The 72,089-nt window shown below is 40.7% G+C and overlaps 2 long non-coding RNA genes across 2 annotated transcripts; both read right to left on the bottom strand.

The window, feature by feature from the left end:
* Positions 1–17,545: 17,545 nt before the first annotated feature.
* LOC140895700 (uncharacterized) lies at positions 17,546–41,252 on the bottom strand. The gene is made up of 3 exons (XR_012154315.1): positions 41,039–41,252; positions 29,617–29,957; positions 17,546–18,949 (listed from the first exon to the last, which is right to left on the bottom strand). It is a non-coding gene; the product is annotated as an uncharacterized lncRNA (long non-coding RNA).
* Positions 41,253–59,175: 17,923 nt separating this feature from the next.
* Positions 59,176–71,022, bottom strand: LOC140895311 (uncharacterized). The gene is made up of 3 exons (XR_012154165.1): positions 70,900–71,022; positions 60,056–60,146; positions 59,176–59,307 (listed from the first exon to the last, which is right to left on the bottom strand). It is a non-coding gene; the product is annotated as an uncharacterized lncRNA (long non-coding RNA).
* Positions 71,023–72,089: the final 1,067 nt, after the last annotated feature.

Raw genomic sequence — 72,089 nt, 5'->3', positions numbered from 1 at the left:
GATGGTTGTAGTTTGTGATCCATTCCTAGAGATTCCATTCACAGCTCAGTAATGGCTACATCTACAAGGAAATGGAGACCTAGATGTTCGGCAAAGTCAAGGTCTCCATTGTGATAAAAAGGCAAACCGATAACTTTTGTGGCCTCTCGGTTTCAGCACAAGACAGGGTTGCTTGGCAACACTATGCATGGTGAGGTCTTGGTCTGCTAGTGGGAAAAAATGAGACTGTAGTGTAATCTGATAAATTCACAATGGCATATTTTAGATACAGCTTCAAATTTAGACTGGCTGTGTCTCCTGTATCCTTGACTCCTTCCTCAGAATCAAAGAGTTTCTATAGGTCCCTCTTCCATCTATTATTCTATCACTGATGAGCTGCTGTTGACAGGCAATATTTGTTGTGTACATCATACTGGACTCACCAAAGTTCTGTGAAATGCACGATAAAGCAGTTATCAGATGTGAAAAGAAATTATGCGAGAGTTTAAAATGGGCAAAGCCTTGGGATAAAGGTACAAGAAAGATTTACAGAAAATTGTTTCCCTGAAGTCAGTTCTTGAAATAAACACATTTTTCAATAAAAAATGAGTGGGAGGAAAAAAATGAGTGGGAGGAAGAAATTTCAAGCATGAAAATGAGACTAAACTTGCATTTTATTGGTAGATGTGTTTAGTGTGCAGAAAAATTACACACTGAGGCCCAAATTATGCTTTCATTCATGCTCAGGCAATCAGTAAAATCAAGGATGTTGATTTGTATTATTATAATTTATTTGTATGATGGTAGTGTCAAGAGATCCCAACCAAGCCTGAGACACCCTTCCCTCCCCCCATTGTGCTGGGTACTACACAAACATAGAGTAAGAGACAGTCCCTGCCCTGAAGAGTTTACAATTTAAATCGACAAGACAGACAAAGGATTGGGGAGCAGGGATAAAACAGACAAGCTGAGTGAACAGGAATAGTTTGCAAATGTCAAGTTAATGCAACAATATGTTTGTTAGCTTTTTATTTAAAAAAATGGAGTGGGCTTTTGTTGGGAGGGCATTAGCTAAACAGAGAGACAAAGCAATAGAGAGAGGAGTTTAACGGGAGCAAGTAGAATGAGGCTGAATGGAGAGATGGTCATGGAGGGATAGGAGGCAGAGTGAACAGCAAAGCAGCAGGTTTTCTGCTCAGAGCTGGCACAACTGGCGGGGAGTGCCTGGGCCCTGGTGCTTCCACGGGGCAAAAGCACTGACTTTGTGATTTCCCTGGGAGACCCCCGCTCTGCCCCAGGCCCTGCCCCCACTCCACCCCTTCCTCCAAGCCTCCACCCTACCTCTTCCTGCCCCTGCTCCACCCCCAGTGCTTCCTGCACACCAATGAAGAGCAATATGAAGGGCAATATGAAGGGCAATATGATGGTGAACACATTTTTCAGCTCTTCTGAACAGGAGTGTAGTGCACCCCTCTTTGCTGCTGGCTAGTTCTTGCTGCCAAATGCACCCTATACACTAGTCATTTGGAAGGGCTAGACATGTTCCCTAACTTTCAAGATACACCTCATGGGAGCGAAGGGGGAGAGTAAAGAGGGGAAGAGGCTCCTCTTGTACACCAGGTCAGCAGAGAACAGGATTTAGCCCTTACACACAGGAGATGATAGAAGGGAACTCAGGAAAATAAATGCCTTTTGTTTTACATTACATCCGCGTATGGCGGCAGGGAGAAAAAGAAACGTGCTCTGTCTAAAGCTGACAGATCATAACAGGATCACTCCTGAGGACTGATCATGCCATTTTGATGCTGTCCTTTTTTAATATTTGTACCATTAATTGCCAGCTGCACTATTCACAGCTTCTGTGAGCCTTTCAGGGAGCCAGGCCATAAAATAGTGTCCCAAAAATCCTTGGGATGCTGTTGGTTGCTTGTCTCCACTCAAAGTGCACGCAGGCCTGACATCTCCCTCAGGCCTGTCCCGCTGTTTCTGCTGCAGTCTATTTATATTTAAACATTTTAAATGATTTTGATGGCCTTCCCCTTTGTGATCGCATTGCCAGGAACTAGAAGCTCATTGGAATTACACCAAGCTGTTGTCTGCAGTCAGCTTAAGCACACTGGCTGATAGTTTCCTGTTCCTTGTGTCTTCCCCTGTGCCTAGCTCCATGGCAGTGTTAGCAGACTGTTCATTTTTCGGATGTCCTTTTAGTCTGCATTTCCATGGCCTGACTTCATGGATCCCTCATTCAATGTGTCCAAGGGTAGTAATGACACTCAGGATCTTTTCCCAGGTCCAACTATATTAATTAGGATTCCTCTTCAAAATATCATGAGAAAGAAACAGAGCATAGTATTTAGTGCTATTGTCCACCGATAGTTCGGAGATGATCTCTAGGGGATTTTGAGGCACCCTTACCTATCGCTTAGGAGATAACAACAGCTGATGTGAGGGTATTGAAATTGTCAGAATTGGGAGTATCTGCCCAGCATAACAGAACTGTCTTAAGACAGTGTAATCACAGAGTATCAGGGTTGGAAGGGACCTGAGGAGGTCATCTAGTCCAACCCTCTGCTCAAAGCAGGACCAATCCCCAATTTTTTGCCCTAGATCCCTAAATGGCCCCCTCAAGGGTTGAGCTCACAACCCTGGGCTTAGCAGGCCAATGCTCAAACCACTGAGCTATCCCTCCCTTCTAAGTATGTTAATGAAAATATTTTGATTTGTAATCCTTCAGTGTTACAAGTGCTATATAGATGTAAGTTATTCATTATTATTATGTTGTTAACAACAGATATTCTTTCTCCATACTATTTGAAATCTGACTGACGGCACAGAGGCTGTCAATACAATGACATGTATGCTGTTTGTGTTGATAACACACAGCTGGAGAACCACATCAACTATGGGTATGCAAACTCTTATATCTGTAATCAATCATCCATGGATCTTCAGCCTATGATATAAATTGTCTCCATCTAACCTGCCACCATGAAGTGCGCTTGTGAAGGTAAAGGCAATGTACAGCCAGGGCAAAAAAATGTCAGGTTTACACTGGTGTATCAATTGAAGTCAAAAGAGTTACTCCAGGTGCATTACATCTTGGACATTGCTTAGAAAAAACATCTAAGCAGGTGCTTAATTTTAAATTATTGAGTAATCCCATTCCTATTTAACAAAGCACTTAGCATATACTTCAATAGAAGCATGTGCTTCTGTCCCATTTACTTCAAATAGGTCTTACAGCAAGTGCATAAAGCGAGTGTTTTGCTGAATTGGACTAGATTTAAGCATGTGCTTAAGTGCTTTGCTGATGGGGAGGCAGAATTTAGCCCTCAATCCCTAAAAAATCTAATGTGAAAAATGCATTGTCATTATCCTGTACAGGCTTATTCATTATCAAATTATTGAGGACAAGGGTTTTTTTTTAACATTAAGTCAAATTTCTCAGTTAAGCTTACATTATTCCAGAACTGAGTAAAAATGGAATAGGGACCTCAGGACTTGGCTAATGATTTAAAATGTTTCTTATTTCTATATTTGGGAAAATGCATATTTTAAAAGAAACACATTTCTGAGAAAAGAAGAATGAGTAAATGTCGGGTTAGATCATGTAAGCCATCATTAAATCACATAGAATGATTAGTAGCCCTGCAAGTGCTGTAGGAAAAGAATGTATTGGCTCTAGTTACTTATTGTTCAGTTTTCATTTACATGCTTCAAGTGCTGGATAAGTCCAGAAGCACTTGCAGCAGTTTCCATTTCCTAAAGTCTGTCCAAGTAAAACAAAGAAAGAGAAGTAGCCAAATGCTATATTGTTGGAAGTAGTTAGAAGAATGAAGGACTGCATGACTTCCAGACCCCAGAGGCGTGATGTTAATCTTTGCCCTTATTTCATAACATATATTTTCTCCCACTTACTTTTATATACTTAAACAGTGTAATGTCACAGAGAGTTTTAAATGCTATGGTCTTGAGTAAACTGCAGAGAGCGGATGTTTCCTTGCTAGCCACTGGTGTGAAAACCTATAGCAAAGAACTGATGATCTGAATATGGGGCTTGATCCTGAAGGGCTTAGTCATGCAAACCTGCCGTGGAAGTTCTGCAGAACTGGGTTCCACAGATCTCTTTTGTAACTTTTAATCACAGCCCTGCTGTGGAGGTTGGACAGAACCACCAAAGCAAAAACACAGGGAAGTATTGTGCTGCCCGTATTTTTCAGGAGAGCAGAGAGAACACAGAGAAGAGGTGTGTTTGCTTCAGAGGTGGGCTGGGCCTTGACTCCCTCTCATCTTTACCCCACTTTGACCCTTTGGGATATCTAGTGCTCAGGGGTGCTAACAGGAGCAGTCTCTGCACTCAGGTGAGTGGAAACATTTTGATTGTGAAAGCTCCTGCATGGTTCCCTGCATCCTACCCTCCCCTTGCACATCTGTGCTAGGGATAGGCACATTCTAGCTAGTAATTTGTAAGAGAAGTAGTATCAGGATGTTAACCAAATAAATGAATTAGAACCATTTAGTTCTGTAGGACAGTAATAGCAAAAGTAACAGCCCATTGTTCTGATCATACATACATTGTATAGTGTGTCCATGACATGCAGCACCATGAAACAGTTTAAAAGAGTGAATAGCAATACAGATATCTCAGCTAGATACCAGAAGACAGAGAATTAACTACCAGTATATATTTCCTGCAGGTGTAAAGGGTGGACTAATTAAGTATGGCTGGAAACCAAAGGTCCAATCAGATACTCGGAGGAAAGTCAGGGAACTCTATAAAAGCAGCTCCCCGCTAGCATAGAGGTGAATGGGGGCTTGGGGTTTATGAATTAATTTTTCTTTCTGGTTAGGGAACTGCTTTGGCTATTACTTTCAGCATGAAACCTCAGGAAGGGAAAATTTGCATAGTGAGATTTTCATTGTAGGAGCAGGTGGCCTACTTTGCCATCTTACAGAGCCTTTTGCCATTTTTAGATGGACCAGACCTGTAACATAATTGTTCACCACCTTTCCCAGACATAAGTGATTCTTGTCCACCATCAGGGCTGCCCTGAGAATTCTGGGGAGGATTAGTGAGCTGATCTGACCTGTTATATTTTAAAAAACAAACTTCTCCGTGGGTTTAAACATCATGTCCCCATCAGCCAGGAGAGGGCGGAGCCCAACTCCCTATATTTTAAAATGTTTTGCTAGGGATTGTTCAGATAAACGGAGGTCCTGGGTGTGTCTTGGGTTCCAGCCAAAGGAGGGTTTTGTGAAAGTGTTGATGACTTTTAGTATAAACATTAACTTATCAGTTGCTCCCACTCCCTTGTGGTGGTGATAGGCATTATTATCCCCACTTTACAGGTGAGGAAATAAAGATGAAAGTCAAGTGAGTTGGCTAAAGCTATGGAGGGAGTTAGCGTCAGAGCAGGTATTAAAACAGAGGTGTCCCTTACTTAGTTCACTAGTCCAGGCTGCCTCATGCTATTGAACTGATCCCCACTCAGCCTACCCATTGTAGCCAAAATGGTAGTTCTGCAGAGAAACCTACTCAGCTATGATCAGTCAATGTGTTGTGGTGGCTTAATGCTATTAACAGTAGTTTGAGTGGTCTTTTCTCCATTCCACCCCCACCCCAAGCTACAAATTGGTATATGAACTCCCAAGAAAGTGAAGGACTTGTTGCTGTGGGTTTCATGGACCTCAAAAATCTATTTGGTAACTTCAGAGGGGACAATGAATTCCCAACTACATTAGACAAAATTAGTGAGTAGCTTTCAAGCCTAGCACTCAGCTTAGATTTTTCAAGGCTGTCTGTGAAGGAAAAGGGCTGAACACTTAGGGGTTTTCTTTTGAAATGAAAGTTGAGTTTAGTCTCGATCCCCCACATCAGAGAGGTGGGGTGTGTGGTTGAGGGCTGCTTTGGGCCTCAAAGGCTGGCTCTGCAGAGATTTACACATGCAGGGTGTGATCCAGTGCCCACTGAGAGATCCCCACTCACTTCAGGTTTTGGAGTAGGCATGTACTAAGCACAGACTGAAGAACATTATGTTGCAAAAACAAAGTTAGATGTTGAAAGAAAAAGATACTCATTAAAATAAATATGTATAAATTTATTTCATGTCTAAACAATATTTAATCAACTTTTCTCAAGTTTTAGTGAGGCATACTTCACACATTATATAAAATGTAAGAGCATATAGTGCTGGCATTGTTTAATTTGTAGTGTGCTGCAGATGTTTAGAACCCTGGTGATCCCTGATTGGCTCTCATAAAAATAGACCCAGTGAGAACAGTGTATTATTGCTGAGTATTCAGACAATGAACTACTACAAAGAGAGTAGACTGTACTAATATTATACTGGGTCCACAGTTTACAAGGCATACAGCGTTATTAGGGGCCATATCCTCTCTCCTGTGGTAAAACCATGGGAGGGAACAAGTGTCCAGGAGACTCTGTCAGGTTTATCTCATGGCATTTCCTCTGTCTATTCCCCTCAAGAAGGCTGTATAGGAAGCGGGGGCATGGTCTTCAAAACCTGTAGATAACAGGGATCCACAGGAATAGTTAGCCAAGATGGCAGCTCAGCAGAGGAACCTGCTCAGCAGCAATCAGTCTCCTGACAGGAGTGGAGGTTGTGGTCCTATGTTGTGCTTGCCCTTTTTGGTGCTGGCTGCCACAACCTTTACTCTACAGCTCCATAGTTCCCTCCAGCTGCCGCTGGATCTTCGTCCATCACACCAGTGCCTTTTCAAACTTTCCCATCTCCAGTAGCATTACAAAGATAGAGCAGGAGTTAAAATTACTAGGAACAGTGTCAACTGCTATGAATTGGCCTCCTAAGTGGCTTCTCTCCTAGATGTCTTCTCTTGGCTGGCAGAGCTCTAAATATGAAGACGTGGGGTTTATGTAAAATAAGGTAGGGGAAAGTAATGGTTCCTATCTTCTACAGAAACAATCCAGTTCTGTTGGCTTCTGATCCCTTCTGCTTTGGCTGAGAGAGTACATAGATATATTTGCCCAAGAGAGTAAATGTCTTTTTTGCACTGTCTTCTGCCTGAACATCTGCAAAGAAGTGTGGAATTTTGGATGTATTAATCAACAAATTAATTAAAATGAAAGCGAGGGGGGAGTTCTACCTTTACTCTGATCATAAGAACCTAAGAATGGTGTGATGCATAGCCAGAAGGGGTTAAGCAGCTTGCAGGCTAATTGACCCAGAGTCAACCTTTAAAGTCATGTTAGGAAAATATATGAATGGTAATTAGGGACATTCCATGGTAGATAGGCTAGAACTTTGACATGCAAACCTATGTTGTCAGAAGTTAAAAGTAATACTAATTATATGTGTGTACTCATAAATGTTAGCCATGTAAACAGACAGTTCCTGTCTGTCAATATAGCTATTGATTCAGAGATCAAAAGGGAATATTAATATTTAGATCGGTGGTTCCCAAACTTGTTCCACCGCTGGAACAAGTGGTTCGCTGCTCCAGGCCAATGGGAGCTGCTGGAAGCGGCGTGGGCCAAGGGATGTACTGGCCGCCACTTAGGAAACAGTAGGTTACATCAAAAGCCTATTGTTCACTCAGGACCGTATGGTCAGGTGGCTACTAGAAAACTGTATAAAATACCCTTGTGTCCCAATCCTTTTAATCTCAGATCTGCTTGAGGTTTCAAGCAGGGGAAGCTTAAGCTACAAGGCTGAGATCCCAGTCCTGACTGGGCCACCCTGAATATAAACATTGGACTATAACCTATGGGCTAATTCTGAAAGAGCTCTTTGCAACTACAAAGCTCATCATCTCTGCTATGAATCTGAACCTCAAGAATTGTACTCATGTCTGCATGTATACTGATCTTTTAACCAATACTCTATCTTTTTACTTTTCAAATAAATTTCAATTTCGTTAATAAGAATTGGCTGTAAGCGTGTATTTGGGTAAGATCTCAAATATTAAGTAACCTGGGAGGTAATGCGTCTGATCCTTTGGGATTGGTAGAACTTTTTATATGATGAATAAGATTTTCAGTAATCCTCAATCTGAATCCCCAAATTCAGTAATTTGCGATGTATAAGTAGGGGCATAGCGAGCAGATCGAGGGACGTGATCGTTCCCCTCTATTCGACATTGGTGAGGCCTCATCTGGAGTACTGTGTCCAGTTTTGGGCCCCACACTTCAAGAAGGATGTGGATAAATTGGAGAGAGTCCAGCGAAGGGCAACAAAAATGATTAGGGGACTGGAACACATGAGTTATGAGGAGAGGCTGAGGGAGCTGGGATTGTTTAGCCTGCAGAAGAGAAGAATGAGGTATGAATTTGATAGCTGCTTTCAACTACCTGAAAGGGGGTTCCAAAGAGGATGGCTCTAGACTGTTCTCAATGGTAGCAGATGACAGAACGAGGAGTAATGGTCTCAAGTTGCAGTGGGGGAGGTTTAGATTGGATATTAGGAAAAACTTTTTCACTAAGAGGGTGGTGAAACACTGGAATGCGTTACCTAGGGAGGTGGTAGAATCTCCTTCCTTAGAGGTTTTTAAGGTCAGGCTTGACAAAGCCCTGGCTGGGATGATTTAACTGGGAATTGCTCCTGCTTCGAGCAGGGGGTTGGACTAGATGACCTTCTGGGGTCCCTTCCAACCTGATATTCTATGATTCTCATCATATTTGACTTGGGTGTCTGGGTGGAGGCCTGAGGCTGGGTTATTTTAAGGGAAATTGTTGGCCTCTGGGTAACCAGTGAGGTATTACAGAAGCTGTTTTGTGCTGGCTTGGTAAATCTAAATATCTGAATATCCACCAGCTTTGGGGATTGCCTGCCCCATTATTTGCATTTCACCCTAATTGAGTGAACTCAGTCACAGTACTAATCAACAAATTCATTAAAATGAAAGAGAGAGGTGTGAGTTCTAGTTTTGTTCTGATCATAAGAACCATACTGAGTCAGATCAATGGTCCTTCTAGCCCAGTATTCTGTCTTCTGACAGTGGCAATGCAAGCTGCTTTAGGAGGAGTGAACAGAATGGCAATTATTGGGTGATCCATCCCCTGTCATCCAGTCCCAGGTTCTGGCAGTCGGAGATTTAGGGACACCGAGAGCATGGGGTTGTGTCCCTGACCATCTTGGCTAATAGCCATTGGTGGACTTATCCTCCATGCACTTATCTAATTTTTTTAACCCAATTATACTTTTAGTCTTCATAAGATCCCATGGCAATGAGTTGGCTGTGCAGTCTGTGAAGAAGTACTTCCTTATGTTAGTTTTGAACTTGCTGCTTATTCATTTCATTGGGTGACCCCGGTTCTTGTGTTATGTGAAGGGGTAAATAACACTTCCTTATTCACTTTCTCCACACCATTCATGATTTTATAAACCTCTCTCATATCCCCCCTTAGTCGTCTCTTTTCTAAGCTGAACAGACCCAGTCTTTTTAAGTTCCCATCAGATGGAAGCTGTTCCATGCCACTAATAATTTTTGTTGCCATTCTCTGTACATATTTAGCAGTTCTAATGTATCTTTTTTGAGGATATGTTCTACTGAGCTCTTGTGTGGCTAACTAGCAGACGTGTGTCCCCGGTAGGTCAATATTTGCTAGGAAGAATGACAAATTTTGGTGTTAATATAATACATATACCTTGCCTTATACAGTCTAAATATCTGCATCAGAAATATCTGGAGATCTTCCCCATTACAGCCAGAGATTTCTCATGTGTTCCTTTTTGAAAATTAATACGTTGAACATGAGATGAAGTGAGAAGCCCAAAGGAAAAACGTTATTGACCTTTTAGTCATTCTCATGTGTATTCTAACTTTTTGTAGCATCAGAGGAAAGTATTATTGACCAATCAGCATACAGTCATTGGCTGTGTTATTGACATGGGAGGAGCCTGCACACTACCACAGCAGCACAGAAGAAGAAGAATCCTTTTCCTTTCACCATCGTAGTCCAATCTCTCATTCGTCAGACCCATATAATATCTCACCTTGACTCCTGCAATGTCCCCCTCTCTGGCTTTCACATATCCCCCATTGGTCCATACAAAATGCAGACATTGAACTCATCACCAACCTTGCCTGCTGATAGGATCATGTCAAACCCCTCTTAGAATCCGTACACTGTCGTCCCTTCCACAGTCACATCAAACGTAAGGTTCTCATCACCACCTTCAAAGCTTTACATAACTCTGACCCTCCCTATGTCTCCTCCTCTCCTTTGTTGAGCATTGCATTGTCCCCATCCACGCTGTTCTGCTGGTGTTCCCAGCCTTGGTCACCTGAGCTACTCACCCTCTTTCTTTCTTCTACATGGCACAAACATGAACTCCATGACCTCATTTCCAAGGCCCTCTAACCTGTCCACATTTAAGTCATTATTAAAGATCCTAAGATTATGGAGTTCTGATGGCAGCAAATCAAGTTTACATGTATATAAATTGCCTATTGTTGTTCCCTTTGTCCTAAACACTGTCTACTGGTCTGTCTGTCTGTCCGTCCATAGATTGTGAGCCCCTTAGAACTAGGACCATCTTTTTTTTTAGGTTTGAAAAGAGCACAGCATATTGTGGCTGCTACCGTAGATAAACAAATTAATTTAAAGAACTTGACATCTTTTCTTTGTAACAAAAGATGGGGGAAATAAATGAATAAAACAAGCCCCTCTGTTCTCTTTATACAAATCAATTGTATTTCATGTCCAATTTAACTAGTTATATTTTACTAAGACTAAAGCACCAAATAATAGATGGTTCAAAAGGTTTAAATAATATTGTGAAAGTAAAGTATCTTTTTGCTATTTTAAAACTGCCACATATTAAAACACCAGAAGGGAGGATGTTTTTAATCTTGTTTCCACTTTTTATTAAGATGCTTTGTGTAATTAGTAGTGTTTCTATTGGAATAAATGGTAATTTGGAATTCATCCAAATTGAAAACCTTAATGAAGAAGGAGCATTAGCGGTGGGTTGCATGTTAAAAGAGGCAAACTTCTCTAGGGCAGATGTGTTTGTGCAACTTGGCCCTGCTTAAATAAAATCTATAGAATCCATGTGGAATTTAAGATGGAATATAGTACATAGGAGGGAGGTGAATGCAAAAAGGAAACAGATTTTCAGCCAGAAGGGCAATTCACTTATAGTTTAATGAAAACCCCTAAAACCAGACAGGATTATGTATGCTACATTGAAATTTGTTTTGGAATTAAAAAGAAAGACTATAAATAAATGCAAAAATATTGCTGTGTATTTTTCATTATTAAATTAATTGCTCTTCAGGAATGGCTGGTGCAAAGACTTTGTTGCCAAATGAAATTATTGGATTCTTCATGTGACAGTATTATAATAGTACTTTTGATGCTGCTATAGGGAGATTGTGTCACTGCTCCCACTTATAAATTCCAATTTTCAGCTGGTGGCTTGGCACTTTTAAAGTGGTAGGAATGCATAAAAATTTAAGCTGGTTGATTCAGGCACTCTAAATTATAAATAATGTTCTTTTTTAAAATGAAAATTTGAAGTCATTAATCTATGTGCACACTAGTGCTTTGGGGTACTTTAGGGGCAAATGACTAACTTACTTTTGTTTAGAGAAGCAGCTACTAGAAATGCACATTTCCTTTTGGGGGATAAATATTTCATAAGGTGTTTTAGTGTGTGAACTTTGTGTGCATGCATGGCAGGAGCACAGAACATGATGGGCTGGAATGCCTCTGAAGGAACAGTCACTCCCTCGAGTCAATTGTCCATGAACCAAGAAGTGCCTGAATAGTTCTAGAAAAACACACTGTAATGACGCTGGCAGAGTTGTTATAATTGTAGGGCCAAGAATTCAAGTAAGGAAAGCATGCCCAAGTTACTGTTAACATTAGATCCGAAACACCATAGTAGCTAGTTGACATCTAGTCATACTGTGTCGTATAAATCCACATCTCCCCCTATTCTGTGAATAGAACACCCATTAAAACCATGAGAGGTCTGTAAAGGAACTCAGTTTAGAATATGACCCAATATATGAATTTATACAATAGACTGTAACAGGCCTCAATATCTGTGGAGTTAATCATTTGCATATTTTTATTTTACCCAACTAGCTAATTGAATAAAATGCATATTAAAACTGTCATAAATTCCTATGTATAACATGTGATAGAGGGAGACATTGTGTTGGTCCATTGCAGGAAACTTAAATTGCTCTTACAAAAAATTTATGCTTACTGTGCTTACTATTTTATTTTAAAAAGCTATTATAGAAATAGAAGAGAAATTACTTTGAAGTTTGATGAATAATTGACGAAAGCAAAAATGTTCAGAGCTCCAGCTACACAAGTTCTAAGCTGGGTGATCTAATAGGTCTTTTTCCATCTTTAACTTCCATGGCCATATTATGACCAGCACTACTTGGAGGGAAAAGAGCTTGTTGTCCTCCAGTACTCCCATTCGGGAATCAGCGGTAATTTAGCTACTAACCTAGGCAAGTTCCAGGGAGTTCTCTGAGTGAGCTACCCCCTATTTCTAAGACATTTAAATCTGGGGGCTGTTCAAGCACCTCAGCTAATTTCAGCTGCTGGGGACAGGACACAATCTCTGACATAGTTAGGACCTCAGCCATATAGTGCTTTATGCAGTAGATCAATAGCAATACCTTGTATTGCTTCCAGAAACAAACTGGATGCCAGTGCAGACTTCAGAACAGATGTGAGATGCTTTATGTGAGAAACGGAGTAAGCAGGCAGCTGCATTTTGCACTAGCTGAAATTTCCAAGGGAGTTTTGAGATACAGCACTATGTAAACCATACAGCAGGAATCCAATCTAGAAAGAACAAAAGCACAGATAATTCTGCTGTGAGGAAAGAGTAGATAGCGGGAAAGTATGGTTACTATTGTGGATAGTTCAATTGTGCTATTGTGGATAGTTCTCTGAAAACATCCACTCAGTGTGTAGCGACAGTCAAAAAAGCTCACAGAACATTGGGAATCATTAAGAAAGGGATAGATAATAAGACAGAAAATATCATATTGCCTCTATATAAATCCATGGTACGCCCACATCTTGAATGCTGCGTGCAGATGTGATCACCCCATCTCAAAAAAAAATGCAATTGGAATTGGAAAAGGTTCAGAAAAGGACAACAAAAAAGTTTAGGGGTATGGAACAGCTGCCTTATGAGGAGAGATTAATAAAACTGGGACTTTTCAGCTTGGAAAAGGGAAGATTAAGGGGAGATATGATTGAGGTCTATAAAATCATGACTGGTATGCACAAAGTAAATAAGGAAGTGTTATTTATTCCTTCTCATAACACAAGAACTAGGGGCCACCAAATGAAATTAATAGACAGCAGGTTTAAAACAAATAAAAGGAAGTATTTTTTCACCCAACGAACAGTCAACCTGTGGAATTCCTTTCCAGAGGATGTTGTGAAGGCGAAGACTATAACAAGGTTCAAAAAAGAACTAGATAAATTCATAGAGGATGGGTCCATCAATGACTATTAGCAAGGACGGGCAGGGATGGTGTCCCTAGCCTCTGTTTGCCAGAAGCTGGGAATGGGCGACAGGGAATGGATCACTTGATGATTAGCTGTTCTGTTCATTCCCTCTGGGGCACCTGGCATTAGCCACTGTTGGAAGACAGGATGCTGGGCTAGATGGATCTTTGGTCTGACTCAAGGTGGCCGTTCTTATGTTCTTATTGCAATAAGGAGATCTCTCTAGGTTCTTAGATTGTCTGCATCACCACTGTAGGTGAGCATTTCCCAGCTGAAAAGAATAAAATCAGCCAAGGATTTAGTAGATCCCTTGATTATAAACCTTATTAACAAAGGGGTAGCACTCTTCCAGTCAAGGGGATAGATATGTCATCTCTTCTAAATGCTTTCCTTAGCATTTTGGCATCACTTCCAATTTGCCCAGATTGTGCCTGTGTCAGATAAACTTTCATCCAAGCTGTAGTTTTGGTTAGACACTAGAAAAGTCTGAGCCTGATATACTATCTGAGTCTGATGGAAAGGAGCTATAGAGCTAAGTTTCATCAGCTAATTCATGGCATTGCAGCCCAACCTGTCTCACTGTCTGTCCTAGCATCTTTGAACAGCAGGAGAGTCAGAGTCATATCCCACAGGAAGGAGCCCTCAGGGCCAATGAACATTTGCCCAATGCTTCACTTTGGATCTTTTCAAAGAGAAATAGCAGGACCACTCAAGTACCATTTACTCTATTTAGGGTTGCCAGCCCCCCAGGATTGTCCTGGAATCTCCAGGAATTAGAGATTAATTTTTAATTAAAGAGTATGTCTTGTGATGAAACCTCCAGGAATATATCCAAGCAAAACTGGCAACCCCACCTACTTCCCCCACCGGGGTTGCAGCCATGTCAATAATACCTTGAGGTCAAAGACAGCTGACCAGACTAAAGGAATTTTTAGGGACACCCGGTCTTTGTCCATCACAAAGAGTAGATCCTCAGCTAACAACACCAGCGCTGTCTCTACCATATGCAGACCTTTAAGCAGAATAACCAGGGGCCAGTGAATTTAATACTCCAGATGATGCCGGAGCTGCCTTGTCAAAACCTGCACTATGACATTCCCCAAAAAATGAACGTTTAAGACAGGGCTGTACCTGGTGAGATAAAGTGATATGAGAAATAGCATGATACAGTGTAACACGAAAACCAGAGGTTCATAAAATATAGTGGACATTATACAGAGACTATTATGGAACTCTTGTTGGAGAAGGTGTGGAGCTCTTGGTTCTAGCAGACAGGATTGTTGAAGGCACAAGCATTCGGGATCTTGATATCTTCATAAATAAATATCCTAACTCCTTCGCTGTGCTTCAGCATGTGCACACAAAGGTCACACACAACATCAGCACATAGTGACGATTTGTGTCCAGAGCTGCCAAAATCCTTTTAGAGATGTTGTGTATAAATTACTGCTGCTTCCCCATTTTTATCATTGGTAGTGAGATGGCTTTCAGGAATATCACATAATGCAATTGTTCTTTCCCATTGCTCTTCCTACTTTTCCATTTCTGCCCTCTGCCCTCCTGCACATTCTTGTGTGCTTATGTTGCTGCCTTTCAGGGTTTTTCCATGCTGATGGAATCATTTTTTGACCATGTATGAAGGGTTGTATATGCTTTTTGTTATCTTTTAAATTACTTTTCCACTTTCTGCCATACAGCAAAAAGTAGCAGATGACCTATCTAGGAATCACCTTGGAATTTAGGAATTAGGCATCCAAATGTTTTAGGCCACATTGAAAATCTAAGTCTTAAATTATAATAAACTACATATCTAAACTATTGCTTTCATCTACCAATTTCTTTGTTAGCCCAGGGATTGCATGCTACAGTGTCGCTTAGCAAAAACCTTGTTCCACAAACATATTATTCTGGACATTTAAATAGCTAACCTTTTCTAATGTTTCTTTTGCAGATTTCATACTAGCATATTCTTGTGTGACTGATTTCTTCTCTTATAAATTTGAGGTGCTTATTAACATATGGAGTGTTTTTGCTTACAAACAGGTTTACCACAGACATGAGCTGAGGTAGAACTAGCTTCTATAAATGCAGCACTTTAGCTAGTCTTTCCAAATTTGCCCTCCTTTGGAATCCAAAAGGTTGTTTTGTTTTGTTTTCTTCCTTTCACCAAAAACATATGCAAAGAAATTCAGCTAGACATGCCTTTTGTATTAAAACAGAGTGAGGCCATGAATCACTTGGTGACACATTAGAGTGATTGGTATCAAAGGATCCCTTAGGGATTTTAGGAAAAGGTAGTTAAGCAATTAATGAAGATATTTAAAATCCTAATATGGCAGAGGCAGTTTTGAAGGCAGCGAGGGATTAATATTTATTTGATTGTCAGATTCTATGCCAAAAGAAAGAGCTGACAGAAGCCACCCTACTCTGAATGCAAAAATGCACAATTTAAAGAGTATTTTATGTGATGACATCATTATATCATGCTTTGTTATAATAGATGGGAAAACAATCTCACCTTAAAGCAGGAATTAACATTGCAGCTTGTCATTGTTTCAGCTGAAAATAATGGCTTCCAATTACCTCAGTATTCTGAGCTTTGTCAGATTGTGTGCAGGACATCTTATACTAGAAGAGAGCATATTGCTGAGAGTGGTGACATGGTTAGCCACACCATTAAATATATATCGCTGTAACTTCCCTGAGATTTTTCAATGGAGTTGTGCTATGATTATCACTTGATTTCCGATGAAGTCATAAAAAGTGTTTTACAGTAACATAATTAATGCCTCCACTAGGTATATGGGGGTGTTGGTGAAATGATGATGTAATAATTAGTGTTATAGTCAAATCATTAGCTCCTTCATATTCAGGTGATGGCCTTCCCTAGCTTTTGGTGGTGAATCTGTTTTGAAGGTGATCTCTTGGAGATTCCAGAGCCACTCTGAAGAGCATAGTGTCCAGTTAGATCAAGACAGGGGAAGCACAAGGTAACCATGAGATGGTTATAATCAGTGGTGAGCTGGAGCCGGTTCGCACTGGTTCATGCGAACCTGTTAAATTTTGAAGCTGGTTTAGAACCGGTTTTTAAAGGGGTGGGCAAACTGTGGCCCGCGGGACCGTCCTTTCCGTCCCACCTGAGCTCTTGGCTGGGGAAGCTCCCCTAAGAATTTTTACTCACCCAGCGGCACTCTGGGCCTTCGGCGGCACTTCGGCTGCGGGTCCTTCACTCGCTCTGGGCCTTCGGCAGCACTTCGGCGGCAGGTCCTTCAGTGCCGCTGAAGACCCAGAGCAACTGAAGGACGTGCCGCCGAAGTGCCACCGAAGACCTTGAGCGACTGAAGGAACTGGTTCTTCAGCTTCTGGCAGCTCATCACTGGTTATAATCAATGTGATAAGCAATGGTTACAGGACACCAGCTCCCTAAACATAGTATCTGTGATCTCTAAGCCACTGCAGATGTTTCAGATTGTGGGCTAGCTATTTGCACTCACCAGTCTGTGCTCAATCTTTTGGATGTACTTGATGATACAGAAGAGACTTTTTCACGATGAAGTTTTTTTCATCTCTTTTGCAGATAAACTTGTTGAGAACCATGGCTGGTTGCATGAATGTAATATCAAAGAAGAAGGGGCAAATGGGTCATCCTCTTTATTTGAATCTGGTACAGATTTGCTGTCAGAAATTTTGGATGTGCTAAGTGAATGTTACTCAGTTTTTGGTGTGATGGATCCTTTCCTCTCGTGGTTGGTGAAAGCCACTGGGGACAGTTTAGTTCCATTAATGATGAGGATTGTTAATGCCTCCCTGTATGAAGGCAGCTTGCTGGCTACGTTAAAACATGGTAGTTAGGCACTCATTCAAGAAATCATTTCTTGACATGGACAACCTTACTAATTTCAAACCAATCTGAAACCTTCTCATGTGAGGAAAATTAATGAAAAAGTAGTAATGAAAATTAATGAAAAACTCAGCGACATCCACATTTCTCCAAAATTCTTTAATCCTTATTACTCTGAACATGGCACAAGAACTACATTGATATAGTATCTTTGGCTAATAATTTCCTCCTGGAAATGAAGAATGCTCAGATATCTATGTTAACATTGATGTCGTTCGACAGCCTTTAACGTGACTGACAACAAGGAAGGGGTGTCTCAATGATGGGGCCTGTCAGGAGTGGACAGGATTACTTTAGAATGGTTCCACTCATTCCTGTCGAAAAGGACCTGGAAGGTGGAAATGGGCACTTGCTGATTTTCTCTGGAAGCCATCCCTTTAGGAGTACTGCAAGGTTCCATCTTGTAACTCTCCCAATTTAATGTCCAGGTGAGGCTGCTGGGAGGGACCCTGGGCAAAAATGCTGCTGTCTGTTTTTTCAATCAAACCCAGATTGCTTCCCCAGCTGGCTTAAAATCAATCCAGATAACACAGAGGTAGAAGAGAGAAGCATTGCACAAACTGACAGGTGGAAACTGCTCCCTCAGTAGAAATCATTGCCTTTGATGTCAGTAGTCGGGAATCTCAGGGCTTTATTGAATCCATTGCTAGCGATTAGATTTTAAAGAGTCAGTGACAGTCCAAAATACATTCTAACAGATTGGCTGGCTGAAATCTGAAGCTTTTCCTCTCTGAAGTGGACCTCATTACAGTTATTCATCCCCTCAGTGTTTGCAGGCTAGATTACGGTAATCCACTTCACAAGGGTGCTACTCGTTCAGCGTTGGAAAATGACATGGAATCTTCTGCTGGTGAGGAATGCAGTCACCTTTTTATAAAGGGGCCAGGTGGCTATGAACATGAGATCTCTGTTCTGAGCTCTTCATTGGACTCCTTTCTGTTTTGGAGTTTAATTCAGCCATAAGTGGCCTTGGATCCAATTTGACTTGTACAGACAGTTAACTGAAATGCTCTTTGTTTATCCCTTCATATGAACTTCATAGGGAAGCCAACAGGGACTTCTGGTGGATGGCCTCCATATCTGGAACTGGCTCTCACTAATGGTCTGCCAATTCTCATCCTGGCAACCTTTACTACATGATGCTAAATGCGTCTGTTTTAATTTGTCTTTTAATTTGCAGGGGATTTACTGTCAGTGGGGTAGGACATGTCGGAGTTAGGGGATTGGTAGGGAGTAGTGTTATTGGTTGACAGTTTGTAATGTTTCAGTTTTAATAATTGTTCTTGCACCTAGAGACTTTCTGAATTTCACATTTATAAATTAATGTATAAATGTTTATTAATGTTAATAAAATCCCACAAGCTAGATCCTCAGCTGGTGTTAATCGGCATAGTTCTTTTGAAGTTCCCCATAGTCCATGGAGTTACTATGACTTTCCCCAAATGACAATCTAGCAGCTTATGTTTAAAATGTAAAATTTCTTTCATCAGCTAGAGCTGATGGCCATAGATTTTTTTCCCATAAAGTCCCATACATTACATCAGTGGAGATATGTGGTCCTCTTGTCATATACCTGCAACCTGGGTCCTGGAATCCTGCCAAAGAGTTCAGTATTAGTTTGCCTTTACAGAGACTGAACCAGGTTTACAGTTAATATTAACTCCTCGATAACTATTTTAAATTAATTTAATACAAACTAAGAAGAAGCTGTGATTGTAAACATTAATTCATCTAAAAGGATTAGGATTGGTAACTCAACTGATTGAGGAAAGAATCGATAACAACAGAAGTGAAAAAGCTGAGTGTCAAAAATTCTCACTAGATCAAGAACCTTACATAATAATCATGAGACAGATTTTTTTTAAAGCTTCTGTTTAGCATACAACAGATTTTGGGGCAGGGGGTACCTTGACTTCATTATACTTACTACTTAAATGCATTTATTTTCAATATGTTGATTTAAGTAGACAGCTAATGATGGCAAGTTTTAAATGCAACAGACATATAGGTATGTTTGTTTTAGTGTGGAGAAAGCAGCTTTGCATATCCTTATGTTTTAATCAGTTGCCTGAAATACCTAAAGTTTGTCAATAAGGATAACAATCATGGTAAATTTAGTAACTCCCACTATGCAACCCTCATAGGATCATGTGCTAATGAAGAAGATGCTCTAATGCCCACCGAATGTAACACCTTCCAATTAGCACTCCCCAACATGAATACTAACATTAATGTTAAACAGCGAAGACAAAAATGGGTATCAATTCACATAATAGAAAATAATTGATGAAGTTGGAGGGTGTGATTATTTGTGATTACTTTACAGTCATGCACAGAAAGTAGGAGAACCCCAGTTAGTAGCTAATCTCTGGCTACCTCTTTGAAGATAATGAAATTGGCTTCCTACTGATGATTATTCATTAACAATTAATTCTTTCTTGGAGATCTGCTTCATTTTCAGCTTCTCACCACAAACATGCAATGGAATAATTACAAGTGGAAATGAAAAAGCAATTAGTGGCAGATAATGCCAACATCTGATTAAAAAACAGTAGAACAGATTAGCAGTTCAGTAACTGCAAGTCTGCTGCCTTCAGCAGGGAGATGTAAGTTACTCACCAATATTGCAATTCAAGCTGTGTTTCTCTTTTATTGCTTCCCCTACATCGTGATCTGCCACATGCAATGCTCTTTTATTCTAGGCGGTATTGGTTTGTTGTAAATACTTTTTTTAAAGATTAAGTATTAGTTGAAATAGTTTATTGTCCTACATGCTGAGGCTCTTTCAAAAAAAATAATAATAAATGTAAAAAGGTAGTTAAAACAAGTCATTCAGGGGGCAAGCAAATGTACTCAAGGGGTTTTAAGATAGATCGTAGGAGACAAAGATCCTTGGGAATTATAAAAAATAGAATGTTTGTTATAAAACAGAGAACACAATGTGATGGTTGTCGTTAGCCACTATGCTGTCGCTAAGCTAACTGGTGGTTTAGATCTTGCATTCTGAGCCCACAAAATCCAACAGAAGCACAGAAGGAGACACTGGTACAATGTGTAATGTTATTATTTATATTATAGTAAGAGCTAGAGGTCCAATATGCTAAACTCTGTACAAACATGTAGCAAGAAGTGCAGGAAGCCGAGAATTGAACCTAGTGGCCCCATCCATTGCCTTAATCACAAGACTAAATCACCATTCTTCCATTGATTTTATTTTCCTTTTCGGTACCAAAAATAATTGCCATTGTCACCATTACCATAGCTATGCAGAGCTTCAACTACTCTCCGAAACACACTAAAACACAATGTTATGAATTAAGTTTTTTCATTGTTGTTGTTTTGTGTTTTTAGTACTAATCCAGAGAGCTGGAGTAGTGAGCAGTTCTTTAAGGCATGGTATGAAAGAGAAAGTAATTATAAAACAGCCATTAAAAATATAGCTCATTGGGCTTCATGCAGGCTGAATTTTATGTTTTCAAAAAGATTTACTATAGACTATTTTTCTTTTTCAAATTTTTCTTTTTTGCATGTATGGAGTGGGAAGGAAAAATGCCCTCAGTGAATTTAGGTTCTGCAGGGGAATTAGTGGTTTTTTTGTTTCAGAAGATGAACAATAATAAATAAAGGAAAATGTGCATACTAAACTCATTGCTTACATTAAGGTCCTTCTCTCACCTGGGTAAAGAAGTGTCTATTGTCTGTTATGATAATAGGACCTACAAATTTACTCTAATTGTGAGCTCACCTGTCAAAGCATGTGGGAGTTCATAAGATGTTACAATAACTGATCATAACAAATGTTGATGAGAAAAGGTATGACACAGAGATGGAAAGACTAAATTAGTCCAAACAAAAAGATATGGTTCAAAGACTATGTTAAAATCATGCTTAGTAAAAACAGAAGATGTGAAACCAGAAATTAATGAACCAATATTAAACGTGTCAAATATTAGGTGCAGTTTGTGGATAAAATAATGAGGGGGTGGGCTATTCCACCCACCATTCCTTTTTTGCGTCCTTAAAGAAAGTAAGTTTTGGGGGAAAATAGAGACGAACAGACGGAAGCTACTGGAGCAAGTTTCAACATCATGGCTGCCTCTTCTACCATTTTATGGGACCCTGACCCTCATCGTCCTAATCCCGAGGGATGTCCTGACCAGGTTGGGCCAGAGAGAGGGATCCAGATGACATCACCCCCTCTACCAACTCCAGCTGAATCCCATACACCATCTCAGATGAAACAGAATTGGACTTGTTAACAGTAGCTCCAGCCCATCTAAGCTAACTTCTTTTTTACCCAAAAGAACAGTGATTACCACATTAGATACTAACTAAGAAAGAAACTATCATACAAAGGGTTTTTTTCCTTCTAAACCTCTCTCCATGTTGCCTCTGCCTCTTGCACGTTACTTACCTCTACTCCATCCACCTGCTCCTTCTCCCCCATCTCCTTCTGGCTGCTAACTTCCATTTTTTCTCTGCCTTCCTGCCTCCCCACTGCCAAGCCTTTCTTTCCCTGCTGCTTCTCCCCCACCAGCCCCTTTCACTGACATGGATAGCTATACACCACAGTGTGGATGCAGCCTGCTTTTCACTGCAGTGTGTAGCTACACATATCCTACCTGTCACCCCAAGTGCTGGTAGATCATTGTCATGGAGTATATGTACCCTGTGCTGGCTCAGCAACTAGTGGGTTAATGCAGGTACTGCCAGCCAAGATGACTAGCAGCCTCATAGGAGCAGGGAGGATAAAAGAGCTGGGAAGCAGATGGGGCAGCTTCCAGGGGAGCAAGCAGGCTGGAGAAGGGAGCTCCTGCTAGAAAGCTGCTAAAAAGCTCAGAGACAGCACCCTAGGAGGGGAGGACTGGACCAGCAGGCTGAAGAGCATACAGAAAGCAGAGGAGGTGGGAAGGAGCTTAGGGCATAGAACTGTAGGACTGGAAGGGACCTCGAGAGGTCATCCAGTCCAGTCCCCTTCACTCGTGGCAGGACTAAGTATTATCTAGACCAGTGCTTTTCAAGCTATCTGATGTGGGGGACAGGCAATTTTTTTTTCCAATGTGCGCGCAGACTGGCAGCCGACAGCTCGTGGACCGGCACCAGTCCACGGACCACCACTTTGAGTAGCACTGATCTAGACCATCCCTGACAGGTGTTTGTCGAACCTTCTCTTAAAAATCTCCAATTATAGAGATTCTACAGCCTCCCAAGTCAATTTATTCAAGTGCTTAACCACCCTGACAGTTAGGAAGTTTTTCCTAATGTCCAACATAAACCTCCCTTGCTGCAATTTAAGCCCATTGCTTCTGGTCCTATCCTCAGACGTTCACAAAAACATTTTGTTCTTCCTCCTCCTTCTTGAGGCCTAATCAGCACAGAGTAGAGCGTAAGAATTACTTCTCATGTCTTGCTTACAACATTCCTGCTAATACATCCCAGAAGGATGTTTGCTTTTTTTGCAACAACGTTACACTGTTGACTCATGTTTAGCTTGTGGTCCACCATGACTCCCAGATCCCTTTCTGCAATACTCCTTCCTAGGAAGTCATTTCCCATTTTGTATGTGTGCAACTGATTGATCCTTCCTATGTGGAGTACTTTGCATTTGTCCTTAATGAATTTCATCCTATTTACTTTAGACCATTCCTCTAGTGCGACAAGATCATTTTGAATTTTAATCCTACCCTCCGAAGCACTTGAAACCCTCCCAGCTTGGTATCACCCGCAAACTTTATGCCTTTTCTAAATCATTGATGAAGATATTGTACAGCACCGGACCCAGAACTGATCCCGGGGGGACCCCACTCATTATGCCCTTTCAGCATGACTGCAGGGATTTCCCTACACCCCCCTGAACTCCCCCAACTCCCCCCCCCAGTTTTGTGAACTAGTTACATGCAGTGTTGCCAATTTAGTGATTGTTTAGAAATTTGAATTGAAATTGAAATATTAATACACACATTAAAAGCACATAAAGTGTATGATAAAATATGTGTATCTGGAAAAGTATAATAGATTTGAAAAGTATGAACATAGACTAGCTTCCTTATACAGCTGTTGTTTTTTATGACAGTGTCAGTGCATTCATTTCAGAGATCTTGGCCAATCTAATAATTTCAAATTATGATTTGTAAGCAAAGTCTAAATGATCTCTTCCTGACAGCTAGTGATGAGCTGGGGGGAAAGGCTTCAGGACCAGATTGTATTTACATTCACACTTATTTTAGCCTCTTCTGGTACTACCTCACTTTCACTGGTATTCACTATGTTAGACGTCCAATCTCCACCAACCTTCTTGGTGAAAACTGAAACAAAGAAGTCATTAAGCACCTCTGCCATTTCCACATTTTCTGTTATTATTCCCCCTCCCTCTTGCCACTGAGTAACAGGCCTACCCTGAGCTTGGTCTTCCTCTTGCTTCTAATGTATTTGTAGACTGTTTTCTTGTTACCCTTTATGTCTTTAGCTAGTTTGATCTCGTTTTGTGCCTTGACCTTTCTAATTTTGTCTCTACATACTTGTGTTATTTGTTTATATTCATCCTTTGTAATTTGACCTAGTTTCCACTTTTTGTAGGACTCTTTTTTGATTTTTAGATCATTGAAGATCTCCTGGTTAAGCCAGGGTGGTCTCTAGCCACACGTCCTATCTTTCCTATGCAGTGGAATAATTTGCTCTTGTGCCTTGGCGACACCGTCTTCGCAGCCAGGCATTCACCTCCAGGATGCATCTGTCTCTGCCTGGGCCCCTACCCTTGACCGTAAGGATCGAAGAGAACATGGCTAGAGTCATCAAGGCCTGATTTGGCTTAGGGGTGCTGAGCTGGAACCCAGTGGATTGGCGGGCCTGGGTTCTCCTACCAACCTCTGAGGGACTTAAGAATGGAGGGGGGTTTCAGACCTCCTGGGCACGAGGAATTGACTGACAGTCCTTCCAGACTGAGGGAGCTCAGGTACAGTCCTCTGCCTGGCCAGAGCAGGTGCCATGGCACTGACACACTAGCTCACACTCTTGAAATAGTCAGTCTGGTCAGCCAACTTTGTCATTATAGAAACTCTCTGTATTGCTCAAGTAAAGAATTGTGTAGCCACCAATTTTCCCACATTTAGAAAACTCATTTTAGGGCGATCTTACTCAGGCCACAGGAAAAAGCTTACTTTGCATGCAAAACTCACATGGGACTCCTCTTAGCCATTGTATTGATTACAGTCTTCTGCAGAGAGTAATAGGAATTTGTTCGGAATGAGTGAGCCTCACTTGTATAAGATATGAGTGAGCCTTACAGGGGGTGTGTGTGTATGAGTATAATTTCTTGCACTAGGAATGTGAAGCTATGTTCTTCAGAATAATGGATAAACTTGAATATCTCTGTATTTATGTTTGTGTTTATGATTTTCCTGGGCTATTTTTATCAGCGAGTGATTTATGAGTTATTAAAAGCATAAGATCTGGGGGTTTCATGTTGTTGCTATCCAGAAATTGGAGTACCCTTAAAAGACTGGATTGAGTATATTTCCCCCCCATAAATAGTTCCCCAAAGCATTGAAAATTAAATCTTTGAAAAACATGAACTGAATACAACTATACACAGATACACAAATGTGTATACATCAATAATTTCTGTATACAGCTTTGCTGTTATGAAAGCTTCTTCTGGGAAAGAGGAGGAAGGACAGTGGGAACATGATGATGTATTTCACATAAGGGTGAAACCACAATTTTTATTAGTTCCTTTTTCTGGGATTTTGTCTCTTTTAGCCATGTATGAAACTTGGCTGCAGTGGAATGGGTTGATGACATTTCTCAGATACAGAAGAGACATTGCAATTGTTGAGAACTATTTCCTGGATAAGGTTGTGTGCTAACAGGTTTTGATGAGCTGGAATGGAATCTCGGCCCAAACTACTGAAAGAGCACAAGGCTGCTGCATTCAGGGCAATGGACAAACATTCTTAAGGCAAAATCTTGCTTTCATATATGCAGGCATCTCCTAGTATCATCTTTGAGACTTGTGCATTGCATTTATATCCTTTTGGGGGGAAATTGCCTTAATGTGCCATGCAGACAAAAGTAGAGAATTGGGCCAAAAGAAATTTGATGAGGTTCAACAAGGACAAGTGCAGAGTCCTGCACTTAGGATGGAAGAATCCCATGCACTGCTACAGGCTAGGGACTGAGTGATTAGGCAGCAGTTCTGCGGAAAAGGACCTAGGGGTTACAGTGGACAAGAAGCTGGATATGAGTCAAGAGTGTGCCCTTGTTGCCAAGAAGGCGAACAGCATTTTGGGCTGTATAAGTAGGAGCATTGCCAGCAGATCGAAGGATGTGATCATTCTCCTCTATTTGGCATTGGTGAGGCCTCATCTGGAGTACTGTGTCCAGTTTTGGGCCCCACACTACAAGAAGGATGTGGAAAAATTGGAAAGAGTCCAGCAGAGGGCAACAGAAATTATTAGGGGGCTGGATCACATGATTTATGAGGATAGGCTGAGGGAACTGGGATTATTTAGTCTGCAGAAGAGAAGAATGAGGGGGGATTTGATAGCTGCTTTCAACTACCTGAAAGGGGGTTCCAAAGAGGATGGATCTAGGCTGCTCTCAGTGGTGGCAGATGACAGAACAAGGAGTAATGGTCTCAAATTGCAGTGGGGGAGGTTTAGGTTGGATATTCAGAAAAACGTTTTCACTAGGAGGGTGGTGAAGCACTGGAATGGGTTACCTCGGGAGGTGGTGGAATCTCCTTCCTTAGAGGTTTTTAAGGTCAGGCTTGACAAAGCCCTGGCTGGTATGATTTAGTTGGGGATTGGTCCTGCTTTGAGCAGGGGGTTGGACTAAATGACCTCCTGAGATCTCTTCCAACCTTGAAATTCTATGATTCTATGTTACACAACTAGAAAAGCTCAGCAACACAACACAGCTATTCTACAGAGACAGCCACCTAAACAACAGCTTCTGTAAACAATTTGCCTCAATGTGTCAGAATATTAACACGTACTGCAGGGTTTCTCCTCTTTCCTTACCAGGTGAGTGTTTTCAGTCTCTATATTACTGCAGCAAATCTACGCCATAGTCCTGTAACGTTTACGTTCTTAGCGATATTAGGTATTTTTAAAATTCCAAAAAACTAATCTTGAAAGCAATAAAACCCAGCCTCCGTTAAGTAAGTGTTAATGCATAGGCTGTACTCACCAGCCCCTGGGATCTGGGGTCAGTCAGCTGCTTAACCTTTCCAGCTTCTAGGGGAAGCACATGCTGCTCATTTCTGAAGTAGCAGTAAAGGCTACTCCCCACATGCCACCTAAACCTTTGTCCACCTCATGCAGGTGGAATGGCTTAGGAAAATCCACCAATTGGCTGCTACAGTTCTGTTTCCCTATCCCCATGTGGCTTAAGGGAAAAGCCAGAATGTGTTAAGATTTTATTTGTAAAGTTTTCCCCATCTTCTTCTGTAAGAGTATTCTCTCTCCAACTGCATCCCTGGCCCAGCTAGCTTCAGATCACTGGGAACGTCTACTCTTGTCTCCCACCTTCTCCACCCAAGTACTTCAAATACATTTTACCCAAATGAAGTATTTAGGCCTGATCCAAAGCCCATCTACATCAATGAGCATCTTTCCACTGATTTCACTAAAAGATTCAGATCATGCCCCCAAAACCACCTAGAATCTGTATAACTCACAAAGCTTTGTCAGTTTTCCATCATAGTCTTTTCTTGTGTATTGTATCCCCATTCTGTACCCTTTGTCTGTGTGTGTGTTTAGACAAGGAATGCCTCTGTTCTATATTTATACATTGCCACCCTAGCACAATAGGATCCTGATCCCAACTGGGGTCTTTGGGTGCTACCATAACATAAGTATTTACTATTATGATGACTACGTATACTGCTAACCTCATTGTAGTGGTCTCAAAGAAAAGATAGGACAAGATTCAAGTCCGATACTTCAGAAACACTCTTTCACCTAAAATGTGCCTCACAATGAAGCTCTAATAACAAGCCAAAGACTGTTAAAATGCTTTTCTCTCTTTCTCTGTCTGGCATCTGATAAAATTAAACAAAACTATTTTGTCCACCCTTGACGAATCAGTCCTTAGAACGGGGGATGGAAGAGGTAAAGCATTTATTGAAAATCGGTTGCAAATGAACTTGGAAAGAATGTAATGAAACTTTATGAACAACTTTTTCCCATAAAGCTTTCACTATTGGTATATAGACAATGTAAGTGTGAGATTGTAGGGTGTAACTGTAAAAAGAGGGCTCTTACAATGAGGTGTAAAAGACTTAGAATTTAAGAAAAAAAATGTATTATTTCATTAATTGCTTGGAAGAATGTAAGAGAAAAATATTCTAGATATTTTACATTAAATCAAGCCTGATGATGATAAAAATAAAATAAAATTGTGGATTACTTTCTCTGAAATGTGACAGAAGCCCAGTAAAGAGACTAATTGAGATAACCAATAAAGATAACCAATAAGAGAACCAATAAAAGTAGCAGCATATAAAATTTGCTAATATTCGTATTGGGTTTTTGTTGTTTTGTTTTACCCTAGCAAACCATTGTGATTTAGATGTAAAGGAATATTAACAAATCAGATGCCTTTTCCTTGTGTCTGATGTTAGGGACTAATGAGTTTATTGAGCCAGGTAGTTCCCTGGTGAGTATAAATGTATATAAGTCAGCACAGTTCAGTGAAATTGCCAAGCAGTGAGGGGGCCTATAAATGAACTAGCATGAAGACAGCATTACCCAATGAAGGGATGATCACTTTAGCCTAGGTCCCTTACAGCAGGACTTCAAAAACAGGGCACATTGCACCAGGTGTGCTATATTAGGCTGTAGACAAGTACTTCAGCATCAAGTGTCTGGTATAAATGTATACTGGAGAGGCATAGCTCATTACAGAAACAATTTAATCCTCCGCTGAAGGACCACACAAGGCACTATGTACCACTTAAGATCCTCTGATTCCTGAGATAAGCAAGTGGTGCATAGAGGTTTCTACACATCCCCTATGATCTGCAGGTCAATATCACTCTTGTGCATGGACATCAAATCATAAACAAATGCAATCAGATAATATGACCTCCAGTTTCCTACTGTCATAGCACATGCAAAGTGAAATTCTGTACTGGGACTAGTGTCGTTTAATATATTTTTATTAGTGGAACAAACAGTAAGCAATGAGACATTAAAAATTGGAAGAAGGTACAAAATTGTTTAGGTTAGTCAAGGCCAGAGAAGACTAAGAGGGACTTCAGAGAGACCCAAGATATAAAGGAAAATGCAAAATAATGCATGTTGGAAAGAATAATTTTAATTCATGTACCTTGCTGGATTCTAAATTTTTCTGTAACACTCAGGAAAAAGATGTGATCACCGCTAAGAACAGTTAGTCACATTGCTTAATACATGACTAGAAGGCACTCAGTGATGAATGCAGCATAAGAACCTTATCTATATAAAATGGAATAGAATTGTGGGCAGCTCAATGAATGCCATTGATCACTGTGAAGTGACTCCATCTCTCTGTTTTTGAGAAATTGCTGTTATTGAGAAGGTGAAGTTGGAATGCCTTTCCCAGAAGGTATATAGTGTTAAGGTAGTGGCCTGGAAAACTTATAGTCCATATATCTCTCTGGTTGAGATACTGAATGAATCTGATGATAACAGGGATAAAACTAGAATTTAAAATCAAGGTTTATTGGAGTCTAAGGAGAGAGAGAGCAAGAATTGGAGACTGAAGCCCAGTCAAGGTTGAAAAGTGTGCAGTAGAGCTGGGCAGGAACCGAATGTTTTGGGTTTTTTTGCTAGGAAAATTTCATGACTTTGAATTTTTCAAACATTTGCAAACAAAGTGAAAAGAAAATTGTTTAAAATTTTCCACAAAATGAAATGTAGGGGAAAAAATAGTTTCTGGTTGACAGAAACATTTCATTTTGATACAATTGAAACATTTTATTCCAGTGTTGACCCTTTTTATTTTATATAAAATGTGCACATATAGAAATGAAAAGTCATTTCAAATTGGAGAATCACAACATTCTTTTGAAAACGTTCACTTTCTCAATAACAACAACATTTTGACCTTATCTGAATGCTATGTTCCATTTTTTTGTTTTGTTTTTTAAGTTAATCAAAATCAACAAACGTCACCAAAATGCCATTTTCCGTTGGAAAAATTTTCTATCTGAAAATGTCTGACCAGCTCTTGTGCACAGGGCATCTCAGGGTGGTGTGCAAAGGTGATTTAAACTCACTTTCCACTGCTCTGATCCTGGAGAGTCTTTGTGCCAGGCTGCTCCCCTGATCTGATTTAGAATAGCCTGAGGGCTGCTGTAACTTGTACTGACTGTCAGTGGCCTCAGAGGTCTGAATCAGCAGGCACAAGGAAACTGTCTCTGTGAGCAGCAAGGAGAGTTGTGGAAGAGCTGGCACAGGAGCTGCTATGACAGCTCAGATAGCCACCAGAATCTGGCCAGTAGTTTCTCTTTTCTTTTTTTGTTGTTCTGTTTCTCTGTTTCTTTTTAAGATGTGGCTGCTGAAGTTTTTAACATCTGCTCTGTTCCTGGCTCAGTTTCTCTCAGTGCAGCAACACTTCCTGTTGACAAAAAAAAAAGAGAGTCCTCTTAGCCCCAGAACTGTGTGTTTCATGCTTGTAAAACCACTATAGCAACAAAAGATGATTGGCTCTTACCATAAGAAAATTAATTGCCCAAGAATTATTTTCCTGTTTTAGACTTTAGCCTAAAAGTTTTCAAAGCCACCTAAGGCATTTGGAAGCCTAATTTCCAAATAATATGAAAGAGAATTGAATGTCTAAATCTGTCCCAGGAGTATTTGAAAATCTTAGCACTACTCTTCCATAGGAAAGGTACATTGATGTCGAGGAGCAGCTCTGTGAGCTGACACTTTCTTCAGTGATTATTATATTGTGCAAGGGTCAGAGTGGATTATTATGGATGTTTGTATATTTTTAGGAGTCTTGAAGAAACTCAACTCTTTTTTGAGACTGGGAGGGAAAATGAGTGTATATAAAGGCCTGGTTGATTCTTTTGATCTGGTTTTTACTAAGTTAATCAAACAGCCTGTTTGGGTCACTCCTTTTTTGTAAAAAGAAAAGGAGTACTTGTGGCACCTTAGAGACTAACAAATTTATTTGAGCATAAGCTTTCATGAGCTACTGCTCCCCTAACCCTGCATCCCATGCAAGCTGAGCAACAGGCAACAAATCAAACAAAAGAACCAAAACACCACCACACTGAAATTCAGACACCTTGTCTGTGGAAAAGGTGAGAGAAACAACATTGTGTGTGTCTGTGTGTGTGCTTCCTTGATCATTGTTTTGTCCAGTACTTAGATGCCAAAATGATAAGTGTGGTGGTAAAAGTAGCTAAAATAAGTAGAGTAGAGTATACAGGGTGGTACTGTTGCCCTCTCCAGAAGGTGAATCCAAGATGGGGTGAAACAATTCACGGCCAAGTTATTTTCCAGTCCCATTGCTGCAACTTTATAGCCTGATTTGATTTGCTCCTTTCTGACAGTTTGGGGTTCCATTGGACACAGGCTAAAGCTTTGTACTTCTTTGGGGGAAATGATGATCCTCCTCTGTTGGAAGTGTAGGTGTATGGGTGGCCTTTATGATTTCTTTCTGAAGTTGCATTACACAGCCTGGATTGCTGTGTATTGAATAGCCTGGTTGCCCTATGTCCTTGATCAAGTACTTGCCCCTACTGGCAAGCAAATGCAACCAAATTACAGTGGTGTCTGCAAGCAGCTTGAAACAATAGGTCTGAGACACAAACCAACGGTCTCATTCATTGTAAAGACTGAAGACTATTGGTAACCATTTAAATGACAATAATATTAACTGTTTCATTGCTTCCCAAAGTGATGTCTCAGTCCAGTGGCAAGCATGGGTTATGTGAGTTTGGAGGGAGAACCACCACTATTCCCCCCCCCCCCCCCCGATAATGACATGTTAGCTCTGTTATTGGTCACTTAAGTAACTTAAGTCTTTTCCCAGTCACTATCTGTCATCTGTATTTGGGAATGATTGATCTTCGCAGGTATTTTTTCTCTTTCATGTTATATAAATGACAGTGTGGAGCATGTGTGGCGAGAGCATGGGTTGCATCCCAGTTCTTCGGGGGATGAATAGGAATGCCCATTCTGCCTATTCTGACCTTTTGGGCCAAGAGCCAAGCCTGTCCTGCCCGGAGAAGAAGGATGAGTATCCTAATAAGTTTTTCCCCATTTGGTTTCATTACTGAAGGGCTACCTCTCTAGTGGTTTGATTTACTCCATGTCTTTTGGAGAAGGGAAATTCAATATCAATTATTCAATGAATTATTCAATTCAATAGAATATCCCCATAGGGAGGGATTTTCAAATGCTCTCAGCGCTGGCTCACCTCAGCCCCCACTGAACTCATTGGTAGTTTTATCACTAACTTCACTGGGATCAAAGTTAGGCTAGTGGTGGGTTCTTTTGAAAATCCCACCCACATAAAGACTGAATATTCACAGTGTAAGAGTCCATATCACATTTAATGTGAGTGGAGGCAAAGATGAAACAGAAAGGAAGCTGGTGGGATTGTCGTTCCTCTTGTAAAAATTCACTGTATTATTTTATATGCTAAATAATAAACAAAATAGTCTGCAATTCAACAAAGGGCATAAACACATAAATAGTCACATTAAAATCACTGGGCTATTCGCATGCTTAATGGTATGGGCTTAAGGACCTTGTTGAATTGTGACCAGAATGAAGATTCAGCATATTGAGCATAAAAGAGGAGTTCTCTTGTTAAAGAAACACTCCACCCACAGTTTGAGTAATATCAGACGTATTAATAAACTGCAATACATTCTATATTTCTGTAACCTGTTTTGTTTCCTCATTTCTAGTGTTATGTTGAGCCCCTGCTAGCCAAGAGGTAGAAGGGTTGGATGGTAAAAATAAGGGACTGTAGATAAAACAAAGTTACTGATTCAGAAAATGTTTCAAAAATTCATCCCAGTAGAATAAGGCTCAGATCTTCAATAGATCTGTACAGAATTATACATACTGAGGATCTGGTCATGCATTCATTGTATACCTTTGAAAAACACTGGATAACTTTTTTTGCCCCAATTTCAGCTCAGGGCTATGCTCTGTTTCTCTGACGGCAACCTCTTAAGGTTATATCACATCAAATGATGCGGAACTGTGAGAAGCTCTTCATGAAAAAAGGAAATTTCACACTAATAATGTTTTGAACAGCTGATTGACTCTGCGAAAGGGGTTAAAAAGGAATAACAAGAAATAGTTTTTAACACCTAAATATTGATCTACTTAAAAATAAAAGCTTACACAGTTCTCAGACACTTATGATGGGTGAAATCATAGTCTCCACTCTCTTAAATTAAACAACTGTATACAGCACAATATTCTTTTTGCAGGTGTTGAGGCAGGATTTTTTTATTTCTATGAGCAAATGTGCAATTTCACAGTTCTTTTATCAAATTACAAACATCTCTTCATGCTGTGCATCGTGATCATGCAGAAGCAAGGAAATGAAGCTTAACAGGTTACCCAAGCACAGCTGAGGGAACAGAATGTACTAAAAATACATGTATATGCGCTGCATTTACATATATTCTCACATAAATACTATGATGTTTTGCAGGACAGAAAAGAAAAATAACCCAATGAATGCACCAAAAGTGAAATGGCAAGAACATCAGATCCTAAAGCAAGTCACCTACCTGAGATGACTTCAGGAAAATGTTAATAATTTGTAATCTATGTTCTGTACTAAATCCCAGGAAGAAATATTGGTTACATTTGCTTGCAGTGGCATGACAGCTTCATTTCTGGGGGCAGTTTCCAACTTCAAGCAGGAAAAATAATCCCCACTTTTAAAGCTGCATTGCGGTTTGCTCAGTTGTGCTTCATATATTATTGAATGATAGAAAACTCTGTAAATGAAAAAAAGTAAAAATGTAGCCCCAAGAGCTGTAGTCCTCGCTCATGAAAAATTTTATTCAAGTCTGTGGGAATTTTGCCCAGTATTGCAGGACTATTCCCAGGCAGTACAGAAGATGTCTGGATAGTGGTAATGAACAGGTGTTTCAAACTGGTTTTGAATATCGTCAGTTACAAACCTGTGAAGCTAAAATTTGCTCTTGCATTCTTTGCACACACAGACCCAAATTATAGACCAGGGGTGGCAGGTTTGTATAATTTTTGGTGGTGCCCAGAATGGGTTGAAGTCCCGCCCCTCCCCCCACCTTGTAAGCCGATATATATATTTTTAAATAATGTAAAAATAAACTGGAAACAGTAAGCATTTAACAGTTTCCCTTTATTGCACAATATTGTTATCATAAGAAAAAATTATTTAACTAAGAATATCAACTTTTGAATACAGAAACAACCAAACACTCTTGGATCAATAACCCTCAAAAGCAAATACTTTCTAAAATTAAAACAAATATAGCCCCTTCTTTTGCGATGTTCTTCGTCGTTGTTTGGTTCCTGAAATGAAGCCATTCAGGAGACTTGCAATGTCCAGTTCAGAGGTAGAGTTCTTATGAATGTGAAGAAATGCCAAGTGTTTTAGATGTTCTTGGCCCATTGTCGTTCGCAAATAATTTTTCAGTCTGCGCAGGCAACAGAATGATCGCTAAATGGTGCAGGTTATAGTAGGAATTATGTAGAATAATTTAGGAGAATTGTAACTTCTGACAACGTCACTCAAGCCTTCATTTTGTTTCAGAAATTACTTCACTTTGCTCACCAAATTAAGCTGGCAATTTCTCGATCTGCAAATATCACTCAACATTTCTAAATGAAGACAGAGCCTCTCCATGTTAATATCACCATGGAAAACTTCACTTATTGGGACAATGTCCTGTTTCGAGCCATAGTTATATGCTTGTCCAATTTTACTGCGAATGTAAAGCTTTCTGTTGAAAACCTCTGTTCAATGGCAACTTTGCAAACATCAGCGATCCTGACATATATTTGATGAAATACTCTTTGGGGTCACTGAAGGTGTGAGGAAGGCTGCCATGGTTGAGCCATCTCGGTGGCTTGCATTTTCTCAGGAGTGTGGAATCATCTAAATAAAGATTTCTTGCCTTCTCTACTGTTGTTTCCCAGAAGTGATTGTATGATGAGCTAGTGTGCATCCCACTCAACACCTCTTGCAACAAGCCAACTTTCTTCATAACGCTTGCCAGTGACATGTTTGGGCTTTGAATTTTTGCATTAGCTTCTTCTACAGGACCCATGGCTTTCACAAGACCTGTCAATGTAAAGTATGCTGAAAAAGATTGAAGTTGCTTCAAGAATCCACTAATTTTGAGCCAAATTCATCGGAAGAGTAACTAAATTCATCTAGGCAGTTCATCATGGCCTCGTAGTTGTGGAGCAGTGATTTAATGCTACTAATCCTTAGTGTCCATCTCGTTGAACACAATGGTCGTAAAGAAGGCTCCCCTTCACTCTGAAACTCTCAGAATGCTCCCATTCACTTTGGTGACTCTCTGAAGGCATTGATGAGATTGTTCACGACATTCTTGAATATTATGCAGGGCATCCTGCATGGCAAGGTTAAGGGAATGTGCAGCTCAGTTCACAAATTCCTCTCTTGGCTCTCAATCCTTCACTCTGGCTTGGGCTCCAATAAATTCATGGGACACATTACTGGCTCCATCATAACCCTGCCCCGGCAATCAGAAAAGGGCAAATCACACCTAAGAAGCGTATCTTCCACGGTTTTGAAAAGAGAAGCCGCGTCCATTGTGTCAGTTTGGTAAAACACAATAAACTCCTCATCAATATCCCAGTCCTCACTAGAAAAGAACGTTTAAAGAAAAACGTACTTATTCTTTTCTTGACAAATCAGTAGTCTCATCCATTACAATGGCATAAAACTTTGAAGCCTTTATCTTTTGCACAATTTGCGCCATCATTTTGATTATTTCATTAATAACCTCATGTGACAGCCACTTGTATTTTGTGCAACTAAGCCACTGTCTCGGTTCCTCAGAATCTGTACTGCGTAGCAACAAGATCTGCATCAAATTTGAACCACTCTCATTATGTCCATGTAATGCTATGCCTTGTTGAGCTAGGGACTGAGACACTGTTAAAACTGTTGTGTAGAGCTTTCCTAGCTGATTGTGATTCTTTCCTGTAACTGGCTGACCTTAGTGCAGAAACATGTACCTGCAATTGCAGAGCAGCCTACTTCATTACCGCTTCCTTGTGACAGGAGGATTTTTCATGTGATGTAAAACCACACAATGCGTGTCTCCCATCTTGAAATCTGCACAAAATAAATGTTGGTTCGGCCGTTGTAGAAAATATTAAGATCTTTTTTTCAGAATAGTTTTTGCAGACTGAGCAAAATGATCTGTCTAATTCGCTGTTGTACTCCAACCACATAAATCACGATAGCCAAGACTGTTGAAAACTCCTTTTCCTATCTTGTAGATTTGCCGCATCTTTCTTTTGTATAACTTCAGTTTGAAAGCTGGGTGTCGAACTCAAGCCATCACTTGATGAATTACCCGTTTCTTCTTTTTCTATGGGTAACTTTATTAAGAATGTATCCATTGTTGATTATTACTGGCCCTACAAATCAAGAATTTGTTGCTGGGATAAAATGAAGCTACAATGTGCTGGCACCACAAGATTACAAGGGCCAATTAAAAGTGAAAAGTCAGAAGCAGCACTCGCCTGCTTCGATACATTATATTTTGTTGTACCTGTGTACAACCAATTATATACTTTAAAGGGTGTAAAATAATCAAGTGTTGTGCTAAACACAATCATACCCCAAACTGACCGCCACATTTAAGTTGCATGTTTTTTCCCTCAGGTGAGGGCTCTGGAGTGGGGCTCGGGATGAGGGGTTCACAGTGCAGGAGGGGGTTCAGGGCTGGGGCTGACGGTTGGGGTGCAGTGGGGTGAGGTCTCTGGCTGGGGGTGCAGGCTCGGGCGTTTGGGTGGGGCCAGGGATGAGGACAGGCTGGCCCAGGGCTAGGGCCAGAGAGGAGGACTCCCCCCAACCCTCTCCCTGTCAGCAGCAGCGAGCTCCGGTGGAGGGGCCCCCCCAGCAGCAGACTCACCTTGCACCACTGTCACTGCACATGCTCCTAGGGCCCCTCTCAGGTCCAGGAAGCCCCCTTGCCTCCCCTGTGGTGGGTACTGCGGATGGAGGCTGGCTGCCATCACATGTGCACCTCCTCCCCTGCTGCTGCTGCTGCTGCCCCTCACCGTAGCCTCACTGGGGGATGGGACTGTCGCCCAGCGTGGGGCAGGAGCAGTGACTGCGGGCGGTGGAGGGGCGCAGGGTGTCACAACACTCACCCAAGCCCCAGCTGCTCAGGTCCAGGAAGCCCCCTCGTCTCCCCTGTGATGACTGGGTGCTGGGGAGGGGATGTAGCCTCCTCCCCTGCTGCAGCCTGCTGCTCCTCACCATAGCCTCAGGGGGGATGGGGCTGCCCCTTGCCCACCGTGGGGCAGGAGTGGTGGCTGTGGATGGGGGCGGCGTGGGCGGGGGCACAGATCATAGGTTCACACGCTCACCAAAGCCCCAGCAGCTGCTCAGGTGAGTAAGGTCCAGAGGATTCCCAGCTGGAAGCCCCCTCGGCATCACCTCCTGGTGGGTGCCGGCGGAGGGGAGGGATGCCAGTCATGTGTGCGCTACTTCCCCGCCTCAGGTGCAGCAGCAACCCCCCGCCTCAGCCTGCTGCCAGCACTGCTCTTGTGCTGTAGCCTAGCCTTAGGGAGCAGCGGCTGGCGGTGCAGGCGAGGGAGAGCAGAACAGAATGGCAGGGCAGCCAGAGCTGCCCACTTTCAATCAGGCAGGGATGCTCTGGGGCGCAGGGGAGGTGCGGCACGAGGGGCAGCAGCCAGAAGCTGGGGGACACTCCACGCAAACATTGGTGGAGCCGGGCCCCCAGGCCCTGAAATTCCTGTAGCCTGGGCACCGCAGGCCCGTATACCTTGCCGCCCCTGTTTATAGACATGTTCAGCTCACAATAAAGTCAATGAGAATTGTGCCATTTGATTAGAAAGCAGAATTTGGCCCCAACCTTTTGGACTCAATATATTTGGGATCACTTCATTCAAAAGGCGTGTTCCTTTCCCTTTGCTTTTCACCTGCTTTCATCAACACTGACATTTCCAGCATTTCTTTTTAATTTTGTTACTGCTTTTGCTGCCAGATATTTTGCAAGAAGCAGGTGCAGATTGCCTCCTTACTCCAACACTGTTCACATTCTACTTTCCCTTTTATTTAGACTTACAGTCCTCGCAGAACTTTTGCCTTGGCCACGCCTGCTAGCTCTTCCTCCCCACAGCTGCTGCGTCAGTTTTCAGATTATGTTAGATATCTGTTAAATAGCACAGACTATGACTATGTTCCTCTCCTGCCCCTGCTCCCGTCATATGATCCCTTTCCGTTTGTGCAGGGCAGTTTTATTTTTAGAATATTTGCTTCTTTGAAAATCTACTTTTTGTTACTCCCAAATAGATCCTGTGATGCAGATGCTCTTGTCCTGCAAAGGAAAAAAATATTCTCTCTTTTTCCGTCTGTGCTATATACGTACATAGTAATTACTTCTGTGAATTTAGTTTTGGGTGCAGATTCCCAGCCCTGGTCATGCAGCAGCAGGCATCAATTGCAGGCTCCAGCAAGTGCTTGCCCTGGATGTCACCTTACAGTTCCGGCCACACAGCAGCAGGCTGCAGTGGGTGCTGGCCCTGGACACTGACCCTTACCCTGACTGTGTGGCAGCAGGCACAGACCCCACGCACCAACCCCGGGTGCCGCCCTGCCCCTGGTCACACAGCAGCAGGTGCCAGCTCTGGGTGCTGACCCCCGGCTCCGTGGCAGCGGGTGCTGATCCCCGGCTCTGGTTGCCAATCCCTGGCCCTGCAACTGCGGGTGCTGACCCTGGGCTCCAGTGTGTGCTGGCCCAGGGCGCCAACCTCCAGCCTCAGGTGCCAACGCACACCTTCGACCATGAGGTGGTGGGGCGCCCCCATCCATCACCCCTGGCTTCTGCTGCCTCACCCCCCACCACTCCATCCAGGTCTTAACTTGCCAAGACTTGCTGTGAAAAGTGATATTAACAAACATGCAAATATCACTTTTCACAGCATTATTTTTATTATTGTGTCTGCAAAATAAACCTATATAAATAAATTACAGTGATCTGGATGTGTATACATCAGTGGTCACCAACTGGTAGATCGCGATCAACTGGTCAATCCTGGAGCCTCTGACAGTCGATCGCAATCTCCAGATGGTGAAAGTCCGGCGGTGCAGTGAGGCTAAGGCAGGCTCCCTGCCTGCCCTGGCCCCACTCCGGGAAGTGGCCAGCATGCCCTGGCCCCGCTACGGTAAGTGGCCAGCATGCAGCCCCAGGGGAGGGGTGGGGTCTCTGTGCACTGCTCCTGCCTGCAAGCACCGCCCCCGCAGCTCCCATTGTCCGGGAATAGGGAACTGCGGCCAATGGGCGCTGCGGGGGCGGTGCCTGCAGGGAAGGGCAGCGTGCAAAGCCATGTGCCCCACCCAGGAGCCATGTGCGGTCGGGGCAGGTAGGGAGTTTGCCTTAGCCGCGCTGCACTACTGATGGGGAGCCGCCCGAGTTAAGTGCTGCCCATCGGGAGCCCGCACCCCAACCCCCAGCCCTGAGCCCCTCCTGGAACCAGCACCCCAAACTCCATCCTGCACCCCAACCCTCTACCCCAGCCCTGAGCCCGCTCCCAGAGCCTGCAACCTGCACCCCCTCCTGCACCCCAACACTGCCCCAGCCTGGAGCCCCCTCCTGCACCCAAACTCCCTCCCAGAGCTTGCATCCCTCGCCCCCTCCTGCACCCCAACCCCCTGCCCCAGGCTCAGCCCAGAGCCCCTCCCACACTCCAAACCCCTCGGCCCCAGCCCAGACCCCGCACCCCCCCCCAAACTCCAGCCCCCTGCCCCAGCCCGGTGAAAGTGAGCGAGGGTGGCGGAGAGCGAGCAACGGGGGGTGGGGTGGAGTGAGCTGGGTGAGGCCTCGGGGAAGGGGCGGGGTAGATTCTGGGTTGCACTTAAATTCAAAAAGTGCTCTTGTTTGTAAAAAGGTTCAAGACCCCTGGTATACATGCATATTCATTTGTTTTTCCTAAAGTTAATTAAATATTTTAGGAAAAAGTGTCAGTGCGGCCACCAGCAAGAGTTGATGACCGCATTCTGAGGCCACCAAAAAATGCGTTCTGAGACCCCCTTCACTAGATGCTGAGAATATTACTGAGTCTGACAAACAAGCACAGCCGCTGAGACTGTTCCAACTAGAGCTCGAGTGAAATGTTAACTCCTCTATTGATGAATAATCCCTTTGACATTCACACGCTCACTGCCACTAGGGCTGCATTACAAGCCTGAAGGTGGTCATTGTACTTGCAGTGGCTGGCAAACCTAAAAATATGCTGTAAATCAGGACGGTGACTCAAGATGATGAAAAACAACATTCGGGATAAAACGACCACTTCACGTTCCCTTGTGAATGGGATTATTTTTGTGGGAGAAGATAAATCTAAGGGTGCATCGATAAGCATCAAAGTGAAAGAAGGGCAAGCCATAAAACCCCAAAATGCTGAAAGAAGCAAAGATGTAATTAATTATTATTATTGTTTATTTATTATTATTCAACATTTATGTTATGTTAGTACCTAATAAGGATTAGGGTCCCACTTTGCTAGGAACTGTGCAAAAAGAGAGAGAGACAATAACTGGTTTATAATATAAAAGACACAAACAAATGAAAGGGGCTATGGAGGCTATAACATTTCCTTCAAAATGCAACACAGGATATGTCTCCATTGTGTTTTCAAACCTGCGGCCATGTGTCTCAGAGACAGGGTCGACAGACTCAGGTGTGTTCTATGGCACTAAAAACAGCAGTGTAGATTTGCAGCTCGGGCTCTGAACGCTAGGTGGGCAGGGTTCCGAAACCTGATCTACACGAGAGAAATGTAAGAGCTACTGTGTTATTTGGATGAGTGTGTTTCTTGGAACATCCCAGACAGCCCCTAAAGAGTGAAGGACCCTTCGCTGAGGAAGTAACACTGGGAGGAAGTTGAGGTGTGTGTTTCGTGTCTCGGGGAGAGGGAAACCGTTTGTACCAGCAGCTGAAGCAACATTCCTTCAGTCAAAAATTTTCCCTTGAAACTGTTCTTTGACAGAGATTTTTACAAAAAGTATCTGCTTTGCACAGAAAATGTTGAGCTTTTGTCTAAACTCACCCAAAACTCAATCTTTTGTCTCAGAACTGGAAATGTTGGGGTTTTTTTCAACAAAAAGTCTCTAAATTTTTTGCAGAAGAAAAGCCATTTTCTGACCAGCTCTATGCCGCAACCTCTTCCAACAATAAATAGAAGTTTTTCTGTTGTTAAATTGAGTTTATGCCAGCGTCATTATTTGAGACTTTCTGCATTACTGTGGTAATTCCCCAATAAGGAGACTTCAAGGTTACATAACAGAAATTAAACTGGTTAAAGCCCGAGAATGTCAGTTGAACACTGTCTCTCACACACAAATGCCCCCAAACAGCCTGGAAATGATCTAATAGCCAGTTAAAACAAACAACCTTTCAGCAGGTTTAATAATTGATTAAAGCTTAACTGTCTCAGACTAACCTGTTTAGTGCCAGTCTGAATGTAGACAAGCTGAAATGATTAAATGAGTCCTCCCTTCATTGAAGACCCAACATGTGTTTGAAGGTATGTGTCAGACGTTAGAGGAGGAAAAGCTAGTCTGGAGCATGGAGAGATAACGTATTCAAAAGCCTCTTTTCTTCATCGAGTGGTGGAGGAGATGTTATTTGTGGTCTGTGGGTAACTTATGCAACATTTCAGGACTGCATAGGTACATGTTTTACAACAGTTTTCTTTCTTATCTGCATGAGCACATGCCATCGTGGCAATTATACTGCATGTTAAAAAGTGATTGCAGAAGTAGGGAGAACATAAGCCTTGCCATTTCCTTCCCTTTTGAGCTTGCACTTGTTTTTGTTTTATGAAAGTACACATGCAATGCTGAGGGTCAGCAGGATTTCGGGAAAGGTCAGAGCAAATAAATATGTTGTCCTATTTGTTCACTTGTGAACAAGATTCTCTCAGTTTCCCATAATGTCAGTGACCTTCATTTAACCTCTTCCCGCCCCCAAAATATAGATCCCTGAAAGCCTGATTGCCCTTTTGTGGGAGGAAACCCACAAACGGGAGCTAAAGAGTAGGGAAATCTTTGCAGGGGGACCTCACAGATATTTCTCCCTTGTTAGTCCGTAGAGGTTAGAGTGTATTTGTCCCCCTCACTCACTAGCCTGTGAGGGATCAGTGGTAGATTAGGCCCTTCTAATCACAGAACCGCAGAATCTCTGGTCCTGGTCTTGGTCCTTGGTAGCATGATTCCACTGGAACCATGCTGCCAGGGAGTGTCCTGGCTGTGGCTGCTCCCATGGCTCCCCCTAAAAAAGGATCCCCACTATGGAGGGAAGGCTACAAAATCCTCACTGCATTACAAGTCCTTGAGGATTGAGTGCAAGGGAGTTGATGTACTACACCTCTTGCCGACCTAATCCTCCCCGCCCATCCCTTTCCCCCATGCGGCTTCCTGGGCTATGGAGAGCAGTTTAGGGGACTGAGGGCATGCTGGTGTAGAGGTGGCTGAACACCCCTGTGTGGGATGGGTACAGTCTGCCTGCAGATCTCAGAGGTAGAATCAGGCACGAAACTCAGATATTTCAAGGGGCGTCTCTACAGCACAATATGAAAAGATCATGGTTTACCCTGTTGTTTTGTTTTTATTAAATTGAATTTACCATTAGTTCCAGAGGCCCAGGTTTTTCAAGGCATTTAGGCATGGCTGTGCTCAGTGTCACAACCCCTAACTTATTTAGGAGCCTAAATCTCATTTCAAAAGAGATTTAGGCACTTAGAAGACTAAATCCCTTTGCTCTCAATGGGATTTTGGCTCCTAAATTCCTAAATCCCATTGACATTTAATGGGACAGTCTCCTAAGTGCCTAGCTGCCTTTTGAAAATGAGATTTAGGCTCCTAAATCAGTAAGGGGTTGTGGCACTCAGCACAGTCATGCCTGAATGCCTTGAAAAACCCAGGCCTCGGAACATACATCAGTTGTAAAATAAGAGAAATATTTTTAATCCAAGGTACAGTAAAATATGCCCTGGTACCAACCTCTGTTTTTCACACAAATTTTTATCTGACTACATTCTCTAGTATAGGGTCGGAAAGAGAGAGAGAAAGATCAAATGCCTTGTAGGAAAATGTTATTTAAGACCTCACACCCTGATACTTGTACTCCCTTGTGATTGCATGACCTTAGTACCACATTGTCTGAGCACCACACAATCATTAATGAATGTGTTCCTAGAACACCACTTGTATTAAGGAAGTGGGATTATCTACATTTTAGAGATGGGAAATTGAGGCACAGAGAGATTAAATGATATGCTCATGATCATATAGGAACTCTTGAGCAGAGCCAAGCACAGACCCATCATTTCAGTCCAGTGCCTTGACCACAAGGCCATCCTTTCTTCTTAGAAGTGTTCAAAGCATCATTTAACAGCATTCTGGAGCGTCCGTGTTCTCTGGGATCTGCAGAAAGGTAACATTTAGTCCTGACAAATTACCTAATTGTGTAAGGTACTGATACTTTCTGCACGGTGCTCAGTGCCTTTGAATCCCATTGGCTTTAACAAGAGATGAGGGCATTCAGATATTCACAGGGGCCCAGCATTAGAGCTATTCTGCTAGCAAAGCTGTACTTGCAGCTATGTAAAACCCTGAAAAAAGCAGAAAGTAGATGCCTTTGATCAAGATCTTCTTTATAGTATTCAATACAATTTGGGATGGTCTCAGGAAATTTGAATGTATGGGGAATTTTTTTAATAAGAAACATGTGCAATTGTGCTCAGACTCAACCAGTGGCATGAACTTCATTAAAGTGTTCTTGTTAAGTTGAAGGAGCCAAAGCTGTAATGTTAAAACAGAGAGATTTGACTTAAACATAGGTACATGAATACTGTGTTCCCGCTCTCCATGCTGCCGTGGGATGACGGCTTTGCTTTACCACCACCAACCTGGGTGGGATAAAGCACCCAAAGTTCACTCTCATTCTCCCTAGTGTGGTAGTAATTTGAAGTAGCCATGCTGCAATTCACTGACAACCTTGAGAAAAGTTGTTTGGAGTCTGGAGGTCAATTAGTTCCTTTGTTTTTAGGGAGAATATGTCCCTATGGCATTCACTAGTGCCAGGAGTCCCGCCGCTATTAGGGGGCCCCTGGCATCAGTGTGATGGGCACAGTGGAGGTGACATTTAATAGTGTGAACAGGACTTCAGTTTACAGGATTTTTTTGATACTATTGTTTCCAAAATCAGAGGAAAAAAGTAAATGAGATGTGCTCAAAGTTGACTTGATAGGTGCTGTCAAGGTTCCTTCCCCACTATGAACTCTAGGGTACAGATGTGGGGACCTGCATGAAAAACCTCCTAAGCTTATTTTTACCAGCTTAGGTCAAAACTTCCCCAAGGTACAAAATATTCCACCCTTTGTCCTTGGATTGGCCGCTACCACCACCAAACAAATACTGGTTACTGGGGAAGAGCTGTTTGGACATGTCTTTCCCCCCAAAATACTTCCCAAAACCTTGCACCCCACTTCCTGGACAAGGTTTGGTAAAAAGCCTCACCAATTTGCCTAGGTGACTACAGACCCAGACCTTTGGATCTTAAGAACAATGAACAATCCTCCCAACACTTGCACCCCCCCCTTTCCAGGGAAATGTTGGATAAAAAGCCTCACCAATTTGCCAAGGTGACTACAGACCCAGACCTTTGGATCTTAAGAACAATGAACAATCCTCCCAACACTTGCACACCCCCCCCTTTCCAGGGAAATGTTGGATAAAAAGCCTCACCAATTTGCATAGGTGACCATAGACCCAAACCCTTGGATCTGAGAACAATGAAAAAGCATTCAGTTTTCTTACAAGAAGACTTCTAATAGAAATAGAAGTAAATAGAAATAAAGAAATCCCCCCTGTAAAATCAGGATGGTAGATATCTTACAGGGTAATTAGATTCAAAAACATAGAGAACCCCTCTAGGCAAAACCTTAAGTTACAAAAAAGATACACAGACAGAAATAGTTATTCTATTCAGCACAATTCTTTTCTCAGCCATTTAAAGAAATCATAATCTAACACGTACCTAGCTAGATTACTTACTAAAAGTTCTAAGACTCCATTCCCGGTCTATCCCCGGCAGAAACCAGCATATAGACAGACAGAGACCCTTTGTTTCTCTCCCTCCTCCCAGCTTCTGAAAGTATCTTGTCTCCTCATTGGTCATTTTGGTCAGGTGCCAGCGAGGTTACCTTTAGCTTCTTAACCCTTTACAGGTGAGAGGAGCTTTCCCCTGGCCAGGAGGGATTTCAAAGGGGTTTACCCTTCCCTTTATATTTATGACAGGTGGATTCTACTTCTTAGAAACCACTTTTAAAAGGACGCTTCATAGAACCATTTCTTCCAAGTTACCCCTATCTCTCTCGCTGTCAAGGCACCCTCAGCTTGCCCTCTTCCCCAAAGCACAGCACTGCTTATCCTGTGAAATGAAAATATAAAGATCTGGACGCCAGCCACTTAAAACTTTTAGTCCCTATTTAGAAATCCATTAAAAAATTTCTGTTGCTGCTACTTGTGTCTTGGTGGATGAATCCTGCCATCACAGGACAGAAGTACCTCCCACTGGAATTCCTTGAAGCGTGCAATGAGAATATCACATCCTTGGAGTTGGTAACCAGTGGAGGATGGATTCCAAGCATATCTTTTGGTGGGGGTTTCAGCTGCACTATGTCTGAGCAGATACCATTCAAAGAGTCACATTCAGTTTTGCATTGTAAGTTCCTTCCCCGTTTACAGAGAGGTAAGGCAAGAAATGCTCCTGAACTCAGCCAGCCTTTGATATTTGTTCCTAGAACTGTCAAAATCATAGCTGCCATGGTGATGACTCCTATCCTGGTCCTAACAGACAAGAAAAGAGAGTTTGTGTAAAGAAAGGGGGCAGGGGAACGTAAGTGAATTTATCATCTGTTGCCAGGGTGAAAGTAAGTCTTGGGACTTACCGGTATGGGGCTGGGCTGGGGCCAGCTCTGGCCCCCTGAAGGGGCGGGGCCTCGGGCAGAAGGGGCAGGGCTGGGGGGGTCAGAGCCAGACCTGGCCTACCTTGTACTGGCAAGTGCCTCCTTCCCCCTCCCCACGGTAACAGCAGCAGCCGGGGGCTCTGGCAGCGGTTTAAAGGGCCCGAGGCGATAGTGGTGGCCGGAGCCCTGGGCCCTTTAAATCGTCCCCAGAGCCTGCCGGAGCCCTGGAGAAGCGGCAGCGGGCTCCGGGACAATTTAAAGGGCCCAGGGCTCGGCCGCTGCTACCGCCCCAGGCCCTTTAAATCGCCACCCGAGTCCCGCCGCTGCTACCCCAGTGCTCCGACAGCGGGGCTCTGGCAGCAATTTAAAGGGCCTGGGGCTCCAGCTGCTGCTGGGAGTCGCAGGCCCTTTAAATTGCGCCTGGGGAAGCCGATCCACCCCGGTACGGCGCACTAGCTCTTGCCGGTACACCGTACCAGGGCGTACCAGCTTACTTTCACTTCTGTCTGTTGCTGAGCCCCACTTGTGCAATCCTCAATGCTAGCAAGAGTCCTGTATTGGCATCAGGCTAGCTCAATACTCAATGGTCCAAACTGTAAAGCATCGTGAAGGCACATACACTCTTCCTCAGCATTCTGCAGTGTGGGGGACAGGTATTGGCAGCATATCAAGGCCCTCTGCCATCTGTTCAGTTTCTGTTCCTTCCTTCTCCCCCTCTTTAAAAATAAGGCTATCACTCTCTGTATCCCTGGCCAACATTACCCACCTCCAGGAGTTTCAGGCTTTTAGGGAGCTTCATACTTCCTGCCCACTTGTCAGCTGTCACCTGGCCTCCAAGTCCTTCATTAAGAGCAAATCTCCTTTACCGCCTCACCAAGCCTGACTGGATAAAATGCAGTTGTCCCACTTACTCTGCAAGGCAGCAGCAAAGTTACTGTGCGGCTGCTACAAAATCCAGCATGCTCCTCTTATATAAGAGCACTGATCAGGGGATCCATGTGTGCTGAGATGCAAGGGCCTGAAATCCTATTCTCAGGTCATCACATCTCAGGCAGCAAAACTGCATCAGTTTCACTGTGGGCCTTTGTGGCCCTGAGGAATAGGAGGGCACAGCATTTGAGCCTTGCGAAATTAGCCTCAACATCCATTGGGAATTAATTCATTTCCCATTGGTTCATATTAGGAAGGAGCGGAACTTAATTTTACTCCATTTTAGTCATCGCATCGTGGTCAGCTTTCTGTATAATGTAAAACCAGTAACTGGATATGTGGTTCTGAGGAAATAACCTCATGCCACATTGTGTGGCAAAAAATGAAACCAGTTTGTTTCAGCCGCCCAAGAACTATTTACATACACAGCTGGGTATGTGGTAATATTTGATTTAGAAGGGCTTTTGTAGAGTTTGTGCACATATAAAAACTACTTTCCATTGTACTTCATTTCAGAAATTACATTTTGAGGACGAGGTCTTGTTTAACATGTCATAATATAGAATCAATAATAGCACCTTTGTTTTTAGAAGAATACCTTTTAAAAGAAATTCTCTTTGGGGATCCATTTCCTTTTTTGAATCCTTTGGAGAGGCAAAGGTGCTGTGATTTTCAGTATCTGTAATGTTTTATATCTGTCTATAACTTACAATTACATTCTTAGGAGATCTGAGTGCTTCCAGAGCTGGATTTGAAAATACATATTAAAAGGTAGGAGACAGATTCTGCCATCCTTAGATTGAGGAGTAGTTTATTTTGTGAGTAGTCCCACTGAAATCAATGCAGTAGTACTGCCATTTCTTGTGATATTTGGTGTCTTTCATGCAGCCCAGGATGCAAGCTTAAAAAACAAAAGTAAATTTCTAGCCTTCAGGATTGCAGAGAAAAGCTTGAAAATGTGAACCCCAGAGAACACTATAGGCTCAGAAAAAAACAGAAGTAAGAGAAAAAGAACCCCAAACGATCATTTTAAAAATCTCATGATTTTTAAGACAATATCAGCCCTCACCACGGAGCAGGATTGAGCCCTGTCTAAGATGAGCCATTAAAGTATCAGATTCTGGAGGGGAAATTTTCAAAGAGCTAAACTCTGACTCACCTCAGGGGGCCACAGAGGTGTGTAAAGGTATTTTTGGCCAACTTCACTTATCCCCTTGCACCCTCCACAACATGGGCGGTGGTGCAAGTGAGGAGAGCAGGGTCTGTATGTCCATTTCTTCCACTCTAAGTGAGAGTACAGAGATGGGCAGAGAGTGGGTAGAGCCTTGGCTCTGCTTCCCTTCCCCCAGAACACCCTGGAAAAAGGAAGAAACGAATTTAACTATAATCATTGGATTTGCAATATACCAAGGATCATGGTGGATTCTCTGTCCCTGGCAATTTTGAAATCAAGATTGAATATATTTCCAAAATAAATGATTTTGGGGAAGTTCTATGGCCTGTATTATACAGGAGGTTAGACTAGATGATCACAATGATTCCTTCTGGCCTTGGAATCTATGAATCAATGAAAAAGTATACTTCTCGTTCATTCTGCTGGGCTTTGTATGTGGTTTGCCAGCAAAATTCCTTGACAATATTTACTCAAGAAACTCCTGTACAGTAATGCAAGCCCTTGATCCTTTTGGAGAAATCAGTTATTATACCATATGCAGAGAATAAATTCATAATAGCTAGCTTTTACTGCTTCACTAAATTGCCTTCATAATGTAGATTGTCGATAGTCCTCCAGGTGACTTCGGTGGAATGCATCTGAGGGCCAATTTTGCCCCTTAGCATTTTTTCAGGGGGAAAAGATAACTTTAACAGTTTGTGAGTCTTTCAAAATGTAAATCACTTTTTCTCAGCCTGTCCTCTCCAAGTTTGCCTCACTCGTGGTCGTGTAGGCAGTGTCATTTTGGAAAAGAATGGAAAATATTTCTGCCAATGCTTTGTATTTCATGTCTGTTGTAAAAAAACAAAACCAACAACAACAACAAAACATTGAAGGAGATTCGCTGGTGTGTTAGGACAATGTTGCCCTAAAACCAGCTTACCTGGTCGTAGGGGAGGATTCACCCTTTGTAGGATGGACTAGGCCCCTGCATAAGCACCCTCCCTCTGGTCTACTCCGTAATATTGGTATTAGAGCTGATTAATTAGCATGTGTGTTCACTGAGATCCAAGAGCCAGATCCTGACGATCCAAGAGCCAGATCCAGGCTTTACTAAGCTCTGTCAGTGGGCATTCTGATGGGTAAGCCTTAATAAAAACAAAAGATCCAAATCTTCAGTCCTAACTCATGTTACTCTGTGAGTAGCCCCAGTGATTTCAGTGGCACTGCTTGCACAGTAAGTATTACTAACATGAATAAGGGCCAGGCCCACCCCTGAGTAAGTCCTTCAGCATTTAATCGTGATGTTACAGCATGTGTATTAGAAGGATCTGGTGGGAAACAATCTCTCCAGTACGTGCTGACCTGAAGCCATGCACTGTGCTCCAGATGAAGGAAATGGAGAGAGAGGAGCTTTCTGACTCCTTGTGCTTTTTCTGTATGTCCGGATGGTATGATTAATTCTCTTTTTTAATCATGTAACTGACAGGGTAGCTCTAAAGTGAGAACCCTGCACACAAATCACCCCGTGGGCCTCATGTAATCAGCTTTGAAAGGTAAATGTTTACATGTCATTTCTATGCTGACTGATAGCCTTGCAGTGGAAACAGGTTTTAAAAAATCCTGAAGAAGGACTTTGACATCCATTATCAGGCACACAAAGCCTTTTTAGCTACTTACAAATGGTTGCAGCTATTTACTGAATTGCCTGATACCACAACAGAGGTTACACAAGATTTTTAATAACAGCATTATACTGATGAAAAGGGAGCTTAAGATGCTCTTTATGATAATGCTGGACAGGGGACTAGAAAGGCATACACGTGTGTCATTTGATTTAGTGTATTAGGATGAAAGGGTGAAGCATCCAGAGGAAAGAACGAAGAGCTATTGTCATTTGCTGGGAAGCTGGGTTATAAATCAAAAGCATGGAAATTCTCTTGCTGGTTTCAGTTGTTGTGGCTAAAAAATACTTGAGTTGTGTCCCCCACTGTGTATATGACCACACAGTGAGAGATGGAGGTGTGTGCTCTCTCTCTTTGTGCATCCTATGCGAGTGCCACCCAGAACACAGTCCCCGTGCTGAGGGGAGGACACAGGTTACAGGTGAGGTATTCCACTTGCAGCACAGCTTGCAAAATAGGAGACAGAGTGGGAGGAATGGGAACACCAGGACTTCACTCGTATGTGTAGGCCCTGTGGCAGAGGAGTATGCTACATCTCTTAATAACCCTCCCTCCAGTGCAAGCAAAAAGGTTTAGAACCAGGGTGGGTTGATTTAAAGCTCCTGATTTATTTATTTTTTTAATTTAAATCAGGGTTTGTAGAACTAATTTGTAATTTTGAAACTTTAGGGCACAGTTTATAATGAACTCAGTTATAAATGTTGGTTTGCAAAATGACACTACGACCAGGGTATTTTTTTTTTTAATTTATAAATTGAAAACAAAGGCCTTGATTCTGCAAATGTTAAGCAAGTAGGTAACTTGACTCACACGCATAGTCCCACTGACTTCAGTGAGACTAGTCAAATATTTAATCTTAAGCATGTGTATAAATATTTGCAGCACCCGGGGTAAAATAATGTTTTTATTAGCATGTAGTAGCATAAAATTTGTCACTTTAAAACAAAATTCAGTGGTATTAATGAAAAGCTGTTCTGATTTCTGGTACATTAGCAAAGTTATTCTGAGCTCTTTTATACACACAGGCCAGTATTTTCAAAATAGGAGCCTAAAGGTACATCTTTAAACACATATTTTAGCACCTACAGGTGGAATTGTCAAAATCACTGAAGTTCCTTAGGAGCACAAGTCTCCAAGAATTCAACCTGCAAAGACTAAAGGAGGAGTAGCCGAGTTGAAACATTTCTGCTTTCTTGGCATGTGGATACTCAGCTCATTGGAAGAAGATGGTTGCAAATGCAGCACTGGCTATTTACTTATCAATTTTGTGTTTGAGTTTTTTTGTTCTCACAGTTAAGATGCTAGTGGGGCCCTGGACATGTCTTTTCCAGCATTGATGAGTATTTTATCTACAAAACTTCCTTGAAGAAGAAAAAATCTCTATGGAAAATTTGGAATTCTATTAACAGTTAGGAAAGTAATTCAAGAAACAAGTACAAAACAGCCACTTTTGCAACTTTTGACTATAAAATGGAAAGAAAGGATAAAATCAGCAACCCGCAAATTAAAAAAAGATTTAAATAAAAAAAATCATGAATTTTAAAAATCATTTAAAATTTTTTTACAAAAAAAATTGTAATTCGTACCCATCTTGTGTCGGAGGCATTCTGCTTCAGAGACTTAGGATATCTCATGGTGCGGCTGCACACAACCCCCAACACAGGACTGTGGTTAAATGCCATAATTTAGCTTTTAGGGACTGATTCTTCAGCTCTTGCTCATGATGAGTAGTCCCATTGGGTTACCACCACTGCCTCAGATAACCTTCCCGAGACGCTTAACACTACCAGAAGATGATTGTACAAGAAGGCAGTATCAGAGATAAGAGTGATTTCAAAGGGACTACCCATGTGAGCAGTTACCACTTACCATAAGAAAGGGGAAAACAGGTGGGACCAATATCGACTACAATGACTTCTTCTAAAAGAAAACTTTTATTTTAAAAAAATCTTCCAAATTTAGGGCAAACATTCCTAGACAATACCAGGGTCACTAATAATAATACTTTACATCTAAGTGCTTTGCAAACGATATCTACTCCTCACAACACCCCATCAAGTAGGAATTTTATTTCATATGAATTGAGATAAATTTTTCAAACATGAATTGTGGGTGTAAATATGTAGTAAAGAGATCTATGACATGCACCCCCAATGAATTCTGGGAGGACACATTTTGTGACTGCAATTTGTGCCATCACAAAGGAGAGAACAGGCCTCAACCCTTTCAAAAACGTCCACAAATATAAACTGAGGATCTTGTATGAAGTATATAGGATGATTTTAAAATTTTCTTCAATTGATAAACATTCATCAAATAATCTCTAGGGACTGAACAATGTTAAAATATAACATGCATAACCCTAGAAAGCTCTCACTAAACTACATACCACCACCAGAATCAATCATTTAGGCAAAAGCCTTAGAGAATAAGGCTTCTAGAGAATAGACAAGACTTACGTCATACCCTGAAGGCCAATAGACTGATAGACTTGCTGTCTGGTAGACAACTGATAGAAGTGAGTTCCTAACTGAGAAGGCATATTTTTTTCATATCCTTCATACAGTGCCAGATGAATGATGGTAAGGGTTTAAATTAACAAAGATTCAGGGAGCCCTAGTGGTCAAAATGTAACATCCAGTCATCAGTCATACCTCACAGTAGGAGGGATTACTACAGTTTGGGAGCTCACAGTCATGGCCCTATCAGCAGTTTTGTTAATCCTGCTCTGACTTCATCAATAATTCTGTTCGAATTGCGCGCAGAAACCCAACATGTCAGGATGGCTCAACATATATTTCAGCCAAAATTCTCTCTCTGTAAGGTTCGATTATGGCACACCCTGTGCGACTGATTCGAAGTCAGTATGAACTTTGCATGAACAAAGGAATTTCCTGGGGCATATGTGAAGGGAGAATTTTCTCTTTTTTGTGTATTACTTGACTCTGAGGTTGTTCTCACATGACACAAAAAGGGAAGGTCTGATGTGAAAGAACTACTGGTCCAGCTCTCAATATAAAAACTTTAATACATGAGGGAGGAAAAGAAAAGTATTGTATCAGATCATATTTTCCAAACATTCTCCGCTGAGGTAGGGAATAGTGTGAATATCAATGGCACGTTCATAACAATTTTAATGATGACCACACTGCTAAGTTTATGATAGGACTCCATCACCACTCATCAAACTGGGCCATGTTGTCACTGAGAATTTGAAGCAACATACTGAATTTCTCTACAGTCATAGTAACAATAATGACAGTATAATAATGTAGCACTTTTCAAACAATGATCCCAAGTATAGAATATATATGGCATAGGGAATTACTTCATCTACCAAGAAAATACAACTGCCTCTGGAGTGAAAGGGAGCAGGTATTTAACAGCACATGATTCTATCTAATAGTTTGGGATAGAAAAAGTAAAGGTTATCTTATGTAACCAAAGCTACGTGAGGGATATTGTGTTTGTAAAATATGTTTCTTCCCATTTCCATTTAAATCAATGGGAGTTTTGTGATTGACTTCAATAGGAACAGGATTTGACGCACTGTAATTTCCCATTTGAATTTGATCAGCACACCACAACTAACAACATTACACTGACAAAGAGTACCTTGAGAAAAGTGAAGACCGCAAGTGGATGGGATCTTAGGCAGCAGCATTTTCCATCTTTCAGTAGAGACATGAAGCTAAGTGCCCAGCACTGGTTTGGAATTGATTCAGGGATATGAATGCTACCTACTGGATGATCAATACCATGTCCTGCAATGTATAGGCTTTTCTGAGAGTTCTCCATTCCAAGTATTGATCAGGTCTGATCCTGTCAGACATATAAGGACTAACAACAACATAGTCCAGAGTAGTATGGCTATTGTAAAACACCTGTAGGAGAGTTACACCTTTGAAGGAGTCTGAAATCTCTCATGAAGAGGGAGAATTTCTCCTTGACACATGGTAACCAAAAATCATAAATCCAGAAATATTATTTATTCATAAGTAATACTATACAGGACTTCTTCCGCTTACCTGATATAGAGGGATTAATCTTTATTTTCCCTATGTTATAAAGGAAATGCATGAATTCTGTATGAATCAGTTGAATAGCAATTACTTTACTGACACATAGTAAACATAATAAGAAATTCTCTGATAAGGCTTAAAAAGTTCTAACCATTTAAAATGACTGAAGTATGAAGTTTATAAAAGTATTGAGAATAATTGTTTCAATCTTTTAAAATTATTTATTTATAGTATTGTATATTATGCATCATATGCTTTCCAAACATTCAGATAGGATGTCTGGAGAGCTCACAATCTAAGGATCTAAATTATTTTGTGTGGACAATCAGGATGCATATTGCATTGTGTTAGGAGCATTTCACACACAGATACTCTAGTTTTAATATCATACTCCAGTATGAGTTAATAATTTTTTCAAAATGTACATTTGATTATTTGTATTTATTTCAGTATATGAAACTGATAGTGAACCTGGTTGTAGTGAACTTCTGTTTATGTGGAGTGAAAGTCCTGAATTGCTTCAACACATTTCAGTGGATTTTCATTACTTTTCTTAAATAACTTAATTGCTTATAATAGAGGCCTTGGCTACATTGATTTGCCACCATTTAGGGTCACTGGTGGCCAGTCATCAGTGTAGCTGCAGTGGTGCAACTCCCAGAGCAGACAGGGAAATACACTATTTTTCCTAGCTCACTGCTTTGACTATGGCACCCCTCTCTTTGCACACAGCCACTGGCTCCCCTTTCTCCATTGGATCAAACATAAGCTACTTGTCTTCGCTTTCAAGGCCCTTCTTGGTATACCCACTCTATCTATCATCTCTTATTTTCCGTCATGATGCTGACGCCTTACTCCAATCAGCCAATGTTGCCAGTCATCTTCTCCCACTTATTAAATTTTCAAATAAGCTCCTTCATGTTTTCTCCCACTCTGCCCTGCACTCTTGGGAAGAGATCCCCAGAAACACCCGCAAACCACAGGACCCAATTAGCCTCCTTCAAAACCCTCTTTAAAACTCCTCTTCGCCATGATAACACAAACAAAAACAAAATCCAAAACAAAACAAAAAGCCTTGACAATGGCTAGGCAGCTGGTGTGTTGAGCCCACTGCCTATCATGCTGACCAATACTCTCTCATTGTCTTCCTGTGCTCTCTGTCTGCCTGGCTGTATCCACCTGTTTTCCGACCCTTAGCCTTAGATTGTAATCTCTTTGGACCAGGGACCATCTTTTATTCTGTGTTCAAACAGCGCTTAACACAATAGGGTCTTGATTTATGTCAGGGGCTCATAGGCACTACAGTAACACAAATAATAAATCTTCATCAGCCTCATATGTACACTGAATGGAGCTTACCCCAGTTTCAAGCAGTGCTCCACCAGTGCGAATAGCAGTTTTCTGTCCACAGACAAATTAAGTATGAATTTACCCAGTTTCAGCTAAGTCAGTGACTGTAAATCCTTAATACAGACAATATAACAGTTTCTCCTCTTTAAGTGTATTTCTTTGTGCTAATCTTATAATGTTGGCAAGGCATGATAGATCTTAACTGTTTCATTCCAGGGCAGGGGATTATCCCCTCTCCCTTCTCTTCTGCTCATGTAGAGGAGGAAATTAAGGTAGAAGTTGCCAATATTTCAAAGATGCATCTCTGGCTCCCAGTCTTACTGTAACTCATCCCAGCAGGTGTTTATGAGGATCAGGTTTATCTTGTTGCATCTGCTCCCTGTAGGAGTAGGGCAGAGTAGTCTTGCTACAAATGCCTCACAGACAAATAGCTAATAGTATCACTGCAACCTGCTCTGAACCCAGTGGGACCCTACTACAGGTGTTGGGTCTGGGTCGGGTGAGAAATCAACCAGACCTTCTAAAGCTCAGTTCAGTTGGCTATGGAATTGGCACAATCTCAGGGGCAGGAGTTGGCAGTGGTGAGGACAACTCGACCCTCTCAGGTTTGGGCTCTGATTGGTTGGACTTGGGTCCAGATCGGGCCTAAAAATTAGGCCCAAGCAGATCTCTAGTGTCATGTACAAATGCAAGGGGGGAAGAGGAAGGCATAGTTTTCCAGGCACAACTGCAAAAGAGCTTACACTATGGATTTCCAACCTGGATGAAACCAGGATGTACCAGAAATCACAGAAGAAAGTTTGTTCTCATAAGACTTCCAGAGAACTTCAGAATGCATGTTAGCTTTTGGATGCTTTTCTGAACCCATCAGTACAAATCATAACTTGGATATCATGGTCCAAGATTTTTAAAAAGTGTGCCTAATAGGTGCATGCAAGTTGGCATTGTACATGTACACAGGTATTCAGACATCCCTGATTTGCCCATGCTCTTCCAGAGTTGTATGCATGTACTTTTCCATGCATCTTCCTGAAAATTCAAGGCCTAGTTCTTCATGACTAGATGTCTAGAGCTGGATAAACTTCTAATACAAATAGTTTATGTGATGAATGCAACCTTTTCCTCTTCCACAGCAGCCTTTGATTTTTATGAAATTATTAGTTTGCAATTGTCAAACACCTAAGTAGAGCATATTTCATCCCATAGGATGTCCATCCACAGTTTAATTTGGCTATATCTTTGACTACTCATTATTCATGGTGTCTGACTGACCACCTGAGTCACATGGCATTGTTTCTACTTCATGACTGGGTGATAGTGAATGCCTATATTTTGGCAAGAATATCCTTACTTGTAATATAAATATAAGTATTCACAAATAATAGCCATTTCCAAACATGTGTCATCAAAGATCCATTAGCACAAATGTTCAGGGAATAGCCACCAAAAGAGGTGTGAATATGTTTGAATTTAAAAGCAATTTAGAATTCATTAAAATGTTTGAATATTTGAGCTTGGAGATGCTGTAATATTTTGGTATTGGATTCATCAAGTATTTCAGAACAGAATAACAGACTGTTACCGTTGCAATAAGAATTTAATATCTCCTAGGCATCACATGTATTTAGTCATATATGTTACGATAAAGAAAATTACAAACATAATGAGACCTCACTGTATTATTGCTATGGGCATGTTTATGATAAAAGTTGCATTACTAAATTATATAGTTTCTACTTTGTAAAATCCATATACATGGTTTTATTCTCAAGCTAGAATGTTCTTTAAATACTGTATGTGTCCATGGTACATTCCCTGAATTATCTGTACATAGGTATCCACTATGATGTTAAATTTTTATAAGATGTCAGTTCCAATATGTTTAGATAACCTTAGGTATAAATGAAGTGTTCATGACCAAAAGAACATTGGTACGTATACCTAAATGCATCATTTTAGCAATAGCTGAGAATGCTACTTGTGTTTGATAGATTATAACTAAATATCTCTCAATCACCTGATCTCGTAAAAAACAGGATTATCACAGTTTTAAGACTGGAATGAAATATGGACCGCTGTGAGCTAAAACTGCTAAATCAATTACTCTTCAGTTATTAGATAGCTGAAATCAGAGATTTTTTCCCCCTCGGGCCACAGTGAGGTAGGAGGATCTGGCTTATTGCCTATAATTCAGTAATAACAACATCTTGATTGTGAAACATAAATAAATAAGTAAAGAGGTTGGTCTGGGGATACTTAGAGATTTATAGAAAATTCTGTGAACTGCAGAAAACATCTACTTATCTCCTGACACTAATATTTTGAAAGGCACTTCGTGATTATTAAAATCTTGATCTTTGGAATGCCAAGGATTTATTTAGCAGTTAAGGTATAGCATTAGCTCCCTAGGATTGGAGATATGACTACAAAGGGAAACACTGCAGTTAAATTTCCATCAACATATTTCAATATTAAGACATATTGGTTAGTTGTAAATACCAAGCAGTGTTAAGTAGTTTGGCTGAGCTCAGTTAGAATGATTACATACGACTAGAATTCCATAAATTATCCGTTTAATTTTACAAAGGAAGTGTAATACTATGAGCATAAAATAATAACTAAAAGCATCATGTCCTATAATTATTAACATCTTCACATTTATAATTTTCTTTATTTTTTACGTTAAAATAATCTAATGGTGACAAAACATGCCAGATTGATAGTTCTCAAAGAATGGCAGAACAGGTATGCTGTGGACATCATCATCATCAGTGAAAATTTCGCCAAACTCCCCTGTCAGTATGCTCCCACTCTAATACTGAAGGATCAGCTATAGTCATGAATGGTTAAAATCAGTCTCTATAATCTCTTCTCCTTCATTAGAATACTGACTCTTGCTAAGTGATTACCAGGGTTGCACCACTGAAGATCACCTGGAGTACCACAGTATCTACCAGGAGCACAGGAGACCTTTTTTTCTCAGAGAAGCAGCATTAGTATGCCAACTCTAGCTGCCCAGTGCACATTGGGGATGTATACATTGCTACACTGCATTAAGGGTGCATCATTGTCCCCACCCATGTGGCCAGCCAGATCTTTGCCTCATTGGAGATTGGTGCCAGAGCTATGGCTCCACCTATTCTTTGCCCCTGACAGAGCTGTTGGGTTTTTAGTCAAAACCAGGATCCAACTTTTCATGAATACCCACTTCCCCTCAAGGCGTGTCCTCAGTGAATGGATAAGAAAATGTCGTCTTGTCCTTGTATTTCTCAAAACTCATCATTTTCTCTCCCAAAGACCGGATGACCCCTGTGGTTTCATTCCTCGGGTGCTGACTCCAAGAGTCTTCCCAATGCCCTGGCTGTTTCACATCCCCCATTGACCTATTTTTCTTGTTGACTTTTACATATTAAATGGGGCAAGAACCAAGAGTGGTGCTGTTGTGATAAATTTATTGATTCTATGAGGCTTATGCTGCTGTACAGCTTCTGTTTGACTCTCTATTTCACACATAGTGAATTGTTTGGAAATGTGACAGTAAAGCAGGATGAGTCTTAAGGCTTCAGAGTGCTCAAATAAAGTTCTGTTTTAGGAGCGTCATGGGTATATCTACCAACACCCAACTTCCTCTGTGTCAGGAAGTTTCCTGGAATTCCTAAAGTGGAAGTCCCAGTTTTTAAGCAAACCTTCTTGGCCTGTAGTCCAAGATCACAAAGAGGCTCATACTCGGCCAATATCTGAATGGGAGACTTCCAAAGAAAACTCAGGTTCTGCAGTAGCAAGTGGTATTGGTGATTCTTCCTGCTGAATCACTGCTGAACTAGGCACTGATTCCACCTAATATCAATGGGCTACAAACAATTCCAAAAGGTCTCTTCTGCCCTAGCCATTGAGCAGGCTGAGTGAAGAGGAGGAATTGTGCTGTGGATTGTGCAACATATAGGCTCCCTATGAACACTGCAAAGATCGGGGGAATTGTGTCTCATGAGTGTTTACTTCTAAATTAAAAATTCTGCAACAAAATATTAAAATGCTGCACACAATATTTTAAAATTCTGCATATTTTATTTGTCAAAATAACACAATATAATCACACCAGTTTCAATTATTTTTGGTCATTTATTTCAAAATACCTGTCAGCAAGTATGCCTGTAATAATACAAACAAACAAAAAAAAGATTCATAAAATGTTTTTTGACAAATAGATTTCTTACTAGGCATATTAATACAGAACTCTAAGTAATAATTCATTTAAACTAGAATACAGAACCATATTTCCCACAAACCCCCCCACCCCCCGAAACAGTGCAAAGGCTCTGGGGAGTCGGAGTAATGGTGGAGCTGAGGGAGAGGGAAATAGTTGCTCAGAAGGAGCCTGGGTGTAAACTTGGAGCCCCTGTCTGACCCTCCGCCCTGCCCATACCCACGCTGTCTGTCTCCCTATAGCCCCGTCTCTTACCTGGTCCAACAGGCCCTGTGAAGAAGGCAGGCTTTTTCTCTTCCCTAGCTGGTTGGTAGTGGCTGCTGTAGTCTAGCGCCACAGAGCCCTCTGGTGGGCAAAAGGCAGAACTATAACAACTTTTCAGCAGAAGCTTTTTTCTGTGCAAAAAATTAAAAATATGTGTGACTCATTAATTATGCGCGCATGCAGTGGTGCAGAATTTCCCCAGGAGTAAGTGTTGCACTGGTTTGTGTATTAATCTGATTCATATTTTAAGTACTTGGGTTCTTTAAGAATGAAAGGCACTATATAAGTATGTTTCTAACATAATATTTCATTGGTGACATTGAGTTACCATGTTATTTTTCTCTCTCATTTCTAGGGTCTTTATCTTATTGTTGCTGTATTTCTTCTTCAAAGGGAATAATTTACAGTTTTCTTGATACTACTCAATAATTCTCCATAAATTAGCCCATACATTTCCATAAGTATCTATAAAACAGAGGTATGACATCATTTATTAGCTAATACACGTAAAGAAGTCACATGCAAATTCTTTTAGAGATGGATGATTTAAATGCCTTTGATTGTACTTAGCTATCTAATGGTCCAATCCAGGATCTGAAGACTTGCCATATACGCCAACAGGGGTTGGATCAGGCCTTAAGTGATTAGAACCCAGCTATTAAATAATACATTACATTACTTCTTGTCTAAACCAAATATTAACATGTCATAAGTATTATGAGGAAAAAAACAAGCACTTCCTTAAGGCCATTATATCCTTGTCATATGTTTAGAATGTTGGGGGCAGAAAGTGTATTTAATAGTTCTTTCCGAGTGGTATCTTTTGAAAAATCGTGGTTCTCAGGATCTTTTGTATAAGAAAATACTAGTTAAGCTTACATTCCCACAGCTCGTATGGAAGTGGTGGGTGTAAATCAAACAGTTGTTTTCTGGCTTCCTGTCAAGTTCAGGCAGGTGGTTCTTTGCAACTCTAAAAGACATGAGAAAATTGGCCCACAGTACTAAGTATAGCTCACAGCTTAAGCAGCACTTCCTTCCAAACAATGATAGCTAGAGTCCAGCATTAGATTTTAAAAAACTCTTAGTGTTTGACTTGCTCTTTAAGAGGTTATTGGAAATAGCTATGATGGCTATGATAGTATCAGGAAAAGAAAGACAGATGAAAGCAATCATCTAAAGCTATTTAAAACTTGCAAGCAGGGAAATTCCTTGCCTGGGAAAATCTTTTAGATCTTCCAACTGATTTCATGGTTTGTAATTTGAAATGTGAAACTAATGTCAAATAATTTAATATTAATAGGGTAACCCACAGGATGAGCTAATTTTGCCCTTTTATTAGTATTTGTGTTCTTTTTTGCACCTTTCATTTCTGATAGTAGAATCCCTTTCTCCATGGCTTCAGCCAAACGTATCTGCCACAACTGCTTTCATATTGTGCAATGACCTACTATAAACTCTAAACTTCATTACTGGAGTCTTCAAGGTTTTGGCAAGGTCCATTGCACACCACTCACCTCTCCTATGAGACTCTAGCATCATTAAATCAGAATGAGAGGGTAAGGAGCCCCTTGTCAGATTGACTCCCAAGAGAGTATGCTAAGCACCTTCTCCCTTCCCCACCCCCAGCAAGCTGAATATAATAGCTGCAGTTAGAAGCTGGTCATATTATTAACTCAGAATAATATTTACTGTGCATTTAGCCCCCCTTTTTCTTCATAAATTGTTCATGAACCAAACCTAATTTCTGGCAACGTATTTGATGAAAAATCTTTAGCCTGTGGATCATTTGTAACTGCTCCCTCGGACAATTGTTTATTCCTTCTTGATGGTTGTGTTGTGTTGTGGTGTTAGTCACCTGAGTCACATTGTACTGTTTCTGCTTCTGACTGGATGTCTGCAAATTTCTAAAATTAGAGAATAACAAATGACAAATAGTGCATAATCCACATCCGTTAAGTGTTTTTGGACAAATTCATGCAAAATCCATTAAACTTTCTGTATGTATTAACATTTCATGGTTCTCCAAATACTCACAAATAATGCATTATAAATAAATGAACAAACAATAGCAGACTGTAATTGGAACATTATGAAAGTGTTCGAGTATTTTCTTTAAATAGTGTATCAGCTCTGCTTGTAGTTAACTTCTGCTTTCCTACAAGCACACCTGAACATGAAAACATTCAACTCCTCGTTCAAACAAAGACTAATATTCTCAAGTGAAATTTAACGTAAAATATAAATCATGCTTCATAGATTATTGTATTTCGTAGGTTAATATTTGTTTTAAACTCTTTGGAAGGACAGGCAAAGATGACCTATGACCAACTCAGTATCTAGGGGTTGAAATCAGCTCACTTAAAAGTGTTCTCAGCAAGACTAGTGCCATGAATTAATCTTAAAGCTTGGGGAATTTATCAGATAAGAGTGTCACCTAGTGAGCATTTAATTAAGAGAAGCACAAAATGAATGGTATTATTGATTGTTGATCTAACAACATTTGTCACTTAATTCCTAGAGAATTAACTCATAGACTTTAAGGTCAAACGGGACCATCATGATAATCTAATCTGATTTCCTGGATATTACAGGCCACAAACTTCACCACCCACTCCTGTAATAGACCCATAACCTGGCTGAGTTACTGAAGTCTTCAAATCATGGTTTAATGACTTTAAGCTACAGAGAATGCACCATGTACAATAGTTTAAACCTGCAACTGACCTCATGAGGCAGAGGAAGGCAAAAAACCTGCTAATCTGCCTGTTGTAGCTATTTGTGTATTTATGCAAAATCTACCTGCGTGCACTCAATTATATTTTTGATATCTTTCTACCAGCCTCGCTTTGATGCTGCTACTGGAATTCCCTTATCTGCTTAGGCCAGAATTGATGCTACATTGGCAGCCAATCAGCATGTAATATCAGGGAATAATATTGAAGGGAATTAAAAGTGTGCAATTAAAAGCTGAAAGTGCTGGCTCATCAGGAAAGACTATTAGAACGAAACAGACATAGCGTCTCCAGCCAATGTACTCATGTTGTTGTGAGCAACAGAAACCAGGAGAAAGGACCACTCCAAAATATGATTAGTTAAAAAAATCTTTAAAAATAAGTGTATCACAAATATTTATTCCCAAAATATTGAAAAACTATGTGAATTAGTGGGTAGAACAAAATATTTGCAATTCCAGAGTATTATAAGTTGATTTGTGTTAAAAACTGAGCTTTGTAGCATTATATTATGTTCTATAAATACAAAAGATAAATAATGTTTAAGAAAGACTGATCCTCTCTTATTCTGATATAACGTCCTTCATCTTAAAGGATCCCCACAGGCCCAATTGTGAAACAGTTACTCATGTTGCGAAGTACATATTCACACAAGTATAGTAGTCCCATTTATTATTGATGCTAAATGGTGGATATGCCTAAAGCCTTTTGGAAATGGTTTGTTTGGCTTTTTGGGAAGATTTTTGTTCACTCTGTTCAGATTGGGTGAAAGATGCTTACAATCTTATGATTCTATGACCACTAAAATGGACCACACCTGTGGAGTCTGTACCTACTCCCCACCTTCCCTGCCCCTTTTTGCTCAAGTTGCTCCTACATATCAGTAGCAGCCCTTGTTTACTCCCTTGTGCACCGGAGTAGCAGTTCTGACCAGCTTTTATTTAGGCCTAGTAGCCAGGAAGTCGAGAGGATTTGCACAACCCTTTACCCCATTCCGCCTCCACTGCACTGCCTCATGTGTCTGGCCATGATTTGGGCCTTACTGGGGAAAAAATTCTCTTTACAAATAACAAACATTTGTCTTGGCCCAGTGTATAATGAATATCTAATGATGTACAGTTAAGAAATAATAATAATACAAAGTATGCTATCTTACGTAGCCATGCTCTCTGCTTGCAGCAACAAATGTACTAACATGTCAGAATATTCATTGTGACAAGTGATTGCATAAATTATAATTGTCACATAATTTGAAATTAGTTGGTTGCTGATAAATTCTGTTATTTGGCATGAAGACACTGAGATAAGATATATGTCATATGTTCAGCCATGCCAATAGCTAAAATAACTATAAATTCATAGCTAGGGAACACATGTGCTAATAAGACTTCACTGCTGTTTACATGGGGCATACATTAAATTGATTAACTTTATAATTTGGGTGATGATTATACTTTTCCTTTTTTAGAATGATAGTAACTTTGGTAACTTACCACTATAATTTCTAGAAGACTGAAGGTTTAAAAAGATGGAATCTGGCTCTCCCAACATTTCTTATATTTCTCTCCCAACTGTTTCTTACATTACAAAAGAATAGTTTATCTGAGCCTAAATCAGAGTGCACCGTACTTGTATAACGGATGCCCCTTTTTTCCCCTGGGAAAGCTATTGCAAAACCATAAATTGTTTGAAAAATAACATATGGTTTACCACTAACAGCAAAAATTATAATGGGCAGTTAGTTACTAAACATACTACCTTCTCAGATTATAGTGGTTTTGTTTAAAATTAAGTTTTTACAGTTTATAGACTCCATTTTGTGTAATATATGTTCACTGTCCTGGCTTGATACTTTTGCATATTTTTTGTCCCAGCTTCAGTAAACTTATGATTCAAGATCTAGAAGTTAATGTCTGGAGATATGGATATGCTATTGTTGTCCAAATCTAGTTAAAGGTTCTCTCTTACTTCAGTAGCCTCTGCGTTTAGAGTGCAAAAGTGATTAGTTACTGGTTTTCTTGTTCAGTGGTTGACAACAAATATGGCTACTGACAGGGTGTTGATTCTGCATCCCATCTTCTTATCCTCCAAAGAGTTCAGAAAATGTCTAGCAATTTTTATTTTATATATATATATATATATATATATAAAGAGGATAAATGTTCATGATGTTATACTAATTAGTCACAGAATAATTCTTGGTATTTATCATTATCGTCAAGTATCAAGAAAAGGTTTATTTTCTCTTTTTTCAGAGAGAACTATTGATCTAGATGATAGAGAGCTATACGTGGTATTTTTACATGGATTTGAACTATCTAATTTAGAAGTGATTTGTATTTTTTACATAGATCCATGAGTGCTACATTTACTGAAGTGTTTGTTATTTATACACTGAACTAATTCATCACAGTCAACCTTCCCCACACTGCTCTGCTGAACTCTTGATGTATGGGACCCACCTTCTGCTATGGGAGGTAGTCCCTCACCCATGCCTTCGCTGTCCTTAGCATCTTTGCAAAGACCGCTGTAGTGGTTCCAACTGCTATAATAGTTTTTGCAATGGAGTTACCTATTCACAAAAACAACGAGGAGTCCTTGTGGCACCTTAGAGACTAACAAATTTATTTGGGCATAAGCTTTCGTGGGCTAAAACCCACTTCATCAGATGCATGGATTGGAAAATACTATAGCAGGTATATATATACACAGTACATGAAAAGATGGGGAGTTGCCTTACCAAGTGGGGGGGTCAGTGCTAACAAGACAATTCAATTACAGTGGAAGTGGGCTATTCTCAACAGTAGAATACCAAGGGAGGAAAAATCATTTTTGTAGTGGTAATAAGGGTGGCCCATTTCAAACAGTTGACAAGAAGGTGTGAGTAACAGTAGGGGGAAATTAGTATGGGGAAATTAAGTTTTGTAACGACCCATCCACTTCCAGCCTTTATTCAGGCCTAATTTGATGGTGTCCAGTTTGCAAATTAAGTCCAGTTCTGCAGTTTCTCATTGGAGTCTGTTTTTGAAGTTTTTTTGTTGAAGAATTGCCACTTTTAAGTCTGTTATAGAGTGACCAGGGAGATTGAAGTGTTCTCCTACTGGTTTTTGAATGTTATAATTCCTGATGTCAGATTTCTGTCCATTTATTCTTTTGTGTAGAGACTGTCTGGTTTGGCCAATGTACATGGCAGAGGGGCATTGCTGGCACATGATGTGATATGGACACCATCAAATTAGGCCTGAATAAAGACTGGGAGTGGATGGGTCACTACACAAACTAATTTCCCCTGCTGATACTCGCACCGTCTTGTCAACTGTTTGAAATGGGCCACCTTGTTTACATTGGCCTCATTAACACTACAAAAGTGATTTCTATCCCTTCTTGTTAACTGTTGAGAATAGCCCACGTCCACCTTAATTGAATTGGCTTGTTAGCACTGACCCCGCACTTGGAAAGGTAACTCCCAATTTTCATATGCTGTGTATTTATACCTCCCTACTGTATGTTCCACTCCATGCATCTGATGAAGTGGGTTTTAGCCCACGAAAGCTTATGCCCAAATAAATTTGTTAGTCTCTAAGGTGCCACAAGGATTCCTCATTGTTTTTGCTGATACAGACTAACATGGCTACCACTCTGAAACTTATTCAAAAGGAGCTTAACTAAGAGACTACCACATTATTTCATCTAGACCACTGAGTAGATGTCAGATGATAAGTTTTAGTCACTAATGACCTAGACTGCTTCCAAACCAGTGTGAAAAACTCCATTTTCCATTACCACCTTCCAGAACTATTCATATCTTCCGACCTCTTAAAAAAGATCATAAAAATGTAATAGATGGTCTGTATATTAGTTGTATGGGGACATGTGGCAGGTGGAAGCAAAGATTGGGCAAATGTGTATATTTTTATTCTATACCAAATGAATCATGTTATACGAAAAAATTGCTCGTTCACATTCTGCTCATAATGTCCACAGCTGATATTTTTACTGAGCTGTAAATAAGTACTTGATAAGAAGAACAGCATGGAGGGGAAAAGCCATAATGCAGCTAGCATTGCCAGATCAGAGCTGTTCCAAGGTTGCCTTCAGCCAAAATCCTGTTTCTTCTCAATGTTAACTTATTATTCCTTTTATTTTTTTAACAAAAAATTATAAAAAACATTTTTTGTTTTAAATTGACAGCAAACTTCTGTTAGATTAAATCATGAAAGAAAGAGAGAAATGCAGGGGGTGAAATCCTGGTCTCATTAAAGTCAGTGGCAAAACTCCCATCAACTTCAGTGGGGCCAGTATTTCACCAAAGATCCCTGGGATATGAAGTGCATACTAAGGCTAAGATTTTCTAAGCTATTGAGACTCCGGTTCACTCGGATAATTAAACACATGTCTAAATTTAACAACATGAGTAGTCCCATTAAAATCAATATGCATATTACAGTAAAGACTAAAAACTGCAGTGGCAGACAAGAACTCCTTCAACAGTCACAAAAATAGAAAGTAAGATTTGCTATTCTGAGTAGGTACTTGAGGGAAAAGTGATCAACTAACCAATGATCAAAGTGACCAGTTATGTTCCTTTAGAGTAAGTTGTCAAGTGTCAGGTGAAAGGACCTGGTAGCCTCAGAGAATTGTGCTCTCTAGCTTTTGATCCTCCTTATTGGCTCATTAGTGTTAGGCAACTATGAGGAAAGGCTTATTATAAACTTCAGACACATTTTTAAACTTCTAACATCGTTCTTTTCATCTAAGTCTAGTTTGAACTACGTTACATATATTGCAAGATAGCAGACATAATTATCTGTTGGTGCTAATGGCAAAAGAAGCATTGCTTGAGTATGGGAGATAGAAGGTCTATCAGGAAATGGAGCAACAAATCATAAAACTACAACTTTATGTTACTGTTTAGAGGTTTCAACAATTGTTAATATAATAAAAAAAATAGGAACTATCCATTAATAGAAATTGACAAAGAAGAGATCAATTAGTGAGTCTGCCTTTAGACATGTTTTTTGAAGTTGGAGAGTCATTCACACTGTAGTTACTTATCTAGGGAGATGTACTCAGAATTGTCTTGTACCTATGTGCAAAAATGATTTTTATTATTTATTCTTTTCTAACCTGCCAAGTGTTCTCTGAACCACCTGCAGCCCGAAGAATCCCCTACTCCTATTCTTACTCTGTATTTAACACCATCAGTCTAAACTCTGGCCAGAGTTCCTTAGAATTAGGGAAGCCTGGATATGACTCCATCTAAAATCTATCATTGCTGTTCCTGAGTTGGCAAAATGACAAACACAAGGCACTCCCTTTCCCCAGAGGTTGAATATTCTGCCTTTGCAGCCCTCTCAGAAACTCTCTACCCAGAAGAAAAGGACCAAGAGCAGTGTCTCAAACTTGGAGCCCCTTTCTGGTAGTGCGTTGCCTCCAGACCTCATTCTGAACCTAGCAATGAGGCCTTGCAACCTAACAATGTTGACCCCCAACAGTTCTTCTTCCTTTTTATACATCACAGCACTTGCTATCATGATCTCACATATTCAGATCTTATCCTTAATATAAAGCAAAGAAGAAAGGTATTTGCTGATAAATAACTTGAGGGTTCTGAAATATTCATAACTTTTGGCAGCAGATAAATTCTTTGTGTTGTTTATTTTAATACAGCAGAGTGGGAGAGTAAAATCATGTTTGTTATCCATTAGGCGGGCCAATTTAGTGGTTATAGAGGTTTTTCTTCTGTATGCCAAACTTATCTTCCAAGGGTCTTTCTTTTCCCATTTGGGATTGGAGCTACCCAAGCCAAAATATACAGTTCGAAAGATGCTGCAAGATACTAACTGTGACATCCTGGCCCCACTGAAATAAATGGCAGTTTTGTTAATGATGTCAATAGGCCTGGAATTCCTCCTGCGTGTTATAAATGGCTAGCAGTGATGATTATCCTTGTGAGCTGTTGGTAAAATCTAACAATAATCAATAAATTAGCATTGCCACTGAGGAAAAAAGCCAGATATCATCGGGTACAGAGTGATATAGGAGTAGAGCTGGGAGAACAATTAATTCAGTGTCTAATAACTCTTTTTCTGTTAGTGAGTTGCTTGCAAACAGAATGTTTATTTTTAAATTAATTCTGTATTTGAAATTATTCATAAAATTCATTGCAGGTGTTCAAATTTCAAAATTGAGTTGCTTTGACCGGACACACAGATCATACGATATGTTCATGTTCACCGATAGGATGAATTTAATTCTTAGGATCAGGTTTCCGGTATGAATACGTCTGAATACAAATTTAAAATTTGCATTCACTGAATATTCAACAATATTTGCGTAAAAGTAATTGCTTACATAAACATTACTATCAGTAAATGCATTTACTAAAATATTTGCAGAAAACAAACACAAAAAACAAACAGAATACAGTGAAAACAAATTCCTTTAAAAACTTAAATGTTAGAAGAAAATATTTTTCTCTACACAGAAGTATTATCAGACTGCAAAATTAATGCTTACACTGTTATTTTAAAAGAAAAGCTAATAAGCTAACGTTGATATAATGTCTAATATAATGTATAAACAAAGGGATTTATTAAGCTTCCTATTCATGATTTGACATTGTATCACTATAATGTAAAAGAGGCAATTCTCAGAGGGCCTTGATTATACCTGGAATTTGCAAATTGTACCTCAACAATGAAGGTGTCACTATTTAAGTAATTTAGCTTACAATGCACTTGGACAATAGTTTTCCCACAGTTGGCAAAATATGGATCTTCCCACAGAGAATAGATTTTTCGCATTTTACAAACATCTGCATGAATTGGTCTACAGTCTAGATAACACAGCAAATTAGAATTTATTTTTAATTAGCTTTGGTGTGCATCAAGAGGATATATTTGTCTCCACATGTTTTAATCTTCTACCTCTTTAGGTAGATGAGTTATAACTAGCAAGAGACATAAAAGGCAATAAGAAGAGGTTTTATAAGTACATTAGGAGCAAGAGGAAGACAAAGGAAAGCATGGGTCCTCTACTTTGCAGGAAAGGAGAGCTAATAACCGAAGATATCAAGAAGGCTAAGGTGTTTAATGCCTATTTTGCTTCAGACTTCACTAAAAAGGTAAACTGTGACCATATGTTTAACACAATATTAACAACATGGAGGAAGAAACACAATAGGGACAAGCCAAGACAAGCCAAAATAGGGAAAGAACAAGTTGCATACGTTAGATGTATTCAAGTTGGCAGGGTCTATGAAAGTCACTCTAGGGTACTTAAGGAATTAGCTGAGCAATCTTTGAACTGTTAGTGATCATTTTTGAGAACTCAAGGAGGATGATTGAGTTCCCAGAGGACACGAGTGCAAACATAATATCTACCTTTAGAAAGGGGAACAAAGCGGAATTATAGACCAATCAGTCTAACTTCAATACCTGGATGCAATGTCTGTACTCCACATGCTGCTTAAGTGTAGACACACCTTAGGAGTAGAAAGTCAATACAGCTATTGTTTTAGTTGATAAAATATCAGTTGGTAGTTTTATGTTAAGGTCATACATGCAAAATAGCCATTAACATGAATAGTTCATGAACTGCCTCTAGAAATACAATGTAAAGGAAACACATTTTCATCAAACAAGCTTCCCAATTATTGCTTTTTTTTTCTCTTTTATTGCCAGGGTCATTTATGCTTAAAGTATTGAATTTAATAGTTTTCCCATCAAGGAACAATAATTTTGCTTTTCTAGGACAAAATTTTTTGAAGAGCTTAAGCTCGTCCCCTTAGCACTTCAGAAACACATAGTAAACAACAGCAACAAAATTTTCATTGTGTTTTTCTTTTTTAATTCATGGCTAGACTGAAGTACTAAGAATGAGGATGCTGTGCAAAGCTGACTTTGCATTAACTAGTTTCTCAACCTATTCTTTTATATTTGGAAAATGCGTAACTGCTCCCTTGAAAGACTGGGAGAACTGGAGAAGGTATATAAACCACAGAGAGAATACACTCCAAGTCTTTGGCTGGTATAAATCAGCATAGCTGGAAATTCCTGGCACTTCCCTGCAGTTATAGTTCTCTGTGCTAATTCTACCGTATCTCTTGTTCCTCACATCTCGAGTTGTTAACCTGAAAGATTTGGAAATTTTGTACTTTTGTAAGTGGCAAATGTTTTGAGGCAGCCGAAGAATTCATTAACATTTCCTTTTTTTCACATCAGCAGATTCCTTTTGCACAAAATGAACATAAAATGAGGTATAAAAGACATTACAAGCAACATTTCCTATGTTCTTTTAGCTCCTTTGAGAAATATGGCTCCTTTAGTGTTTCTGAGGACCACTGCATTTATGCTTCAAGCACTCATTGGACAAATATCAATGACTTAATAGATACTTTTGATACCATAGCAATAGTTAACAGGTAAAACAAAAATTTTTAATCACCTTGATCACTTTGATCGATTGGTCCGTCAGCCCTCAGATAGATTGCACCAATCACAACACACCTTCTCTTCTCTTATCCTGGCCTTCCTTCTCCATGTGTCGCCATGCCTTTTCACAATAAAATTTTCCCATCTCTTTGGAGTCAGCTGAGTGGTTGTTTCAGTCCCCGTGGGTACCACTTGGTGACAGCTGCAGTCCATTGATTGTCAGTGAGCCTAACTATATGACCAGCCCATCAGATTTTACTGTACCTGCTTTCAACTATAACGTCCTGCACTCCACTTTGCTTTCTGATCACTTCACTGAGGACTCAGTCATGGATTGAAATCCCCAGAATTCTTCTTCCCATTGCCCTCTCTGTGACAGAAAGTTGTTGCTCCTCTATCTTAATCAGCGCCCATGTTTTGCTGCCATACAATATTGCCGGCAGCAAACTCTGACTGCACTATGGACATGACTCTGTTCAACACTCCCCTTCACATCCCGGTCAAAAAAGGTGTGAAGCAAGGAGACATGGTTTCACTGAAACTCTTCACAGCCTACCTCAAAATGGTAATGAGGCGGATGAACTGGAAGGGTGGAATCAGCGTCAATGGAGAGCAGTTAAACCACCTCAGATTCGCGGACGAGATCATGTTGATTGCCGAAAACACTATGAACATTTTGTATAACCTAAATAAAATATTAAAGAATTATACTTTTTTGCTTTAAAATTCATGTATTTCATTGTATTTTATGTTTACTACAATGCTGAAGACTTTCATAGTGTTATTGTATGCCTTATTTAATTCATTAGTTTGCAGTAGGTAAGTATGTATTTTTTAAAGAATTCAAGAATTACCGGGACGGGATTGTTCCTAAGACACCCGATGTTTATTTCACAGTTGTACTGGTGGACAGTAAACACTTGTACAGTTTTGGTGAGGGTGTTTTTGTGGATTGTGAATCCATAATGAAACCTGTAAAACTGGGATAAAAATCCTTAACTCACAGGAGTGTTGTGAGTATTAATTAGTGAATGTCTGGAACATGCTTTGAAGATGACAAGTGTGATATAAATGTGAATGATTTATTATTACTGTCTTCCTAATATGGGACAAATTTGGCTGATGTGAAACAAGAGATTGAGTTCACTGAATAGAAGTAGGCACAGTAAGATCAGGCCTTTGCAAGCTTCATATACATAATTCTTCCCTTGAATCTCAGTTCTACTCTGAAATACCCCAGATATCCTCCAGTCCTGGGCTTCCACACAGCTCTGCCTGTGCACCTGCCATCTCAAGGAGTGATCCAAAGCCCAGTGAAGACAAAGGAAATTTTGCCATTGACTTCAATGAGCTTCATATTAGGTCCCAAGAAATGGGCCTTGATGCAATGTTTTGAAAAAACTGTTCCAAGCAAACACCCGCATTCTTGCTTAAGAGCATGATCATATTAATACAGACTGTCAGGTTCTGTCAGATCATATTCTCATCATATGCAGTTCCTTCTACACAGTATAATGATACTGTGCAAATCTATTTGGATGTGATTCTATAGCCAGTCTGGCACATTAAATACATGTGGCTTTAGCATCAGCATATTACACCCTATCTAGTTGTTACTACCGTAGAAATCCCCTTAATTAGCATGCCCCCATGAAAACAGAAATATGACAGAGATTCAGATAAGAATATATTGAGCTGGGAAGTATTCACTTTATTTCATGAACAGTGTTAGCATCGTACAAGGTA

Source organism: Lepidochelys kempii, chromosome 11 (assembly GCF_965140265.1).
Source record: "Lepidochelys kempii isolate rLepKem1 chromosome 11, rLepKem1.hap2, whole genome shotgun sequence".
In the NCBI taxonomy this organism is placed as follows: domain Eukaryota; kingdom Metazoa; phylum Chordata; order Testudines; family Cheloniidae; genus Lepidochelys; species Lepidochelys kempii.
Note: the sequence above shows the minus strand (reverse complement) of the source record. Positions and strands in the feature narration are given on the sequence as shown.